At 42.7% G+C, this 63158-nt stretch overlaps 5 protein-coding genes across 9 annotated transcripts; 2 read left to right on the plus strand and 3 right to left on the minus strand.

The window, feature by feature from the left end:
• Positions 1 to 20493: 20493 nt before the first annotated feature.
• On the minus strand, positions 20494 to 26539 carry otomp (otolith matrix protein). Its single transcript, XM_034577568.1, has 9 exons — positions 26335 to 26539; positions 26041 to 26177; positions 25527 to 25629; positions 25163 to 25348; positions 23969 to 24143; positions 23258 to 23325; positions 21627 to 21811; positions 21114 to 21285; positions 20494 to 20928 (listed from the first exon to the last, which is right to left on the minus strand). Exons 1-9 carry the CDS (start codon positions 26423 to 26425, stop codon positions 20918 to 20920), a joined length of 1128 nt encoding a protein of 375 aa, XP_034433459.1. The 5' UTR covers positions 26426 to 26539; the 3' UTR covers positions 20494 to 20917.
• Positions 26540 to 29437: 2898 nt separating this feature from the next.
• Positions 29438 to 37598, plus strand: acvr1l (activin A receptor, type 1 like). Of its 4 annotated transcripts, none has more exons than XM_034577560.1 (10): positions 29438 to 29594; positions 30842 to 30925; positions 31599 to 31853; positions 32383 to 32597; positions 33132 to 33231; positions 34107 to 34253; positions 34669 to 34944; positions 35552 to 35749; positions 35842 to 35972; positions 37038 to 37598. In XM_034577560.1, exons 2-10 carry the CDS (start codon positions 30853 to 30855, stop codon positions 37167 to 37169), a joined length of 1527 nt encoding a protein of 508 aa, XP_034433451.1. In that variant the 5' UTR covers positions 29438 to 29594; positions 30842 to 30852; the 3' UTR covers positions 37170 to 37598. The 4 variants fall into 4 exon arrangements, with proteins under 4 accessions (XP_034433451.1, XP_034433452.1, XP_034433453.1 ...); XM_034577561.1 differs by having other exon boundaries at positions 29439 to 29838; XM_034577562.1 differs by having other exon boundaries at positions 29439 to 29594; positions 31605 to 31853.
• An 807-nt stretch (positions 37599 to 38405) lies between these two features.
• Positions 38406 to 43651, minus strand: d2hgdh (D-2-hydroxyglutarate dehydrogenase). The gene is made up of 10 exons (XM_034577559.1): positions 43505 to 43651; positions 41955 to 42332; positions 41813 to 41870; positions 41598 to 41737; positions 40701 to 40894; positions 40424 to 40592; positions 40143 to 40286; positions 39672 to 39814; positions 39231 to 39396; positions 38406 to 39094 (listed from the first exon to the last, which is right to left on the minus strand). The coding sequence occupies exons 2-10, from the start codon at positions 42295 to 42297 to the stop codon at positions 38814 to 38816; spliced, it is 1638 nt and encodes a 545-aa protein (XP_034433450.1). The 5' UTR covers positions 42298 to 42332; positions 43505 to 43651; the 3' UTR covers positions 38406 to 38813.
• A 463-nt stretch (positions 43652 to 44114) lies between these two features.
• Positions 44115 to 52832, minus strand: LOC117756780 (RNA polymerase II elongation factor ELL-like). 2 transcript variants are annotated; one of them, XM_034577557.1, is made up of 11 exons: positions 52461 to 52832; positions 50603 to 50647; positions 50129 to 50250; positions 49234 to 49394; positions 48050 to 48351; positions 47626 to 47750; positions 46547 to 47142; positions 46386 to 46452; positions 45641 to 45812; positions 45338 to 45382; positions 44115 to 45223 (listed from the first exon to the last, which is right to left on the minus strand). In XM_034577557.1, exons 1-11 carry the CDS (start codon positions 52593 to 52595, stop codon positions 45095 to 45097), a joined length of 1899 nt encoding a protein of 632 aa, XP_034433448.1. In that variant the 5' UTR covers positions 52596 to 52832; the 3' UTR covers positions 44115 to 45094. The 2 variants fall into 2 exon arrangements, with proteins under 2 accessions (XP_034433448.1, XP_034433449.1); XM_034577558.1 differs by having other exon boundaries at positions 46386 to 46449; positions 52461 to 52737.
• A 2259-nt stretch (positions 52833 to 55091) lies between these two features.
• On the plus strand, positions 55092 to 59227 carry LOC117756786 (ankyrin repeat domain-containing protein 34B). Its single transcript, XM_034577569.1, has 4 exons — positions 55092 to 55653; positions 56216 to 56398; positions 56915 to 57122; positions 58997 to 59227. The coding sequence occupies exons 1-4, from the start codon at positions 55441 to 55443 to the stop codon at positions 59203 to 59205; spliced, it is 813 nt and encodes a 270-aa protein (XP_034433460.1). The 5' UTR covers positions 55092 to 55440; the 3' UTR covers positions 59206 to 59227.
• Positions 59228 to 63158: the final 3931 nt, after the last annotated feature.

Consider the following 63158-nt stretch of genomic DNA (forward strand, 5'->3'; position numbering starts at 1 on the left):
ACTGCCAGGGCGGATCTATATAATTGCACCAGACAAAACAGTCTTCTGATACTCACTAATGCAGCATAATTTTGAATAATAAGACAAGCTCGTTTGGTGGGGTTGAGATCAAAACACCGAGCTGGCTGCGATGCAAACACATGAGGTAAAGCGAACTTTCATCTTAATCTACAGCATTATCCATAAATTTTTAATAAGACTAGCACAGTGGCCGTGACCTGCAGTGATTGAGCTGCAGGACAGTTCGCAGAACCCTGAAGCTGCTGCACAAAGAGCTGTTCGTCTCGAACCCCGAACTGGAGAATCAGAATCCGTTTTCATTATCGTTAATGCGGCCGTTGTCGTAAAAAAGCGCTGTTGTCATTTTCGACAAGATCCCATCCGCTGGTCGCCTGCTTACTCAAAATCTTGAACGTATCGCACATCCAAATCTCATCAAATTTGACACTGGACTTTCAATACACATTCCAAGTGTGAATGCGATAAGATGAATGGTTCTGGAAAAATGCGAGCAAAAGTCAGGCCGACAGATTCCCGGAGTTGGTAGATAGATACTGTACATCCTGATAAATGCGAAGAAAACCAAGATAGAAAATAAAAACAAAATAAATGTATGAACCATTTACACGAAGCAAAAGGGGGAAAAAAGACAAACGACACATTAGATTCTATATTTTACCCTTCGGCTGCTTCTCCTTTTCATCCATTCGTCAGTTTGACTTTCAGCGTCTAATCACTCAAAAGTGCCCGTGTTTACGTTGCACCAGTGGCCCCCACAGCTGCCATTACAAAACATATATGCAGCCATTGTTTTGCATGCTTCCGCCATCTGTATCAGTTATATGACAGTTTGTGACAAGTGTGTGTTTGTGTCATTTACCTTCCACTTCCGCTGGAGAGACGCTCTGCGGAATAGTGAATGAGAAATAACCACATTATTATTGTTAAGCGTTTCATAAGTAGTTTTGCAGGCAAGCACATCCATCAGAGCTCCAGGGGAGGGTGGGTGGAGGCGGGTGGGGATCCAGGGAACCTGGTATGCAGGGGCTGCACAGTGGTTCGCTGGTTGTTCCTGCTTTTATCTGACAGTTGATGTGCTGGAGATAGAGGTGCAGGGTGCGGAAGCTCAATAGTGCCATCAGCAGGTGCAGGGGGGCAGTGCTGCTCACCGACCGGCTCTGGGCACTTCACCGGGGCGATGTTCACGGACCTCTTTTGGGGCGTAATGGTGGAGATTTAGAAAAATGAAATATGATCATATCATAAAGTAAAATATGCCATCATCTTTACAGCGTCTGGTGCAGGATATATGCTCGGGGGGCTCAGGGATTAAGGTGAAGAAGAGGCTGGCTGATGTCCAACCTATTCTCTGCCAAGGTTAGAATATCCTCTGGCCTGTATAAACCCTGTCAGCTATCGTCCTGAACACACACACACACACACACACACACACACACACACACACACACACACACACTTTTCATCCTGCCTGGAAGGGAGGTCAAGGTTAAAGCACCCTCCTTCTTTTTCACTTCACACACTCTCGTTTTACTTGTTTCTCAGTCTCTCTCTCCCTCACACACACACACACACATACACACACACACACACACACACACACGCTCATGCATACTGGACAAACCCAAACACACCACACAGAAAGCTGTTTTTCCTCCATAAATAAGCGTGGTCCATCCATCACGGGGCCTCAGTGGGCCCCTGCGTGCCCTCTGGCTAGTTCAAACCAGCCGCCCCAGCAGCAGCGGCACACTGGGGGACGGACAACGAAGGTCATCCCAAAACGCCACAAGGAGAGCGGTAATAATAATCATCACCCCTTTGAGTATATCTGTGTGTGTATGTGTGTATAGATTCCTTGGGAGCAAAGCAAATGGCCTGCAGTGCGTTTAAAGGGGTTCTCTCTCTCTTCTTGGTGTGGACTTCCCATCTGTTTAAAGGCTTCCCTGTTAGTTGCATGTTACAGAGCGATCAATGCAGGCGAGGAGACAGCTGCAGGGAACAGACACAGATTCTGGTATTTGTCATCGGGGGAGAAAGAGGAAACATAAGAGAGTGGAAACTTAAGAGTTTATGTGTGTGTGTGTGTGTGTGTTTCCCTTCTGTCTGAGTGCATAAAGGTTCATTTTATTAACAGAATTAAGATGATAATTACAACTCATTAATGTGTGATGTGCTGTTTTAAGACTGTGTGTAGGTTGAGCTACAGCCCAGAGGAAAGTGTTTTTAATGCACCAACACGTAACCTTTCAATGTAATACCATTAAGTGCCATATCATCAGACATTATCTGATTCATTAAGATATAAATAGATTCAAGGAAGCTTCTTCATGGGCTGGATCTTATTTTTATAGTTTTGCTGATTCTATCCTTATAATATAATGTAATATATTCCTCACTAATTAATTCAGATTTGCTGGGATGTGGGCAGAGTCCAACTAAAGCAGATGATCACACAGGTGAAACACAAAGTGAGCAGACCTGAAATGTTGGTTTTAATTGTTTTAATTATGGTTGATTCAATTTGATTAATAAAGATGCTGTAAATGCAATATTTTTTTTAATTCACAAAGGATCACATGACTATTGAGGAGTCGCTCATCCCTGTTTTGACTATATGTGTGTGTGTGTGTGTGTGTGTGTGTGTGTGTGTGTGTGTGTGTGTGTGTGTGTAGCGGGAACTACCACAGCGGCGGGTGTTACTTTGGCAGGTGTTTTATATACAGCAGGTGATTTGTTATTTAGACGACCCAATGGGAGAACTCTCTGCTCCCACGCAGCAACCAACACACACATACAGTAAATGCACTGTGCACTTCTCAGTGGAATCAGGCAGACCACACTCACATATTCAACTTATCAACTCTGCCCCCACACTCTCTCTGCTTTGGAGGTTTTAGAAACATAGACGTCCATAAACTGAGCTCTCTGAGGGGCAATGCCAAAGGACCAAATTCCCCTGGTCTACAAATGTGCATTTTAAGGGTGAAAACTAGAAAAAAAATAGCTTTAAAATATGTGAGTGTGCAGCAGCATAAATTATCTGTCAAGCAGTAATGCATGAGAATCGGGTTAAACCCTGCAATTAAATTGACCCTATATTCTCGTTAATTGCAAGAGAGCATATATTAACATATATCTATTTATGGAATTAAGCCTTTCATTGTTTGAATGTGATCATATTTTGTTCTATTGTGAAGGGACAGTATGTTCATCCCGCCCTTTGCACTGTAAAAACAACAACATTACTTAAAACTAGAATTAGCACCTTCCAGTTGTGTGTCTCTGCAGGGCCAACAGATGGGCAGACACACAACCTGATAGTGTCACCTGCCAAAATTCTTGCATAACAATTAGATTTAAGATATTTTACATATTTCATCCATCTCAAAGTTTTTCTTTTTGCAGTGTAGCTGCTCTTTTGTCTTCTCATCTTGTCCCACATCTCCTCGTCCCTTTTCCAAAATGATTGATGCAGTCTTTTCATTTTCATCTGTGCCGGTGAACAAAGCAAACACAGGGTCAAACGGTATTTATATGCAAATCTTACCAGCCCCAGTTCCGATAATCTTGTGATAAAAACAGAGACATACAGGAGAACCTCATTTTTAACATCTCATTTCAACACTCTTCACAAACTGATTTGAAAAAAGTATTTCCATTTTTTCAGTCATTGACATTGGATGGAGAAAGTTTACCGGGGATAACATTTTCTAGTTACCTGTACCGTGCTTCTGTGGATTTAGCTGCCTAATCCGGTTTGTTGACATAATCAAAGAACCACCGTGTTGAGTAAAGATTCTTTAGTGAAGACGAGATCAATTATTTCATGACTTTTATGACGTTTAAACAGTTGGCAGATTGAAACTGACTTTTCTTCCATTACAATGAGTAGAAGCGAAAGCACCACCACTCCCTCACCTCCCACACCCGCGGATTTAACCCCAGGACATGAATGCGCCGAAAGCTCTTTGATTTGTTTTCCCTACAAAAACAAACAAAGACTCACGCCCTCAGAAACATTTAAAAGACGCTGTAATCACATTAAAAACGTATGAAGCAAAACTGTGTAACTATTACCTGTTTTGCTTTGTTTGCACACATTCGCGCCAAATCAAACGGTTCCCTCCGTGACACAAGTAGGTTACACCTCGGAGCGCCGCCACGACACCGCTGAGTTGGAGCTGACAGAAATGGTTCACCCTCATCGTGCCTCTTTTGCCTCCGCGGTCTAATTAGGGAGTAATCGCTGTCAATTAAGTCGGGGAATTTATGCAACATGACACATTCTTACAGCGCTCAAGGGTCTCGTGTATCTTCATCTTGATCAGAAACTTAATGCGGTTTTCTGCTTATTTATAGGAGGCTCTTAACCTTTAAAACTAGCGGGGAATGAGTCCAGGAACGGCCGCAGACCTCAGGGATTTATGTCCCCCAGTAAAATAAGATTAGTCTGTGAACCTCTCCGAAGCACTCTCCCCTTCAATTCAATACGATGCTGTAATTTATTCTGCTGATGGAGAAGATTAAAGAGAAGCGAATGTCCAATGCCACAATTTAAAGGGAAATTTATATTGATTATCCTCGATGGGAAGAAAAAAACAAACAAGTTTTTCATTTTAATACGGTCTTGTGTGAATGACTTTATTAAAACTCAGGCAGGTGGATGCATTCTACCTGTTTTACTGTTGTTCAAGGACACAATAGGCATCTGCTCTCACAGGGCAACATTTCTATTAAATGCGTCCTTTTAAAATGTAAATCACACTTTGAGCTAGAACTCTCAAGGTTCCACTTTTTTTTTCATTATTTAAATAGAGGTTTTCTTTTTCTCGCTAGGTTAAACCGACATTCCCCAAAAAAAACAGCCGGCACCTCTCCCTCCTGTGAACACCTGCTTTTAAAACAACAGCGACTCCAGCCACTGGGAGCCTCTTATTAGTAAGTAACATTTAACAGATGTTTGGGGAAAAGCTGTGTGTGGCTCTCGCTGTTCCTTCATGATGACTGAAAGCTGAAATGTGATGTGTTTCTAAACAGGACCAACAAGAAAAACTTTCTACATATATCATAACTTATAACCGCTAATGGTGGGTGTTAATAATTATATTCCACGTTACATGGCATGAAACTAAATAATGAATGCTGTAAAGTGTCTTGTGGCATGTGTGACATCCGAATACTTATAAGGTATTTCACTACAATCAAAATGATAATCTAATGGAAGTATACAGCTATTGTTTCTAGCCCTTGTGTCGGTAACATAACAATTTACACTGAGACTGATGGAAATTCAAGACCACATTTCTCAGTTAAGGATCACTCAGAAGTGAAATGTTGGAGGTTTTAGCAGAACCATTACAATTCATTCTAATGGTTCAATGAAGGTTTGTACAAAAATCATTGTTGAGCTTTGTCAGTCAAGTGATCCAGAGCCACACTGGACATGTTATACACCGACTCTGGTATTTTTTTATAATGATTACATTTATGTTTGAATTGTTGGAAGCCGTCAAAGAAAGGAAATGTTCATTGGAGCCGGAATAAATATTCACTTATTGTTTCTTAGCATCGCAAAATGAGGCCTTTTGTGAACAGGAGCATTCATCCCATCATGATTGTGTATCAACATGACTATTTCAATAACAACCTTGATCCATATGGAATTTTCTTTTCTCATTTTACCTTAAAGGATTGTGCAGCCTTGGTGAAGGCTCTTTGTTATTATTACTGCTCAGTGCTTAATTGATTCTTGTACGTCCAAGGTCAACACGTTAATTGCCATCTCATTTCCTCACAGATGCACATGTTGCATTTGCGTGTGCGTACAACACATCATGAACACGTGCTGTAATGAAAACCACACAGTACATGAAACCAGACTCTTTCTCGCTTGGAAAATGACACATCCTTAAATCTTTGCGTTTGTTTGCACTTTATTAGACGATATATAATCTGACCGATACACTATAAAATATTTTTTAATGTACAGTGTGTGACTTTCTTGTATATTCCCTCCACAATTCTTTCACAATGAAAATGACACATCCTTTTGTTGGGTCACACATTCTAGTAAACAGATTCATGGGGTGTGTAACATAAAATAGATTTAACGCTGGTGTAAGATTGTGGAGTTATACTGAGAGAAACAAACTATAATCTTGTAATAAGATGTGATTTTGTTAACACTGGAAAGGCGAATGAAGAATAACAATCAGTGAAAAGTCTATTGAATGTGGGGAACATTATCCTGAAAGTTAATTTTTGTCTTTTGAAAATGAAAAAGTAATGGAAGAATCGCACTGCTGGTGTTTATACAATTAAGCCAATATATTGTTGTGAGAATCTATTTAACTGTGAATACGATTTTCTTTTTCATGCTATTAAAGAGCCAAAACTCCTTTTATATCCACATTTTCATTCAGCGAGCTGGCGCTGGATATAGGAAGCACTAAAAAGGCACTTTATAATGGTTCAAGGATACTCAGCCTTGAAGAACCTAATATATGCCTCGCTGCCAGTCCACAGGACGGCAGGTCGAAGCACTCGAGGGGAGCAGAGCACAGTGTGAACATACAGAGTGTATTTACAGTGGAATAGATGGCAGATGAGATGAGGTCTGGTTTTAATAGAGCACAGACCTGCTCGGGCGGCCAGCTGCCTTCAGAGGCCTCAGAGGAGAGGTGCCAAGGAGAGGTGAGGAGCAAAGAGGGAGAGAGGGAGAGTAAAGTCACCTCTGAGGACTCCAGACCTCATTAGCAAAAAGCTGATTTTAAGGGTAAAAGGTGTGGTTGGGGTTATAGCCAGACCTGTGTGTATGTGTGTGTGTCTTGTGCATGAGAGTGTGTGTTTCCCTGAGTGAAAGATTACATCAACTGTTTCTGAAAATTCCCAAATCACAAAAATGTGAAAGTGACAAATCTTTCTAACAGCTGTAAGAGCTGTTCGTTTTCCCTTCTGCTGCAAACAGTAAAGTTGTTTTTTTTGGTGCCTAAACCAAACCAGACCTTAACCACAGTAGTTTGAGGTGAGGCAACTCTTTTATTTTTGAAACCTTTGTTTTGGAAGACACGCACAAACAATTCTGTCTTGGCTATAGTGGTGTCGGATCAGAAAATGCTTCGAGGACAATAACATTTGGAAGACTTGTTATCCAATCCTGTCTTCTACAAAGGATGTTTAAACAGCAAATACATTTTGACGCTGGGAACACTGGTATGTGTGAAATGTTGTTACTTTACATATTTACCAAGTTTTCAAATATTAAGTATATCTATTATATGTTCACAAAATATCCACTAGTGGCAGGTAAAGTATATAATGGGCACAACCCTGAGGTTAAAGAATTAAACTTGTAACCCTAACCCTAACCCCTAACCCTTTACTAATTTTAAACTTTTTCCTTACCTTAAAGGAAAAGTTCCACATTGAACAGGGTAGCTATTTCCCTCTTTTGTCTGACATAATGCTAAGCTAATGTCAATACATAAAGCGTTTTGGCCATACTTTGCAAAAATGAATCCAAAGTGCTGCCATATTGTGCCGATGACGTCATTTGGATCTGGAGTCAGTGTGGTTGTCATCGTGTGGAGGAGTCACCCACGCATGCACTTGATCAATCGAGAGTCAGTTCTGTCAATCATGATGTTATACTCTTTTTGTGTAGCATCAAATAATTGAGTAAACCCGTACCTACTGGAAAATGAACACTTGAACAAACACCAGTGTAAGGGCTTACTAAAATGACAAAATGCTGTTGGACTTTTGGTACAAGTCCCATCTGCTAACATGGAGAAGGCAGGGATTATTACCATAACTGCAGTCAGCCCCCAGGGGGGTGATCAAGGGGCTTTCCTGTCGTCCATCTTTATACAGGCCGACAGTTTCTGGTCCATCCTTCATACATACAGACATACAGGCAATAGTGGCATCAATCTTTACATCTCGCTCTCGGCAAGAAAGAAAATAACCACATTTAACAAAGTGACGAAGAAGTCCTTTAGGTTGTTCATTTTGTCCAACCATTAACCAAAGAAAATGAAAGATGGGATTTTTAGTAAATACACAGACCTTCTTGGAGACAGGCTTGATGTATAACTGCATCCTGCACCTGCTCAACATATAACACAGCTGACGTGCTTTTTGCACACATCTGCAAACATTGTCTATATGGGACACAGCAATGACTTAATAATCACACATATGTTTTGAATGAAGAGGATATGAGATATTCATGCTAGGACACTTCCTGTCTCTGTTTCACACACACACTTTTGTACATCTATCTTAGTGAGGACATTCATTGGCATAATGCATTCCCTAGCCCCTTAGCCTAACCTAAATCTAATTATAGCCCCTAACCCTAAAATCAAGTCTTAAACCTGAAACAGACCATTAAAAGTGGGTCAGACAGTGAGGACGAGCCATAATATTTGTGCTTTCCCATAATGTCTTCACTCCGTAGGTTGTAGGCTCAAAATGGTCCTCACAAATATATCATTACTAGAGGACACACACCAGAAGACTCAGAAGTCCTCTCTGGTCACACTGGCCCTTCACAGCTGTCTGTCCGATGATGACAAGATACACAGAAACTAAACCCTTCCCCCTCCAGTATATCACACGTACACACACACACACACACACACACACACACACACACAGACTCATTCACAGTTACACCCTTTACCCCATCACCCTCGCGTTCACTCTCCAACACCGGTCTGACAGCTGTGGAGCAGTTAGCCAGGGATGTCACGCAGATAGAAAGCTTTTAACACAGAGAGGTGTATAATATTCATAAGGACTGCTCCACTTTCTGTGTAAAAGTCGTCTGCGAGAGTGAGTGTGAGCAACACTGATCCCGGTCCTTTGGTGATGTGGTCTGATATAATATTAATGCCGGTTGTGTGAGACCGCTTCTACCCAGTTGTTCGTTCTGCCCCATTTCTCACATGCAACATACTCCCGCGTCACAGCGGCGGTGTTCGATAGGAGGTAGTTCGGCGTCGTATCCCACAGCAGGGGGGCCGCAGCGCTATAGGGGAGAGTGAACGTATCTGGGTGTGTTTCTCTTGGGTTCTGCTCCTGCTCAGCTTCATTCTTGTTTCTGCACGCACCACTTTCCACTGGGTAGATGTGGAGCAGTGATAGATTAGCTTGGCAGCAAAACAAAGTATACAATCGTTTTTTGCCAACCAATTTGGCACAGGCTCGCGAAAAAGGTTTGTTTTTCTTTGTTTTAAACCAGATTTTAAAAGTTCTCTTTGTTGCACTTGTGTAATTGGTCCCTTTATGTTAATGTTGACCAATTAAAAATGAACCAGGGCTTGTAAACAGAGGTCACAAATAGTTCACGTTAACTGAGCAGTTTTGTTAATCTGCCTTTCTGCGAGTTTGGAGATTTGGGTCATTCTGGTGTAACTGTCTCTATGATGGTTTCAATGGGATGCTTATTTTATCATTTGTCATGAATTCATGGTTATTTGAGTTCATACAGCCTTAAAAAGCAAGAAGAAATGTGATGAATAAAATAATTAAAAATAGGATAGATAAGATGTTACTAGGGTAAAATAAAGAAAATATACATCACTTACAATGTTAATGCTTCATTTGGGATTTTATTTTAATATAGAATGTAATTGGGTCCCATTGGACTGCTGGACTGAGGCGTTATGTGTCAGCATCATAGACTGACTATAAAGATGCATCTCCACCTCCTTCCATCATCCAGGAAATATCATGGATATGAGCATCATTTGAAATCAGCGTCTTCCCAGTGGCAATCGGTGGGATAGAGCTGTGGTAGTCGGTCTCAGCTGTCAATCATGACGTTTCACGCAGTTTTGTATTGGATCAAATAAATAAATAAAAACTTAGACAAACATCATTGTGATGAGAACTACCAAAAATAAAAGAAACCATCTTGGAAGAAAATTAACTTGACATGTAATTTGACTTTTTAGTTTGGCCCGTCAACTAACAGACGAGGCAGGGTTTATGACCTATACTGCAGCCCGCCAGCAGGGGGTGTTTTTGACAATGGCTTCACTTTTGGGATGGAGTCATGTCATTTAAAAATTCTATTTGATTGGATCTGTATTCTTTTCTGTTGTGCTGATGTGTTTATGGGTGGACACTAGCTGGAGAGACTTTGAGAAGATTGGCCGATGAATACTTTAAAACTTGTATGTCTTTACTTTCTTGTTGTTTTCGTGATGTCTCCCGGGAAAAAAGAGCAAGACAAAAATAAATCCTCAAAGACATCTGCACAAAGTGCCGCCATTACTTCATCAGACCTGTGTAGTTACAGCTGAGGAGACGAAACAGCTTCTTGTTTTTGTAATTCAAACAAAGCATGAAGGACTTTTTTTTGCTGTAATTTACCTCATCTGATTCTGATATCAATGAAGAACCCGTGAATAAATGGCTGATTATACACGAGTATGTCCTTGTTATACTCGACCTTCCAAGCACGAGTAGTTGCTGACTCTCAGGTGTGAAGATGGGTAAGAAATGAAAGGGAAAAACTTGAATAAATGAGCACAGGAACATTACAAACACTGGTGCTTCCACTATGGATCGCTTTGGCTTATGCCTTGAACACGGTTCTCTCAACAAGGAAAGGAAGACCTTAACGCTACCTGACGTACATGAGTGGCACATGAGGTCCTGACAAAAAATATAAACTCTGTGGTGGAGGTATAAAAATAAAACTGAGTTTCCAAAGTCACAGGAAATTGCTGGAGAACTCATACGCAGTGGCTCCATGAGTCCACCTCGTGATTTTAGTGAGGAAACAAGAGGGAAAAAGAAAAAGATTGAAAGGAAATAAAGCAAACTGGTTCCTGGTAGGTCCAGAGATCTGTCTCAGCTGTCGATTCAGTCTTTCAGAATTGTATGAATAACTTGAGACAAAAATTTGTGTTTCTTTCTTGAACCCATGGGACCTTTTGGTGATGTGTCTCACCCAAAACCAGCTGCACCTTGTTCTTTATCCTGAACGAGAACCAGCACCTGCACTTTCGGGCGTCTCGTCGTATTTTCTTGTTGTTTTGATTTCCAGTCTCATTATTACCACCTCCTTGAATTTTTATTAATGCAGCGAAACAGTCCAGAAATTGAATCCTAACTGCTTTGCTAAGGCAGCTTTAATTGTTTTTGTCACCATCTTCCTTTCATGCCTCTTCCTCTTCCCTCCTTCCTTCCTTTTGTCACTCCCTCTTCCTCTTCCTCTTCCTCCTTCTCTCTGTAACTAATGGTCCTTAAACGCAGCACCAGCTGTCGTGGTGCTGGGACCGAATCACAACAATCATGACTTATTGTCGGCGGCGTGCTGACTGAGTGTGCTAATGTCCGCGCTGATCGCATTAATGCCAGGCCTGATTAGAACACATCCATCACAATATTCCCGGCAATGAAGAGGTAATAACCAGCATTATCCTGATAATGAAAAAGACTGTTGGGCTGAAGATTAAAACTAAACACTGATAACAAGGGACTTCATATTAGGGAATTACTGAGAGCAGAAGGAGAAATTGGCGTTGTTCCCCTCCCTCCCTCCTTCCCTCCCCACTGTCTCTGTCTGATGATGTCCTTGTCTCCTCTCCTTTACCTCCCGGTTCATCCCATTTGCTAATCGCCAACTAATTACCTAATTTTGCCTCCTATATATCTTTTCTTTGTCTTCTTCTGTAACCTCATTACCCTTTTATTCACCATCGTGTCTGCCTCCTCCGCTTTTTCATCTTCTCCTGCTTTCTCGTCTCTCTTTCCTCTTCTATACTTTCCCATTACTGTGCACCCTGGCCTCCCTCTACTCCCTGATTTTGTCCTTGTTTTTCTTTTTTTTTCTTCCTAATTCCTCGTCTCCATTCCTGCTATTTCCGTTCCCTTTCTTATTAAACATCCCGACTGTTTATCCTCCCTTTTTCGTGACTGTTAGTCCTTTCCCCTGTGCTGCTCATGCTTCATCCTATTTGTAGAAATCTTCCCAACTCCTTCCTCCTTTTTGTCTGCTTATTCTCTAACAATCCACCTGTTTTTTTTTTTCTTTTGCTCGTCTGCTCTTGTTTGACAGCCCACCTGCTTTACCTCCTTATCCTCGCGGGCTGTTTTTGTTTGTGTGTGTGTGTGTGTGTATTCTTTTCTTTTTCCCCCCCGCTCAATCTATATCCCCACCTCCGTAGACATGAGGAGTTCTGTCCATTTATGAGAGAGAGTGAGCTAGGGGGGGAGAGAGAGGGAGACGTGTGGGAGGGAGTTTGAAGGGTTTTAATGAGCCAATGTTCACACTTATGACAGGATGGGCAAGTGATGGAAAATTAATCTGTTTGAGAGAAAGTGGAGGAGAGTGTGTGTGTCTGTCTGTCTGTGTGTGTGTGTGTGTGTGTGTGTGCATATGGGAGTTTTGGGGTAATTTGTGTCTGTTTGTGCATAGTTATCCTATGAGAATTCAACAGCTCAAGTAGAGACATTTTTAACTTGTGCAATCAATATAAGTGGATGCATGTGTATGTACTGTGTGTGTGTGTGTGTGTGTGTGTGTGTGTGTGTGTGTGTGTGTGTGTGTGTGTGTGTGTGTGTGTGTGTGTGTGTTATACTGATGAATGGCCTAGCTCTTAATGTTCTCAACCACTCTGTGGACTAACTAGACTATTTAATCACCCTCTCTCATCCTCCTCCTCCTCCACCTCCTCTCTGTTTCTGCCAAAGCTGAGTGTACTGCTGAGGTTAGACAACACTTATTGTGCAATGCATTACCACTGCTTGTTTGTGTGCGTGTGTGTGTGTGTGTGTGTGTGTGTGTGTGTGTGTGTGTGCGTGCGTGCGTGCGTGTGTGTGTGTGTAGTCCAGGTATTGCTGCTTTTGTGAGGACCTAGAACTGTTTGTACAGCAGCATTATGGGGACTTGTCTTCAATATGAGGACAAAGAGCAAGTCCCTATATAGCACGAGTCATTATATTTAAATGTGAAGATGTGTTCAAGGTTGGGCGTTAGTTATATAAGTGTTATATAAGGTTAAGTTAAAGCTTAGCATTAAGCAAGTAGTAGTTAGGGTTATAATTAGCTTTAGGTTTAGGTGTGTTATAGGTGAGGTTGGGTTAAGGCTCAGGTTTATGGTTTATGGTAAAGTTAGGTTAAAATACCTGACTGTAAAACTAATGAACTCTTACTAAATGAAGCAATATATGCATGAGATCATTGTAATTTTGTATATATTTTTTAACATCATATAACATATATATACATTATATCACATATATACATTACATACAATTTTAAATCCCTCCTCTCAGACATGATTTCATGCAGGAGGAGCACAGGTGAACAAATGTCAGGTGTGAATCGGTTGTGAGGTGCAGCGTCCTTTTGCTTCTTCCTCCTCCTCAGTCCCAGACGCTGTTTCTTCTTCTTTTTAGGCGTCTCCTCAGACTCCTCAGTCTCCACAGGATCTGAGGGAGAGCATCAGGGGGGGACTCCTGCTGGTTGTTTAGTACAGTTTTATCTGCAGGTTTGTCCACAGGCTTCTCCTCCTCCTGCTTCTCTTCCTCCTCCTCCTGCTGCTCCTGCTGCTCCTCCCCCTCTTTCTCCACCTCCTTTTCCTCCTGCCCCTCCTGATGCTTGACATCCTTTCTCTCCCTCTTCACTGAGAGCTGAACATTTTGTTGAGTCAGCTCCTCCACTTCTCACTGAGACTTGACTGCTTTCTCAAGTTCAGCCTTCAGGTGGGTGGCCTGCTGCCTGGATCTGAGGTTGTCAGCTTCATACCTTTGACTGATCTCATTGTATGAAGCTCATAGTTTCTCCTGTTCATCCTGGAGAGGCTCATTCGTGCTCTTCTCAGCCTGCAGCTCCAAAGCAAACCTCTGCTGCTTGATTATATGAGCCTCCTGCAGCTCCTTGTAATATCTGTGGAGGTATTCCTCCTGGTTCTGCCCGGTGGTCTCAGTGGGGATCTCTGTGGTGCTGAGGGTTTCGCTTTCCTCCTCCCAATTCTCAGGCTGCCATGTTTCTTCATCCCCGTCGCTGTAGCTTTCCTCTGGGGGTTGCAGTTTGTGCCTCATCCAGCGCTTGGCAAAGCTGGAGTCTCCACTCTCGTTGCTGGCGACCACGGGCCCTCTCCTTGCCCAACAGATGTTCCAGATATTTGGCATCTCTTTGAAAATGCCCGGCAATCCCTGCAGCTCTCCTGAGCTTTGACCTGTTTAGTGGTTCTTCTGTTGTAGGCCATGGTGATCAGTTTGAATCAGGAATCTTATTGTTCAGCTGTTTGTTGTCTTTTCCTCCTCACAATGGTAAGCCACAAGGTGATCAGTAGGAAATGTTTTGAGTAAGAAGCTGCAGTCTTATATACATGTGTTCAAGATCATGTGTTTCATGTCATTACTGATAAAAGACATGAAATACTGGATACTGTACAGTATAGTTAGAATGTTTCCAGTTTGTTTGTGTGTTTGATGTGTGTGTGTCCAGCTATAGATGATGTAGTGGGGACCTAAATCTGTCTTCTTTAAGGTTAAGTCAAGGTTAAGTTTAAATTTAGGTTTAGTTTTAGGTTAAGTGTCAGTGTAAGTTTAGGCTAGGTTTAGGTTAAGTTAAGGTTAAGGTTAAGGTTAAGGTTAAGGTTAAGGTTTAGGTTAAGTTAAGGCTAGAGTAAGTCTCCAGGATATCAATTTAAGTCAATGTAATGACCTCTAAAGTCATGGAGACATAACATGTGCGTGTGTGCGTGTGTTTGTGTGTGTTTGTGTGTGTGTGTGTGTGTGTGTGTGTGTGTGCCTGAGCATTAACACTGCATCAGTCAGTGTCCAGCCTGCTGGCTCCTACACCTGTCGGCTCGTTAAGGAGCACAGGAACAGATCGTGGCGGCACACAGCGTATAAATCTAACACACACACTGCACACAGACACACCCACACACATCCTTGTTATACGTGTTTGACTTACAATCACTCTCTTACTTCCTTTTACTTACCCTGTCAGCACTAATTGCCCGGCTGCAGCCATTACCTTAACTTTCACATTTAACTGTGACACTCAAAACACTCCTTCTCCTAATGAGTTTCAGAAGGGGCTGCTCGCAAATTAAGCTTTTATCAAGACCTTATAAGATAGTGGACATACTGTAGAGAGCACACACACACACACACACACACACACACACACACACACACACACACACACACACACACACACACACACAGTGAGAATGGGCAATCTACCCATACCTGCAGGTGGGTGTCAGCCTACAGGCCAATTTCTGCGGGTGTATTGATCTTGAGTTTCTGTGAGAATAGGTGTAAGTATGTGCATGTGTGTGTGTGTCCGTGTGCGTCTGCATGTGTGCCTACAGCCGTAATGAGCACTGGGCCATGGGATGCCCAAAGGCAAGGTTCCCTAACAGGGTCAGACTCAAGGACGACTGGCATGGATCCACGCGCCCACCTCCAGCGCACACACACACACACACACACACACAAAATATAGTGGTCCAGCAGACTGCAAGCTGATCCACCACCATTAAACAATGTGAGAAAACAACATGATATTTGTACATTGCACCCACCCATTGTTTTCTGTCTGTCTTCTCTCTCTTTGGTGCGCACTCCCACACACACACTCCCACACACACACACACACACACACACACACACACACACACACACACACACACACACACACACACACACACACACACACACACACACAGTGAAACACCCTCTATTCGTCCCATTCACGCTCCACTAGCAGAGACTCAGAGTTTAGGTTATTAATGAGAGCATGTCCTAGCAGCATTGCATAGCTACTGCCCCACAGAGGAGAGGACAAATAAGGAGAGGGACAAAAATGGGGAAGGAGAAGAAAAAAATAGGAGATTAAAGGAGAGAACAGAGGAAATGAGAGGTGAAAAAAACAAGTGGAGATAGTGGAAGTAAGGAGGGGAGAGGTAAAGGGAAGGAGAAAGAGAAAGGAGGTAAAGAAGAGGAACTGTATAGGGAAATGGGAAAGGATGAGAGAAAAGAAGAGACTAAATAGGAGGAGAGGAGAGGAGAGGAGAGGAGAGGAGAGGAGAGGAAGAGGAGAGGAGGAGGAGAGGAGGAGGAGGAGAGGATGCAGAAACAGAGTTGTGCTGAGCAGAGTCTCAGTGAAGAGCTGTTCGGATCCCCTGAGGCGTCATAATGGTTACATTGAAAAAAAAACGATGATCGATGCCCTGCGCACTGCTGAGGAGACAGCGCCATCTAGTGTTTGTTGTCGCACACTCTTCCATGCGGTGACGATTCACACACAGTCACACTCACGCTCACCTACACACACATCACACACAAGACTGTCAAACACAAACAGCTGCGTCACACTCACACAATCTGCTGCTCGCGGTCATTTTTCAACCCAACTCGTGCGTAAATACTCACGCAACATGCGCCGTCACACAAGCCGAGCGCAAAAACATATTTTTGAACTGATAGCCAGTCCCGTGGGCCCCTGCGTGTGCGTGTGTGTGTCTGTGTCTGTGTGTGTGTGTGTCTGTGAGAGCTGCTCGGCTTTTATTGTGCAAGTGATCTGGGGAGCGTTATGGGAGCAGAGCGATAAGCCTGGTGTCACTGGCGTCTAATCATACTCCATGTACCTTATCTGCTCTGGGCTCAGGGGACTGAGTGAACTGAGAAGAGGGAGAAGAGGAGGAGGAGGGAGAGTGGAGGGGAAGTGTGAGAGGAATAGGGTTAGAAAGAGAGAGAGAGAGAGATGAAGGGGAGAAAAAGTGCAGGGTGGGAGAGGTAAGAGGGGGGGGGGGGGGGGGGGGGGGGGGGGGTAGAGGACACAGGAGAGGAAGGAGTGGAGATTTAAAGGTCTGCTGCACTAAAAGCATATAAGGAACCGGTGCCAGGCCCCGTGTCCCGACTCAGCTCACCACCCACACTGCACAAACCCACCTTGTCTAAGAGGATCCGTGACTTCAGTCCAACTTCCCACTTTGTGTGTGTGTGTGTGTGTGTGTGTGTGTGTGTGTGTGTGTGTGTGTGTGTGTGTGTGTGTGTGTGTGTGTGTGTAGGGGTGAGGCAGGCAGTGCTAAGGATGGGTGGTAATTGAATAATGACAGTAACGCCTCTGATGGATTACCTGTCACTCCTCCCGCTCCTCTCCCTCCATCACTGTCATCCCCTCACTTCTCCGCCGCTCTCGCCTCGCAACCCGCGGTCAAATTGTCTCCAGTCCGCGCCGTCACCCGTGCCAGCGGAGATAAAGACGCCCGAGAAGAGAAAAAAAACGCGTAAAAAATGACGCGCCAGCACGGATTCACTCCACTAACCCGAGTCCTCGCACACTTTGTAAAGGCATCCTGGCACCTGAACGAGGGAAGGAAGGAGTATTCACATCCTTTACTTCAGTTAAAAGTGTAAACAGCACCATGAACAAACGTGATCTGTGTACAAACAGGTTTCATAGTTTTCAATAAACTGAATAATCAGACTTTTACTGATGCGTTATGTAGTCACAACACTGGAATAATCCGTTACAAGTATGTATTGTAAATATCTACCATATCCATTGAAAGTATCAAAAGTATTTATTATACATTACACTATTTGCTTTCATTGGTGAGTATAGCATTTTAATTCATCATAAGAATTTCAAATTGTACATTGATACACCTCTGTTCTTACGAATGTTGTGTATTTTTGTGTGTTTTGAATGTTGATAGAAGCTTAAACAGTCTGTAACAATGCATCACACTTCACTAGCTGATATGTGATGTTTGTGTGGCCTTATAAAGTGTGAGACAATAATAATAATAAAGTTGAATAGAAATACTCAGAATAAAAAAGTAAACCTGAGGTTTCATTTTATTCAACTTTATACGTCCACTGCTCTATATTTCAGAGGTAAATCCAGTAAAATACCCTTTACTCCTGTATTTCAAAGTTATGGTTGCAAGTTACGTTGCAAATAAAGATTTTACACAAAAAACACTTCATAAAAATGATGCATTTGTATAAATAAAACTACCCAACAGTATATGAAGCAGGTAAATGAGCCCCACCTCAGCCTGTTGCAACAATAGAGACCTGTTAACACATTGATGCATTAGCTGCATTGATACTTCCACCATTTTTTACAACTTATACTTTAAAAGAACCTAATTCTTCTGTATTTTGTTAATTTTGGCTCATATTTCGAATGCATGTCCTAAACTTGTAAGTTGTTGTTTTGCTTTTTTTAAACAAATATCTCATTTAAAATATATGAATAATTCTGTACTGAATTTAAAAGTTTTTATTGATTTATTTTTTCGTCATTTTGGGGGAAAGTGTAGTTTCTCCATCTTTCCTCGCTCACATGTTCTGTTTATGCTGCTTGTATTAAGAGCACGGAAGAAATGACTTTCCTCCGCTGGTATTGACACACTCTTCCTCTGTATCACACCCACACCTCGGGGTCGAGAGGATTGTGCTGGAACCAAATTAATTGTTTTTATTTGTGCAGTGCAGCAGAAATGGCCGGCGAGCGAGCCGAGGATGGAGAGCGATTGCAGCGCTCTGCTGCAATGCAGTTCAATCCACAGTATCTGCTCCCTGCTAAATGGAGCCTCTCCATCACCAGCGCAGACTCTCTGTGAAGGATTGATGTTGTGAATCAGGTGAAGCGTTGCCAGCAGGAGCATTTGGTCCATGCTGAGGAGAGGTCCGTCTCCACCTGATGACCCCCGATGATAACAGTGTGACCCTGATTCACCACCGGGGAGGGGGCTTCCCTCCGCCGTTGTGAGCACCTGAGCCTCTGCATGTGGGTTTTTGTGTTTGGGAAACCTCTTTTCTCCTCTTCTCTTCTTCCTAATTCCCTCTCTTGTTCCTTCCTTCCGCTTGTGAGCGACAGAAAGAGACTTAACAGCCTCTATCTTACTGTGAGAGTGAGGGACGCGAGTGTGGAGAGGTGATATCAAGCTCAATTCATTTCCACACAGATATCACATAGCTGTTCCAGGATAACTAGAAGTCAACTAAAGGAAGAGAGGATTCTTTTTCTTCATCATTCGTTTAATTGGTTGGAAAGAAGAGGGATTGCAGCTCTACACGTTTCAGGCAGCGAGGAGTATTTACATCAAGACAGATGTGGAAACAAACAGCACCAATGGTAGAAACCAGAGGGGAAGTAGTACAATACCCTTCACTGATACAGCTTCTGTCATGAAGAGGGACTGAGAGGTAACAGGTGTGGTCGGGAAATTAAATGTGACAACATTTTAATAAAAGAAAAAAGAAGACAGCAGATTTAGTTTTAAAAAATACTGTTTTTGAAATCAATTCTGTTGTCTAACTGGTTTGATGTTGATGTGATCAAGCCAAAGCCACAGTTTAACACTTTCAAAACCGACCAACCGGTTTATTTTCTTCGTGGTACAGAATGCGAAGTATAGTTATGCAGTTTTACAGTACAGGATTCTTCAAGTACATCTTTTTAAACAGGTTGGTGATCCTTTATTGATGATAGCAACCGGAAGATACATGATTTTGTACATTTTCTTGACAATCACCATTCCTCCATCACACATGATCTCAGTGATACTCTTCTTCGTGACAACTATTTGATAAGACGCACAGCTCAGACCTCAAACTTCCTCCCGTTAGTAACTATCGCCACCTATCATATCAGCATCTTGCTATGCAGAGTATAAACCACATAGGGTGTATGACGTATATTCCTGTATGTGTTGCTATGTAGATAAAAAACAGAAGCAGGAGAGTCCGAGGGTTTTGGGGAGATCATGTTTTGGGATGATTAAGGCTTCTTTTTGTTAAAATAGTCTCACTCCGGGGTCACTGGAGGCAACTAGAGCCCTAATCCCCCTCTCTCCTCGCTGTATAGTGTAACAGGACACTGTGAGCTGGCACGGCACGGCACGGTCCGGTCCACCTTACCAGACCGGTGAGAAAGCAGTGATCCAAAGTCGAAAGCTATACAAGCCCATGGGAAAGCAGCAATCGTATCAATACACACACACACACACACACATAAACACACACATAAACACACTTTCTATCACACAAACAGTATAATATGCCAGTGGCTATGGGACAGTGAATATTCTCTCTCTCTGTCTCTCACACACACACACACACACACACATACAGTTACTGAGTGTTCTAAGCTCGTAGTTAATAGCACCCTGTTGTTCAGTGTCAGAGATGGACCCTGTGGGAGGAGGGCGGAGGGCGGAGGGGGGGGGGGAGGCTGCTATACCGATGCATCAAGCTGAGAAGAACACAATCTCCCAACAAACGTTTGGGGTAGGAACCATTAACTTGATGTTTGGGTGTGTGTGTGTGTGTGTGTGTGTGTGTGTGTGTGTGTGTGTGTGTGTGTGTGTGTGTGTGTGTGTGTGTGTGTGTGTGTGTGTGTGTGTGTGTCTGTGTGTGTGTGATTGTGGGGCACTTTTCTTCCTCTTGGTGTAATCCCACCTCTTGTTAAAAACGTTCTACACAGAGAAACAGCCTGTCAATAGGCCTATTATAACAACTACAACAACGCATTAACCTGTTATTTTCTTATCTATTGTTTTCTAACTTTATCCTGTTCTTTTCTTTTTCCTGCCCTTTCTTCCCAGTGTCCTTTTAATCATGCTCAGTGGACGTTTGTTTCTTAGCCGATTAGCCCCTCTAAGAGATGTCCTACCCTGCCGGCCTGCATATAAGAAGACGTAGCAGGTCGGAGGAGAACGAGGATGCAGAAGTAGAGAACGGGTGGTAGAACGCAGGGAGAAAACAAAAACACGATAAAGCCGAGCAAAGAAGAGGAGAGATGGCGAGACGGAGAGACGCAGATGGCGGGGAGGGAAGGCAGAACGGGAGGATGGAGACGGAGGGATGAGGCACTGGATGTCTTCCTCCTGTTCCATCAGCAGAAGCCTGTTGGAGGGAAGGTACAATAATGAGAACAGCTGCAGTGGACACACACACATGCACACACACTCACACACACACACACACACAAGGAGAAATCCTCCAGCTACTTAGCTACCGTCTGTCTGTCACCAGATCCACATAAAAACACATAACCACACTTTTACCCCACACAGGCAAACAGCTCTTACCCTCACACTCGAAGGCTTGCAGCATGGTGGTGTAAGTGGGGCCCAGCCAGGAGGAGTAGCTACCCAGAACCCTCTGCAGGTGGTGGGTGGCATCACTGAAGAGCAGATCAGATTCGCCATAGCCCGCTGAGCTGAACAGGCGGAAGCCCTCCTTGGCGTGGCCAAACGCGTTCTGCAGGCGAGAGAAAGTGTGTGACAGCACTTAATGCACGAGGGCACGCAGTGATGTGCGTTGGCGTGCAGTGTGTACACGTGTGTGGTTCCTTTGGAAATGTGAGGATGTCTGTGTGTGTAGCCAGGGGATCAGCTCAGGACGTATCAGTCATCCTGGCGTGTGGGAGACACACTCAGAAAGAGGGATGACAGTTTAGCAGATACCTGCGTTCTGAGACGTGCAGATCAATACCACAGACTCCAAAGAGATAGAGTAAAAGATAGACATGAACACACATAACTGGGGATGATATCACACACACACACAGAAACACACATGCGATTTCAACGCACACCCACCTGTAAGCGTTCCAGGAACTTCCAGACGCGGCACTTGTCCTCCACCCGCACCACCACAGCGTTAGTGGGGACGGCTGCCAGGTGGCAGTGTTCATGCTCATCCAGGCCTGCCTCGGTCCCATCTGGGCACAGCAGCTTCAGGTCCTCCAGCTCCAGGTCCAGAGCCCAGGACTCCTGGTTCTTACCTGGGCAGCAGAGGAGGGAAGGTCTGTCAGATTTTAATTTAATTAAAGGAGTTGAACATTATGGGAAATGACTGCCAAGTGTAAACAGCTAGTCTGGCTCCATCCAAAGGTAACAAAATCCATCTAGCAGCAGCTTTAAAGCACTATATCTTGTTTAATTTTAACTGCACAAGAAATGAAGTGGAAAAATGACAACTTGTGCGTTTTATGGGGATTTATCAGCAGCACCAGCCGCAGAGAAATCCTGGAATATTTGCTCCGGGCTCCAGAAAGTCACTGCACCAAATCAAAAACTGGTTACTGTCACGAGAGTGGTATCAGTTTTCTTGTGTCGTCATTTGAGCCGAAACTCAGAGTCAAGGACACAAAGTCTTTGAAGTTGATTCAAACTAAATATATGGACGTTTATTCCCTGTATTTATTCTCTGTATGTTAATTATATTATGTGGTTTTTATACATTTTTATACAGAAGTGAAGCAGATTATTATTTAACTGCTGTAGTTTTCTTCTTTGCTTTTGATGACAAATTAATCAATTTGTTTGGTTTATATAACAAATTTCACATTTTGAATTATGGAGATTTAGTTTACCACCTACAACTTAAAGGGGGATTCTGGTATTTTTCAACCTGAAGACTTGTCATTGAGCGAGACATGTGTAATGTTGCCAGACTCTTAGCAAAGATCCAGAGTAACAAATGGAGCATTTTATTTTAGTGGACATTTTGTGGACAGTCACAGTTGCCCCATAAGATTACATTGGATCTACTGGATGGATTCCAAAGGTTTTTGTAAGAACCATTCATCTACGCACCCACATTTATAAACGTATAGGCCCCAGGTTGAAAAATAGCGGAATTCCCTTAAAGTAGCAAACAAACCCCTAAATATAATCCACCTCGAGGCTACTTCCTTCCCCTCAGACACCAGCACAGACCGTCTGTGTTTTCTTGACCTCAGTTAATTGGTCTGACTCCAGACATTTCTGAACCATATGAGAAAGCGTGCTTCGTTAAACAGCGGCGCTGTTTGCTGAGCCGGCGTCAAACTGCTCCTTCTCGGCTGCACCAGCGGAGTCTGTCTAGCGTGACCGTGATAATGATCACCATTCATTTTGGATGTTGCCTAAAGCGGAAGAGCAGATGCAGCCAAACAGGGAATTAGGGCTTTTCATTTCTGGACAAAAATGTCCGTCGGTCTGTCCCTTCCTGTCCCTGCCTGCCTTTCTCAATTATGTTTTATCCCCTCTTTTTTTTTCTTTATTGGCTGCTGTGATACTCATATGAGAAATATTGTGGAACACTGACATCCTGTGTCTTGTCAGGGACTAGCACTCTGCTGGCCTTAAGTAACCCTCATCATTAATAATTAAATTCTAAAATGATATCCCTGTACTGTGTAATTACTGGTGTAGTCTCTGAAATGCATCATAATTCAAACACCGACCGTCCAAATTGTCAAAGACTGTTGTGTGCTTGACAAAGGCCACATCCCCCAGATTTTCAGCCACGCATCTGAAATAAAAACACACAAATAATCAGACACTGTTAATCTTTAAATGGATCAAAACATGACTTAAAGGGGGACTGCGCTCGGGAATGACTTATTTAAACAGCACGACTCTGTTTACAGAAGTAAATTCTCTGCTGACTGTTGAGGCACTTTAGGAAATTGTTAAATCGGCTCCCGTGGCCATTTTATTCCCATCGCAGACACACTCACTGATTTGCTAAAGGCCATTTTACTGAGAACTCCTGCACAGTAATATATAAGTGAACAAATTCATACCATTGTCTTTAATTATAACATGAAGGCAATGATTGAAATGGACATTAAATGTAGATACAGCACATAGGGTGACCATTCCAGTTGTTTATTTCCTCTTATGATGATCGTCTTTAATGAATGGAGTCTATTTCCACCATGTAATATTATATACCTTCTACAGACACCATGGGGAACGCCAGACTTATTGATCACCATCATCAATTAGTTTATTTCAGACAGCTCTAATTACTCATTATGTTTCCTTCATGGAGACAGAACATGCTGAAGAGAATAAAGTGAAGCAGACACTCAGGCAGAGGTCGTAGCAGCTACACCTCCTCTGGGTGCCATTAGTGTATCATTTCCAGGTTATTATTGTCAGTGTTGTACCTCAATGCCCCCGACTCTCCGTAGTGTCTCTCTCTGTGGCTGCTGGCGCAGATGTGTCTGTCGTACTCGTCTCCTATGCAGGCCTCGCACAGGTTCCTCGGGTTGTTGCCTCTGGGGTCATGATGGGGGTCTTTGGCACCCGGCACGCAGCTGTAACCAAAGAAGTTTCCGACCACTGGTGAAAAAAAAGGAGATTGAGTGAGAGGACGAGTGGAGGGAAGTAAAGGACTTAAGGAGAGAATGTCTTCCAGTGGGTCAAACGACCAACTTCTCTTGCACCTCCTTAAATTACTCGAACCAGTTTACCAGAGACCCAGATTTTGTCCATAAGCTGGAAAAGAATGTACCATAATGCTGTGAATCAGATGCAGTGTTATGCCGATTTAAAAATGTGTTGGAAGAACAATTACGACTCAGGAGAATTTGAGCTTTCAAGCAATGTGTAATTAATCAAATTTGTGATAAGACTGAGGCAGATACAAACAAAAACAGACCTAAAGTTGACTGAGGCCAAATCGTCTCATGGGAGACGATAGCGTCAATGGGAAGATTCTTTTAGCAAATCATAATGGACTTTTTTCTAAAGGTTATCTAAACAAATAATCAATATTGAACAAAAGGAAGATAATCGTCTGATGCAGCCATAATAATATTTATAATAATCTAATCACCCAAGGAAACCTTACAATACATCATATGTAAACACAAGAATAATTATAGATAAAACCAAAGGTTAACATAAAAAAACTAAATCAATCAATTTGTTAATGTAATTGTTTATATGGTTTTGTCAGTTATTTCATTTTCCTCCATTTGTACTGTTGTAGTATTTACATGGATACAAAGACAATATTTGTCCATTTTAATTATTACACACACACACACACAGAGAGAGAGAGAGAGAGAGAGAGAGAGAGAGAGAGAGAGAGAGAGAGAGAGAGACTCTTCTCCTCTTACTTTCACTCTCCTCCATCCCTTCACCTCTTTATTCCACATCACTGCTTCTCCCCCTCCTCCATCTGAACCTCTCATATACCATCCACACAAAGGTTTACACACACACACACACACACACACACACACACACACACACACACACACACACACACACACACACACACACACACACACACACACACACTCACACAACATTTTCACTGAATCTCTCTTCCCCTGTGTCCAACTCCATCTCACCTCTGGGGAAGTTGCACTGCTCCCCTACGCTGATCTGGGAGGTGTTGACCAGGTAGCCAATAGGGACGGTCCATCCCACTGTGGTTCGCATGCCGGGGTGACAGGAGCTGCGTTCGTGCATCTCCAGCAGGGACAGGTCTGATGAGGAGCGACGAGCCATCGCCACCACGTAGTAACTAATACCGTCTGGAGGGAAAAAACAGATGAGGAGAAAACCAGTGGGAATCATTTCTCATATCAGGAGTAAGACTTAAAATAAAATACAATGCACACAGTAGATACATGGGATCCGCATGTTCATTTTGACATGTTTGGGCATCACTTGAGTTTAGTCCTTATTTGGACTGATTCCCTGTTTACTTACTAACTCCGTTGTGGGACTCTCCTGCAGCCAGATCCAGTCCGTGACAGAGGCCAGCAGCATAAATGTCATCTGCAAACATGGAGGCTGCGTCCGCTGTCCCATTCTGTGGAAAACACATTCATCATGTCGGTTTCAAATGGAATAACGGATGTTTGGTTGTTCCAAACTGTGACGTGAGATATAAAGCAATGACTCATGTTTCTTTGGGACCTCTTCCACAGAGCTGAAACGATTTCAAATGACATTTATCTAACAGGATCTGCTATAAGAATAAACCACAGATAAATTAGGGCAAGGGGTTTGGGGGTTAGAACAAAATGCCACCAGCTAATGAAGATGTGGCCACAAGGAAAGGGTCAAAAGTAAAATAGTCTTTAAGAAGTGTGAATGATGAACTTATACCCCACAATAAAATGCCATATTCTTTGGAACTGAGTATGTAAGTAAGTATGATGATCACATTTTGAAAATCAGACTGGACAATCCCCTTTCCCATCACTGGTTCTTTAGGTACCTTGATTCTGTCGATACAATCTCTGGTGTTCAGGCCACGGACGCATTGCAACGTTCCTCTAATATTCCGAGCTGTGGCGTTCCCGGCCAAATCCAGACACTTCTGCTCCTCAGCATCAGACAATACACACCAGGAAACTGGAGAAAACAATAGAAAAGAGTTGCAAATGAAGTGAAAGGTAAAAGCAAGAGCACATACCTGCAATCTTTGAATAGTTGCACCTCGACTCCTGCCTTTTGAAACATTGAAAACATTTCTTTTGAACATGCATAGATCATCACAGACATAATCTACCTGTAGTTTTTGGATTGGAGACAGCGCTGACACACAGTAGAGGCAGAATAAGGAGGAAAGCTACAGGCAGACGTCTCTGTAGACCCTCCATATTGGCTCTGGTAGGAAATCTGCTTCGGACGATCTCTCTAACACAAACCAGGTGAAGAGCCGGCGAATTTCATTGAAAAAAGTCACACACCTGCCCACTTCCTCTCTTATAACCTGGTCCTGAGACAGAGAGGGACAGGAAGAGGGCGTGATGGGGGGAATGGGGGGATGGAGAAAGAAGAAAACATCACATTATTCCTCCGTCCCCACCTCTTAAGTCAAAGCCCTCGGTAGATAATCCTTCCTCCATCTCATGATAGCAGTATAGTGTTTCCCCCCCTCCAATTATCGGTGAGACTTATCCCCAGTGGAGACGACAGCGGTGGGCGCATGTAGGCTCGGAGCAGCTCAGGTCACCTGGCACTGAGTGTCAACCTGGGGTCTTTAATTAAAAAGGCCGCGGACAATGTGTCTCTGTGCTGGAGCTGTGTTGGTGCAGAACAGATACTGGCGGGGGCTCGCTCCGACTCACCGGAGACCGAAGCCCCAGGTAAGCAAGAACAAACAGCGCCGGTTATTGTTCCAGGCCACAGGACCCAGTGGAGGGAAAACATTTCGGCTACTTGATACAATTCTCCATTTTCTCTCTCAAAGGCCCACACACGAAATAACACACACTCTCTCTATCACACACACACACACACACACACACAAACACACACTTAGTGAACCAAGGATGAAATAAATCTCAACAGGTGAGAAGTGAAATGGATTAATCTTCATATCCATCTTTTAGTTGCAGTGTTATATGCAATATCAGATCTGCATGGTTGCTCCGGGTCATTGCTGAAGGGTTGTATTGGTTTGCAGAGCGGCAGAGGGAGGTGGGGGGGTGTATTTGATTCTCTGCATGCAGGGGTGAAGGGAGATGGAAGCACTGAGGGACTTTTTAAATAAAGCACTCAAAATACATACTCTCCCAAGAGTAATGGTGAGTGCATATAGGGTTTTCTCCTGGGAAACTGTAGGCAGGGAGCCTCCCAGAGCTCGATGCAGCTTGTGTTGCAATCTGTCGAATAGATGAAGCTTTAACCAACATTAGCACTTGGTCAGGGGGCGACAACTGATCCGATAATCAATAATAGATCTACAGAAAATACATTTCGATCGTTAAATAATTGTTTTAGTCATCCTCTAAGCAAAAACACAAAACATCCGCTGTGAAAATTTATCATTTTGGCTTATGGACTAACAGATATTTCTCACTATTTTCTAAAATGTTATAGACAAAATGAATTATCAGTTAACCGAGGAAAAATCTGAGCATTAATCAAAATTGTTCGGGCACAATAAATGCACAGAATAAATATGTATTTTGCTGTGTGAAAAGCACTTCTGCTATTTTCCTACTATTTGAAACGACCAATGTCAATAGAAATGTGCCATGTGGTGTCAGCCAAAAAGCTGCTTTTCAACTGTTGTCCCTTGGCTAGATTTTAAATTAGCCATTAAAACAGCATTACAACAATTAACATGAGAAATCACAACAGGAGAAAGTGGGTAAAAACATGACCAGAGCTCAAAGAGTGAGTGCAGCAAACAATATGCTCGTTAGAAAATATACAAAACAAGCAATTAATACAAAACATGTAAACAGGAAACGGTAAATGGGCTGCACTTGTTTTCTGAACAAAACAGATTCAAATTCACTTCTCATTCATCCACAGCTGCTCTGTCAATGCAAACATCACAAACCTGACAGCATATAATCACATTAAACCAGAAGGGACATGATCCGTCAAACATTGACAATGTGTTGATTCACTATTGGTGATGATGTTAGTGGAGGCTACATTTAATTTCACTCATTCACTAGTAGAAAAAGTGTCACAGCGTCACATGTCGACCGTCACTCAGATCACATAAACAGTGGATCAGGAGACAAACACTGATTCACAGAAAATCCAACATTCATCTAATTTCATTCAAACTGTAACAAGTCAAGTCACATCGCAGATTTTGCTTTATTTGTTAAAGTAAATAACTTGAAATTCAAGCCATGTTTTATAACATTATAATTGCAAAAGCAAGTCCCACATTAAGTTCAATTGGGCTGTGTGAAAAGACTGAAAGCAAGAATACTGACAAACACTGACCAATATTATAAGTTTTATTACACAATCAATCATTACTGGATGTTATTGGACTATTGACTAACATCAAGAGACAATTGATTGATACTTTTCACCTGAAGTTGTCCATGAATGCTTTAATAATTACTGTCTGTCTTGATTTAAAATCTCTGTGGAGCTGTAAACGTGAAATTCGATTACATAGTGAATACTCACCTACGCACTGAGAACAGTATAATTGTCAGAGTAAAAATGAAAAGACACTCCATGATTTCCCGCCTGAGTCTGAGTATATGATTTGCTAAAAGATTAAGCTGCTGTACAGTTTATAAAGAAGGTAAAATGAAAATGCTGCTTGCTTATTAATGCATCATAATGGTAACAATTATCATGAGCACGTGAGCAAGTGGAGTGAAAAGCACAATATTTCCCACTGAAATGTAGTGTATAGATTACTGAGTAGTAGTAGGTGTATAAATGAAATAAATGAACTGTTTATGAGCAGCAGTGTAAATAAATACAAATATTCCAAGAAAGTACAAATTGAAATATACTCAGGCAAAGTATTTATTTTTATTTGATCTTTATTTAATCAGGCAGTCACATTGAGAACAAGACATTCACAATCAGCCACAAACAATTAAAGGTCCAGTGTGTAGCTGAGGGGTATTCAGCTGCAACATGCAACTTCACCACTAGATGTCCCTAGATTCTACACACTGAACCTTGAAACACGAGCAACAACAAAACAACACAGTGAAAATAAATTAATAAAAACAGTCACATAGAAAAGATTTAAAAGATTTAATCAAGAGTGTAGCAATTGAGTAACAATACTTACGAATACAGACCATGAGCATCACTACACCGGTGTTGTGGTAATTGTTGTGACAGCCCGCTGGACGGCTGCTCCGCCCCACAATGCAGCTCGGCGGTAGTGTTGTGGTGACGTCACGGGCGGCTGAGGGTGGGCAGGGCACTGGTCCCGCTGTCGGCTCCTTTGACGCCGCTAATCAAGCTAATACCGTCATTTACACGCAGCCCACGGACACACGCACCCCGCGGGATGAGTTAGAAGCGGCTCCCCGCGTGCGACAGGTACGTGGCTCTCGTTTCTGTCGCTGACTTGTTGCCCAGAAGTCGCCAAGACTGCCCGGGCTGCGCTTTGTTGCTGCACAGCTAGCTTAGCTTAGCTTGCAGGTCTAATGGGCGGCGGTCTGTCTGCCTGGCGCCGCCGAGGCGCCGGTGGACGGTCAATAAAAGCGCCTGTTGGTGGCCTGTTAGCCGCAGACACACCGACCTGCGGTGTGGCAGGTCCACCGAGGAGGAGCCGCGGACTAAGGTGTGTTTTAATAGAGTTTAGGTCAAAACCAGAGGCTCACACACTGTCATGTATGGTGTAATCGTGCTAACGGAATTTGTGTTGTTATTTAGCAGTGCTACATTCACTGTTAGCCTCACTGAAGCAAAACACATGAAACTTTTAAAGCTGCTACTAAAGATTAGCTTGTTTTTATGAAACTAACTAATGATAACAGCTCAAATATGTTATCGCTATTTGATTTTCTATTTTCTATATCTCTAGTCTTTAAGTTTTACTCTTGCACTGTTTTTCACTTTGTTTTTATTAAGCTGACATCTGCTGTACCATCATGTTACAGGCTATGTTGGTCTAATGCACATCTTTGTATCGCTTCACCTATTAATCTTTAAATCAGTATTTATCTTTTGCTTCAATACTCTCCCTCTGTTACTTGTGTCTCTCAATCACCCTATACTTCAAATATTCTATTGTCAATATCTCCATTAGCACACACTTCTGTACAGTGACAGCTGTGTAGTAGTTCTGGTGGCTTTCATCTCACTGCAGTGAACTTATTCTTGACTCATTTTGACCTTTTATTATTCTTATACTCTTGTGTTTGACTGTCTTGTGAGCTCCTGGGTGCCTACATTTCCCTCAGGGTCAATATAGCATATATCTCATCTATCTCATCTCTCCATTTATCTACTTATATTATGTCAAAGTGAGGACCCAACTTTTTAAACCGGCACTGTATTTTTCCTTATAGTCTTTTGCAATATCTTCTATACTAAACCTTTGACACAGGCAATCAAAGCACCATTTGGCTTCATTGGACTCAACCATTAGCAGTTGTAGCTTCCTTTTTGTCTTCAGTCTTGTCAGGGATAATCAGAAAACATAGAGGAGCTAAATGTAATTATCCTCTTTACAAGAGTGAACTCATGTGAACTCTCACTGTCTCCTCTTCTTCTTCTTCTTCTTCTTCTTCTTCTTCTTCTTCTTTTTCTTTTCTTCTTCCTTCCCTCCTTCCCTCCGTCAGTGCACTGAAACATGGGTCGTTGCAGTGTCCATGTCCTGCTGCTGCTGTTGCTGAAGGCCCTGCACACATCAGCTGAGGGCTCAGGTACCGTGTTCAAATATCTTCTCGATTTCTAAACACATTTCTTATTGTTTGCAGATTATGAGGCATTTTTTCAGCTGTCTGTTGTTTTTGTGTACTCACACCAACTATGAGCAATTGTTTGTGAGACTTGACATAAAAGATATAGGCATTGATTTTCTCAGTGGCAGCAGGGACTAATTCAATGGCAGTGTTTTGAAGTTGATATTAGGTTTGTGATGTCAGTATAGGTCACTGAGCAGTGAGTTGTCCCTCCCAGATTGAGTCATTTGAAAAGTGTTAATTCCAAATATATATACATGATGACACATCATTTCCAGTAACAGTGTGTCATTAGTATTTGAAAAAATGGGCAATAAAAATGAAGTAGACAGTGTAGATCTAGAACAACTTACAGACAGCACTCCATTTCCTTTTTAAATTGCATTTAAATGTTATAGTGTTTGTTATATTTTATGACCACTACAGACTTAATTTATTGGTATAATAACTGCCAATCAAGTGTCTTTTAGTGGAAGTGCAGTTGCATTTTGCCAGATGGCCAGCTTGATGTGAGTGAGAAAGTTGGTGAGACAGAAGTCTCTCCATTGGCTTACTGCCTTGAATCTATTCAGTGTTAATGTGCTTCTATGTCCTGTGAATGTATGATGAACTCGGATCGTCTTCTTCTCCACAGATGGACAGTTGGTATGTTTGTGTGATAGCCCAACATGCCCTCAGGTCACCCGCTGCCAGGGAACCCGGTGCTTCTCCTCTGTCATAGTGGGCGGCAGCAGGGTGGAGTTTGAGCACGGCTGCCTGAATGGGCCGGAAAAAATCCTGTTACATTGCTTCACAGCGCCGTCCTTCCACCAGGCCATTACCTGCTGCTCTGAGACCATGTGCAACGGCAACAACACCAGGAGCACTCTCATGGCTCTGCTTCCATCAGGTACGTGAATGGCAGCTTAATACATGTTTAACTAGAATCAGTAGAGCGCAAACCTCCACCAAGGCCCAGCAGCACCAACAGCGCCCTAAATTCAATCAAGCTGCACCAAATTGCACACACTCCTAGATATCGTTCTCTAAATATGCTTTTCCCCCCCCCCATTAAGATCCCTGAACTATTCCAATAGGAAATAAAAAAAATATCTCCCAACTTTAATGAATTTGATACAAATTTGTGAATCCCCCTGAAAATTGTATTTGTTCTTTCTTGGCCTGTGTCCCATCCTCCCACCAAGTCTTATTGCAATCTGTGACGCAGTTTTCGCATAATCCTGCTGACAAACAAATATACCAACAATCAAACAAATGGACAGGGGTGAAAGCATAACGTCCTTGTCGGGGTAATGATTACAGCAAGGAAATTATCGTTTATTGTGTCCATAAGATTTTCTGAAAAAAGACAAGTCATGTAACTATGTATTTCTTCCCTTTTTTCCCTCTCTGCCTAATTTATCTCTACCCTTGAGAAGATGAGCCAGAGGGTGAGCCAGTTCGATATCGTGTTGAGACCTTGGCTCTGTTTGTACTCGGCCCAGTGGTGGTTCTGGCTCTGCTCTCTGTGGTATCGGTACTGGCCTGCAGGAGGCTCCACCACGGCCGTCTGCACAGGCTGCAGGAATTTGACACCGAGCAGGGAGCCATCGACGGCCTCATCTCCTCCAATGTGGGAGACAGCACTTTAGCGGTAAGAAAGACGACAGCATGAAGATAGATTCACAACAAAGCAGAGAGGGATTCCATCTCACATGCAAATGTTCCTGTTGTTGAACTAATGATGAATTATCTGATGTTGTGTTCATTCCTTACTTAAAAAATGTGTACATTTGTATTTAATGAGTATTCTTTGCTCTGAGAAATTAGTTTGTCATCCTTTTGCTTTCAATTAAGGTTTGTTAGGGTGTCTACAAATTGTTGATTGAGAAACTACATGATTTGAATTCTTTGAAATAATAATACTGAGAAGGTATTTATAGCTTTTTATGTTTAAAATAATTTTTACAAGTCTTATTATACAACATTTGCATGTTTTTTCCAGTCATTGTAGAATTGGAAACTTCCACGAATGGGATTTGGTTTGTTATTACAGTCGCACCCTTTTTCATGATAGTTGATGCAGAATATGCAGAATGGCTTTGCACTTACATGTGATGGGTTTAATACTATGCTCCTTCAGAAGATTATGACATATAAAGCTAAACTGATGTCTGTCTGTCTGCAGGACCTGTTGGATCACTCGTGTACGTCAGGTTCGGGTTCGGGTCTTCCCTTCCTTGTCCAGAGAACTGTGGCCAGGCAGATCAGTCTGATGGAGTGTGTAGGTAAGTGAAGCAGGACTGGATTCAACTCTTTTTGATTGGTTTATTCATCAGCTGATTTAGTCAGAGGAATATTTACAACTAATCAGAAATCATAAAAAACATAAATTAGAAAGTGGACAATAGCTCAGAAATGTCTTTGATGGTTTCCGAATAATCAGGAAAAAGAAAACCTCATCTGAACATTAGCTTCACAGCAGTGAGCTCAGTGTCAGTGTCTTTCGCAGGCTGTCGTCCTTCATGCCCTTTGGTTTTGCTGCTCATCAGTTTTTTCCAAGGACTGAAGACACTGATCTCTGTGAAGATAATCAATCATTCAGATCCTTTTCATAGTCGCCTCAATTCAACTCTTCTTGGATGATTATCAAACACATGTATTTTTAGATGGTAAATTGTATTAAGATACAAATGTGATAAACAGATGAAAACAGTGTGAAAGAAAGTCCCATCATTTTTCTCTGAATTAAATCAACACAAGTCGCTTGTTACTCACAACACTTGTCTTACAGTGGCGATGTAAGTTTTGAGAAATTAAATAAAAGTATGTGGGTCAGATGCCACAGGATCCTGTCTTGTGCTTCAGTACGATACGCTACAGTTTGTGCCAGTTTGGAATTGGAAAAATGTGGTTTTGTGCTGTGATGGGTCGTTGATGTGGAAACTGTGTCGGAGAAATCAGACACCAGAGAGAGCTTTAACAACCAGAACATGAATGTAGCCATAAAATACCATGAAAAACCAAAACATTGAAATAACATCAAATGGAAAATGTAGAGAATTCACAGAATGTTAAATACAAAAAGGACGGACATCTGTATATCTCTGCCCTGACTTCCTGTGTGTCCCATCTTTTATTTGTCTTCCCTCTTTTGTTCCAGGTAAGGGCAGATATGGAGAAGTGTGGCGGGGTCAGTGGCAGGGCGAGAACGTGGCTGTTAAAATCTTCTCCTCAAGAGACGAGAAGTCCTGGTTCAGAGAGACCGAGATCTACAACACAGTGCTGCTACGACACGAAAACATACTGGGTGAGTCTGCTGCACACAAATGTGATGGGAGTTCTTACTGACTGGAAGGTTGAGTTTATTTCTCCCCTGGTTTAATGTCTGTAACAGTTTTTTTTTTTTCATCATTACCAAGGATATACAGTAGTTGAGCTTCAGAGGAAAACAGCTTCAGTGATTTGATTATCTCTGCTCCATTAGACAAATGTTCTGCTTGAATTACTTTCTTTGGAAGCTAAATGTTGCTGTGATCCATGTTTAATTTAATGTTCTTGTGTTCTTGCCACCTTCCAATGTTTGAAAGCACTGATACATAGAGAGAGAATGCAATTAGTAACATGTGCAACATATTATAATACAATCTAATGATAATTATATAGTGTCTGATTCAGTTATATTTCATTCCTGTCTTTTCTGGCTCCTCCGTCTTTCCTTTCAGGCTTCATGGCGTCTGACATGACTTCTCGAAACTCCAGCACACAGCTGTGGCTCATCACCCATTACCATGAGAACGGCTCGCTTTATGACTACTTGCAGCGGGTTGCCGTGGAAACGTCGGAGGGCCTGGCAATGGCGGCGTCAATAGCGTGCGGCCTCGTGCACCTGCACACCGAGATCTTCGGCACAGAGGGGAAACCGGCCATCGCGCACCGGGACCTGAAGAGCAAAAACATCCTGGTCACAAAGGAGCTGCGCTGCTGCATCGCAGACCTGGGTCAGTTCTATTTCTACTCCTTTATCTTCTGTAACCTTTTATCAGAGAGTCTAATATTTTCTCTTTTCGCCATTTATGGGACAAGAGATGCCTGCTCAAAACACTAACACCATTCAAAATATGTTAGTTTATGTTCAGTAAGATACATTATGTATGAAGATGGACGACGTGTCTCCACTTCCTCCCACTAGCCAAAATATTCTGGATGCGAACACTGCCATCTTGCACAGATGATGTAATTTCGGGCTCAGGTCTGTGTAGTAGTGATCAGAGGATGACTAGGACGAAAAGGTCTTACCGATACACATGTTTGGAAAATTTACCTTAATAGTTGACACTTGAATATACATAAGTGTGATAAGAGCTACATAAAATAACTAAACCATCTTTTGTATTTTGACACTTTGATCTATATGTCTCGTTCATTATAATTTTTTAGGGCGGGACCGGTCATGTCGTCTATCTTTATAAACAGTCTACGATATCGATGTAGAACAAAGTATTGCAGAGTCTGCCAAACCTCTTTTACCAGGGGTGTATTTGTGTGGGTATGTGCCACACGACAGATCTGTTGGAAGTTACAATATCATGTTGATGCACGTTCCAGGACTGGCTGTGACCCACTTCCAGGCAGACAACGTGCTGGATGTGGGCAACAATCCAAAGGTTGGCACCAAGCGCTACATGGCACCTGAAGTGCTGGACGAGACCATTCAGACCGACTGCTTTGATGCTTACAAGAGAGTGGACATCTGGGCCTTTGGACTGGTGCTGTGGGAAATAGCACGACGCACATACAGCAACGGTGAGTCCGTTTCATACGCTGGTGTTTTGGAATCAACTTCAGGCCTCTGGGGTTAGAGTGTGTTTGCTTTAATACCAATGTTGTATTTCCAGGTATCGTTGAGGAGTACAAGCCTCCGTTTTATGATCAGGTTCCAAACGATCCCAGCTTTGAGGACATGAGGAAGGTGGTGTGTGTGGAGCAGCAGAGGCCTTTCATTCCCAATCGCTGGTTCTCTGATCCTGTGAGTGTTTTATCTTCACTTTTATTTACCCACTTTAAAGAAATGATCTTTGCTGTTCCTCTGATGTCAAAAACGGAAAGACACAACTTGTGGTTAAAAAATATCGTCAGATATAAGCGATCACTTGAATTTGAGTTCCTGCTGCGTAACCAAAGTTAAGTTTGGGCTCATAGGCGTATTTATCCTGTTAGTCGTTACTCACAAGACATAATTTCCTTTTTTAAGAGGGCACAAGCCACAATAGTTTGAAACCACTGCTTTAAAAGATTCAACTGATTTGATTATCACAGCAATTAGTTGTTCTAAATATCAGCGATGATCAGGCTGATATCTTGATGATAATAATCAATTTTTAGAACGAAGATGTCAAACGTTAGATTCCAAGTGTGAGAATTTACTGCTTCTCCTGGTCTCACAGTTAAGTAAATGTTTTGTGGTTTGGAAAAAAATAAGACATTTGATTTTATCACCCTCGGCTCCAGGACATTATACTTTGAGACGCTTAATAATATGCAGATTAATTCATGAATTCCTTCTCATGCTCTTATGTTGCTTTGGAGACCAGTTAAAAGTTCACAGTACAGCCTTTTTCATTCAAGTACATGGATGTTGTGGATGCAACTTCTAGGATCAAGGATGTATTTATTGTCAACATGGTGCAATTTCCAGTACAGATGGAAGTTTTCACCCAAACCTCAGCTGAACACAAAAGATGGACAATAAATACAATATAAAAGACATTAAATCACATAATCTGCTGGGTCATGATGCATTAAAGTTTCAATAAAACAAGTCAGGACAAGTTAGTCACCACACTTCTTCTCTTCCACACCACACACAAGCTGCTGCTGCTGTGGCGCCATCACCTGTTAGTCTTGTGGAGATTTACAGCTGTAACTGCTAAATGATAAATAGATAAGTGATTTGTACCAATGCTCGTGATATATTTGTACGCTAATACCCAGAAAACCTGCAGTCACATTATCATGGAGTACGGGTGTATTACTGCATGAATCCCTTCTTCTTCTTCTTCACTGTCTGTTTCTTTGTGTCTTCCTCCGTCAGACTCTCTCTGCCCTGGTCAAACTCATGAAGGAGTGTTGGTACCAGAACCCCTCGGCCAGGCTCACGGCGCTGCGCATCAAGAAGACCCTGGACAAGATCCACAGCTCTCTGGAGAAGGGTAAGGAGTCGTGAGAGGGAGGAGCTTCAGAGGCAGCTGCCTGGTGTCAGAGGGGGGGGGGGGGGGGGGGTCGGCTTAGAGACGAGCCACGCGTTTCTTCAACGAGATAAGGTGGAAGAACAGAGGAGTTCAAGTGTCATCTAGCTTCATCCCTCTCTTCTCACATTCTCTTCCTTTCTCTGAGGTTGCCTTCTCCCCCTCAACATCCCTCTCTCTGACTCGAAGCCAATACAGATGTTGGGACTTGTCCTGTCTGAAAAGAAAACAGCCTTCACCACGGGACACAAACCTGTTGCCAACGTGTTCGCACTGACTTGAACTGAGGACTGTTACTGAGTGTGAATAACACAGATGGCCTATTGTAGTGAAGCTTTAATGTCCATTTAGGACTGCCCTGGGTTTGGCCTTCTCTCTCTCACACACACACACACACACACACACTCACACACTCACACACACACACACACACACACACACACAAACAAACAAACAAACAAACAAACAAACAAAACACTACATGCTGAGTCGCCTACAATTCAGTTTCTAACCCTCAGCCACTGGTTCTGGCGTGTGGTCGCAGCATTCTGCTCAGAGACAATCGGAAATGTTTTCACTCATTTAGCTTTATCACAACATGCCAACAAACACACACCAAGTACACACTCCAAAAACACACTAACTAAAGGAAAAGAGCCAATAGAAGCAATTGTTTTTGAAACTTTATAAACGTAGTTTGATATTTATGTACTGGAGCTCCACTGATACCACACTACTGAGGATATGTAAGACTGATGGTGCGTGAAATGGACTGAATTTATGTATAGGCATCGACACTAATGAACGTTCTGTACCCATGTTTTCATTAATGAAGCTAGTAGGAAACAGTTTGGTGAGAAATAGAGGAAAAGGAATCGAGCCGAAGCGACGAAACACCACAAATGTTACATGTTTATTCAGGTGCTTCCTGGAACAAACAGTAAGCACCTGCCAATAGGAATTATTCTGTATCTTATAATAAGAATGTGTTCCTCTCTGCCTGACTCTTCATAAACTGTAATTACAACTAAAGGTCTTCTGTGTCAGCAGAGAGGAATCAAGGAAGACCTGTTTGTGCTGAGCTGGTGTATTTTTATTTTTTTTAAGACTATGGGGGTGAAGACTTTCTGTAGCGAGCTGGGCCTCAATTCACTCCTCGTCTCCCATCATGCAACACTACAAGTTACCTGAATGATGGGAAAAAAAACACTCCATTTTCATTTGGAAATCGCTTTATTTAAAAAAGACAGTTACTGACGTGTGCGGTTACAAACAAACTTGTTCAAAAAATACTGGGTTTGTTTTGAAAAAACAAATGTTGCTTTGTCTTTTTTATATGTAATAAAACATTTACTGCATTCTTGCTCGACTGTTTGCTGTTTTTTGATTTTTAGAAAACGTATTTCTACGGGTCATTTTCAAGGACAGGTTCTTAAAACAGTGGCAGGGGACAGATTGGACAGACACAGGATATTCTTTCTTTCTTAATTCAAATGCTTGAACATAAAGCTTCACCTTTAATTTATTCCCATACATAATTATCAGGTTGTTAATGTTTAGAGGTAACTTAATTTGGAGTATGTTCAGTCCACATTACTATTTACTCCAAAGCAGCAGGAGGGTTATGAGGTCGTATGAGGTCGAATGAGGTCGTCTGGTAAAGTCTTGTACGGGTTGAGGATGCCTTTGGGGTCGAGCAGGGTTTTGATGTCGCCCATGAGAGCCACAGCCTGGCTGGGTTTACTGTAGTAGATGTAGTTCCTCTTCTTCAGGCCCAGTCCGTGCTCAGCGCTGATGCTGCCCTGGTACCTGGCCGTCCACTCGTAGACGAACGGCTCGATGGCAGCGAGGAGAGACGGGTCTTTGGCAGGAGATGTGACGTTTAGGTGGAGGTTACCATCACCTGCAGGGGGAGATTGAAGTAAACATAATTTCAAAATGCAGATATATTGTTGTAGGTTTTGTAACCAAAGAGACGCCAAGAAATCATATCTCTTTCTTTCAGGCCAGTATTTAAAAAAATAATCTTCTGCTCTTACCCACGTGTCCGTATCCCACCACACTCTTAGCTCGGCTGCCCACGTGCTTCCTCATGTCTGTCACCAGCTGGTAGATCTGCTCCACTGGAAGAGAGATGTCATACTTGTACGTGTAGCCCTCGTGAGTCAGCGCCTCGGTGACGCGTTCCCGCATCGACCACAGAGCCTGAACAGTTACAAGTGGAAAAAAAGATCATTTTTTATATCTGGGCCCTTCCCAAAAACTATATGGGGAAAAAAAATCCACAAGACTTGGTGGAAGGTTGAGACATGGACATTACAAGATAGGATATTTATGAGTGAGTGCAGTTTGATTGAATTTAAAAGGGACTGTTGGCCTTGGCAGAGTTATGCTTTCTACTCGGTGCCATTCTATTTTTTATTATCGTCAATAAAATCAAGTACAAAGACTAGAAAACCAACAATGTGTTCATCAGTTACCTTTATTTTGGAATCCTCCGTCGCCACAGTTCCATCAGAGATAATTGAAGAGCTCATCGCCTCTTCGAGAAAGTTGTGGAGTTTTTCTCCATCGTGTGTCGCGTCAGATCCAGATGTTTCTATGACGATGTAGAATGGGCAGGCTGCGGGGGGGGGGGGGGGGGGGGGGGGGGAGGAGGAGGTTGACATGTGTGTTAGTATTTATAAGTGACACATACAAACACTGATAAACGTTTTGTAACACACTAAAATGAGATTGTAAGTATACTTTAAGTCACATCTTCCCATATCCATAACTGATGGGTTATAATGGGTAATAAATATAGTTAAACATACATGAAAATGCCACATGAAGCGTGTAAGTATGTTATCATTTATCAGCAGTTATAAACATTTGCTGATAAAGGCAGAAAGGTCTCATAAAGATATAGTATGCCGACTTCGTGAAAACCTTTTGTTGTGCGTGCCTACCTGAAATGGGATTAGGTAATTTGAGGTGCGTGTTCAGCAGCCTCATACATTCACTGTCCAGGAACTCAAAAGCGGACAGGATTTCTCCCAGCATGCCTCTGCAGAGCTGAAACGTCTGCAGTAGCTTCTCGAAGGTCTCACATCCTACACAAACAAACACACAAACACACACACACACACAGGGGACTGGATTTAGCTTTGGGATGTACAAGAAATTCATCGCATTGTTAAATTCACAGTTTTTGTCTCCAGATCTGAGTGACAGAGAAAAAACAACCTACCCAGGAAAACCACGTTGACAGATTTGGGTTTCCGAGGACAAAGAATGGACACGGCTGTAATGACCCCCAGTGTCCCCTCTGACCCGATGAACAGCTGTTTGAGGTCATATCCGGTGTTATCTTTCCGCAGTGTGGTCAGACAGTCCAGCACCCGCCCGTCTGCCAACACCTGTATGTGTCACACACATCCACAAACATTCAATCAGATTCATGTGCGCTCACACTTCTCCTCACAAGACTTGGTGGTGAAGATGTTGAAGTGGTTCACTCCACTCACCACTTCCACACCCAGCACAGTCCCGTGTAAGGAGCCGTATCGCAGCAGCCGCAGTCCGCCTGCGTTTGTTGCCACGTTGCCTCCAATTTGGCAGCTGCCTTTTGAGCCCAGATCCAGTGGCATGATGTAGTCTCTTTCCTCCAGGTAGAGAGACAAGTTCTCCAGGACACAACCTGCCTGGCAGGTTAGAATACCTGAAACACCGTGAAGGAGAAATCTTACTGTCAGTGTGTGAATATGTACGTATGTGTACTGATGTATGTAATACGCCTTTATAACCGCTGATCTACTTCAAACTTTGCAGGTGTGTTGCTGGGGGGGTCCTGGGAAGTGCAGTGGTGAATTTGGTGCAAATTGGAAACATGAAATGTTAGAAATGAAAAAAACCTTTAATAAAACAAGCTGCAGCAGTGTGGGGGGGTGGGACTCATGATGATTCTTCCAGAGAACAATCTTAGCTAATCTGAAGTGGGGGAGTAATCTCAGTCAAATTAGTTTATATGTTGGAAATGTCACATAAATTGTACGAATTGTTGTTTTCTTCACCCTAGAATGGGTCATTTATATTGAAATACTTTATGTTTACATCGGGAGCGGGTCTTCTCCGCCGCCATGTTTTTTTTTACAGTAGCCCGGACTGGACAAACTTTTGTCCAGTCAACTCAACACCTTTTGAGTTTTTAATACAACTCAAGGCTACCACAGGTTCTCTTGTTTGGAAGGGGACGGTGAGATAAGGGGTATTCAGCTGCAACATGCAACTTCACCACTAGATGTCACTAAATTCTACACACTGAACCTTTAAATTGTGCATGAAGTTGTTCGTTCTGATAATGATCAGTTTTTCAAAATACATACAGCTCATTTTGGTTTAAACTTCAGAATTTGTGAACTTACCAGAGATGCTATCAAATTTAAGGATGTTTTTCATAAGCGCAGTGGAGAGGATGATCTCATCGTAGACTGGCACGCTGCCTGCAACCAGTCCTGTGTTGCCTCCCTGAGTGTTGACTGCCAGGTTACGACTGTTACAATAACTGCAGGAGGGGAAATAAGACACTTTAAAAAACTTGTTTTTGTACAAAGCCTTTTTCTCATTGTTTGTTATTTACCTGAGAATTTGAGAAACTTCTTCTGTTGTCTGAGGTCTCAACAACACTTCACTGGAACCTGCATGAGAAATACGTTCTATGTAACTTCAGTTGTATAATAAAATGAATCCTGATGCTGATTTCAACTCTTCATCATCATCACCTCTCACTGTTTTGAGCCAGTCTTCATTACTTGACTCCAGCAGGTCTGGGTCAGTGATGGTCCCGCCTGGTAGGACCTTTCTGAAGAAGGACAAATCTTCCGGAGTCACTCTGGAGAAAGGCCGTCTCTCTGGGGCTGCGGCCGGAGACGGCCTTTGTCCTTCTGCCTCGGTGTGTAGCTTCCGAGCGGAGGCTACAAACTGCCCAGAGCCGCAGAGGAGAGACGGCCCGCAGAGGTCGGCAGGTGAGACTCTGGTTATGGCTGCAGATGAGAGGGAGCCACAGGAGCTCAGGTGTCTCAGAGCTGTCCTCAGCTTTGATGCTCTCATGAAAATTCCTGCCATAACTGAAGAGTTTGTATGACGGGCGGAGAAACCGGCTGCGTGGGAGTGGGATGAAACACAAACCTGTTACCACAACATAGAAATAGTACAACATATACTATATTCATGTTTCTACTCGTGTGTCAGCTTATTAGCTTCTAATTGTTAACAAGCAATCCACTGCTGTAATGAAGCAGCCACGCCTACTGTCTCACGTTAATTATTCAACGGTATGAATAATTATCTATTAGCTGTTTTGGGTAGTTTTTAATTGAGGGTTAAGGGCAGATAATGCCGCACATTATAGAGGCAGATTGTGGTTTGTGTACATGGGCGTTACAAATAAAGTTTTTCAAGATTGATTGACTTGGGGAATGACAGAGATACTTAATCCCAAGCGGTTGAGGCAGATGGCCGCTCACACGAGCTGCGCTTCTTCTCCTGGTTTCTTCCTGTTAACAGGGAGTTGCTTTCTCTCCACGGTCGCTAAGCGTTGGCTCTTTGTGGGAACAGTTCGGGTTTCTCTATAATATTGTAAGACCTTGACCCGTACTATGTAAAAAGCACCTTGAGATAACGTGTGTAGAGATAAACAAATCAAGTGGAAGGTGAATTTGTGTTAATATACAAGTAATAATGAGGTTGTCACACATTCCTATCGAAAGTTGACTTGAATAAATAATCTATTTCATTTTCAGTGTCTGAATTTCCCCATATTCATCATATTTGATTTATAAAGATGTATTCAAATATCTGAAACTAACGACTTATTTCTAGTCTCTTGCATTTTAAGTTTTACTCTTGCACTGTTTTCACTTCTTTTTTGTAAATACACTTACATCAGCTGAACCATGATTTCACAGGCTGTTAGTCTTCTGCACAACTTCAGTTACTTATCTAAAAATCTGTATTTACATTTGGCTTCAAAACTCTGCCTCAGTCACTTGTGTCTTTAAATGACCTTATACTTCAAATATTGTATTGTCACTATCTCCATTAGCACAGACTTCTGTCCAGTATCCTGAAACACTCCTGTATTTACAGATGTGTGTAGTTTGAAACAGTTTCCACATGGACACTCTCTGTATCTGTGTCTGACACGAGTGAGAGAAGAACGTGTTGACTCCTCACGTCACTGATCATCTGCAAACTCCTGTTAAAACCCTGCAGCTCCAGTTAGCTTAGCTTCCATTAGCTCAGTTAGCGACAAAGACCCTCCGTCACTCACCGTGAAGCTTCAGCTGAGAGTCCGCATCCCGCTGCGGGTTCTCTCGTGTCCTCCGGTGAAATGTGTCACACAGTTCAAGAAGGTTTTCTTCACTTGGCTGAACTGGAGTCAGTGTTTACAACCTGCAACACAGGAAGTCACCGGCCGGAGGTCGCGAAGAAGAGAGCGGACCAATCAGAGGACGCGTCTCTTTCAGATTGAACCAATAGGCGTGGCCCTAACGGTAATCACCGAATAACCAATGATAAGCGTTATATATGCATATTATGACATATCCTAAATTGGGAAAGCATTTAAAGTAAAAAGGCTTTCAAAATGCATTAGAGCCAAAAATAATTGTACATAAAGAAGTTCAGGTAGACCTATTTTACAATAAAGATATGCATATGTTCTACTATTAAGTTATGGTACACAATATTATTTCTAGTTTGGATCCGGTGCCTCCCCAGAAATAAACCAACATTAAGATTGAATCCACCAAATGATAACATCTTAATTGTTTCTTTACTTATATTTTACTAAAACTAAAACTTTAGTGTCTTTGTAATTTAAACACTGTGTAATGTTTTTGCTGGTTTTATAAACAGCGTTATGAATCAGGGTCAGTTTATACAAAATCATTAACAAATTACTTTATTTAAAAGTTGGACAAAACCTCAGATTTATTCCTCGTGCATTCTGCAGGAAGTACATAGCATGCAAAAATAGCCCAGAGTAGCCCACAGTAACAATAACGCTGCAACTTTGAATACTCCACATCAAGACAGGTCTTTAAATCATCGTACTTTTACCGCCGCTCACACTGTAAATTCCCTGAATACAGTTCACACAATGATCATCATAACAGTCTCGTGTGTTCCAGAAAAATAATGACATGAAGGAAAAGAGCAGTGGAATACTATGAAGCCCAGACAGAACCACTTTCAGGAGTCATGAACTGAGGAGAGCCGACAGCAACACTGATCAAGTCTCAGTTCACCAGACCTCTTCTCAGGTTGTGCACGTCTGCATCCCTGCCGCCATCTTTTCTCCGCCCACTGGGGTAACGAGCTGTCTGGGTCTGTACAGCGAGCGGTTGTCTCATGCTTCCAGCGTTAAATGTGAACATTGATTGAGGGCTGACAGAACACAGAAGCAAATACCCATTTTAGATGTTTACATTTCACTCACTAAACAACTCAAATGTGTGACGGGGATCTACAGGTGTGTTGGAAGATTAGCACCTTCTCTCCACATGTAACCATTTTATAGAATAAGAGCTAAGTTTCAGCTTTCAGAGCTTCAGCAGTTGTTGCTCAGGGCCTCGACAGTATCATGTCACAGAAGCAGCAGCTCACAGCTTTTCAAAGATCACGTCTCATCTTCTCAGTAAAGATCTCGTGTTAGAGAGCTGCTTCCACCCAACGCTCCGCTGCCGCTCCGCTGCCGCTCTTCCCACACGACTCCGCCGGCATCTGCAGCAGGTCTCAAGAGAAGAGAGTAGACTCAGCCGCCGCCATCCAATCCAGCTCGATGGCGTTCAGCTCAGCGGCGTGAACCTCCGTCGCCTTGCGGTGTGTTTGCTGTACTCGTCTCAGAGTCGGGGGGGCTTCATTTGGGACAGGAGTGGTCCACGCTGAGCTGGTGTTTGTCGTACTCCGATATGAGCTTCTTGATGTGGGCCAGTTTGTTGTGTAGATATTCACAGCGGAGCTTGTCCTGGTTGTAGTTTGGGTTGGACTGAAGGGAAATGAAGAAAAGGAAGCTTGATTATGTGACAGAACAAGAGGGGAAGTATTCGTCATCTGCAGCAGTGGTGAGATCAATATCGGCAAGTATCTGGAAAGTTCTTACCTTCTTGATTTTGCGATACTCTTGAACAATTTGATTATGAACCGTCTGCAAGAGATAAACAATGTAGTTATACTGATAGACCACAAAAAACACAATTTGACTGTAAGGTTTATGACCTGTGAGCGACAATTCAAAATCCAAATTTTTCAAATTAAATGCATCATTTGCATTATATTCAGTATATTCAAAGCAGTCATTATTTTAAAAAGTATGGCTAAATGTGCTACTAGCTTCAGATGGGTAGGACAATAGTATGACAAAAGTATCAGCCATGTATTAGTAATAATAATACAAAATTATTACCTTGTATTTGTGTGATTCCTGGTGAAGCTGTTTACGCTGTGTGTCCAACTCCATGAACTGCCGGGTGACGCCGTCGATGCGAGCGTGTAAATCTCTGTACTCATTGTACTCCTTGTTGAAGTCCTCTTTGTGGCTCTGCCTCTGGTCGTGGTTGCCAATCACTGCGTACGTCCTGTGAAGGGAGAGTAGAGAGAGACACCACTGTCAGATCAATCGTCTACAATGTGCAAAGTATTAACAACCTGGAAGAGGTTTGTATCTTAAAAAGCTTGAAGGACAGTAAAGCGAATCCCAAGTTTTTTTGAGTATTTTAACAAACATTTAATACAAGAGTTGAGCAGAAAAGCTTTTCTAGCTAAATTTCCAGAAACTTAACTTTCCCAAGAACTTTCCTCTGTTGGAGCTTAACTTTCTTCAAGAGGATTGTAATTTATTTTCCAGTTCCCACATCAGGGCCAAAGCCACAGGAGGATGAAACTAATTACTCAAGGTTTGACTTTGACTTTGTGCATGCATGTAATGTTGTGATTTCCTTATTGGTCAAAAGATCTTTCAGATTATTGTTAGCCACAAACTAAAAGCAAACCAAAGTAAGATAACTGGTTTGGAAAATGCCAGCTTACTTGGCCAGTCAGTGACTTTAATGTTCGACCCCATTTTCACAAACTGAGCTCCTGCAAAGTTTCCTGATCTCTGGAGAAAAGTTCCAGAGGTGGAAACATGCTACCAATAAAAACATACTTACGATAAATAATCTGCTGAGTCACCGTCCACTTGAAGCTCAGGAGAGTCGAACATAATTTCACTTGGTTCTGAAAGAAAGAAGACAGAAAGATTGCCAAACTATTTTTAAAATACTGACACACTGACGCTTGAGGTCATATCGTAACATCTCGCAGCACTGACCTGAGCAATCCAGCAGGACTTTGCTTGGGTCGTCTGAACTGTGATCTTTTCTCCTTTCTTTCGCTCCCCTACACCTCTTCTTCTCCTTGACCAGGCCTGTTGCGCTCGTCTTGTCTCTGTGTTTGTGTTTGCTCTTCTTCCTTTTTGTTGTGTGTCTGCTCAGATCAGGCACTACCAGAGGGGACGGCGGGCGGTCAGAGTCGGGAAGGGGGAGGTCTCCTGGGCTCTCCGCCTCCTCCTGAGCACAGGGAGACGGCTCGAGCCTTTTAGCCACCTCGTCTTCCTGCTGACAGGCGACTGACAGGGAGTCAAACAGCTTCCGAGGGTCAAGCGAGTTCTTTTTCCCGTCAGCCGCCTTCGCCCCTGCACCGTCTTTATGAGACACTTGTTCAGAAGTCCTCAATCTGGACTTGTCACTGGGTGTTTTGCTGGACAGGTGGGAGATCCTGGGCTTCTTGTTGGCCAGAGGGTCGGTGTATTCCTCTGGCAGGGAAGGTTTTGGACGGTGTGCTGGGGAGGAGTTGGGGGTGTCTCGCAGGGGGCTGACCTGGGCCTCAGGGGCAGTGAGGAGGTTCTGCTGTGGCTGAAAGAGCCTCCTGCACAGACAGTGATATTGTGCATAAAACCTCATATACAGTTATATACATGTAAACACACTTTCTGTCTGAATAGCTCTTTGTGAAAATCAAATAGTCTGATGAAGGTAAATTTGTCGGTTAGAGAGTGAATATCACATATAAATAAATTCTAATTAAAAGATGAAATATAAAGGTCTGTTGCCTTTTAAGAAATTAGCCTCTTTTTTACATCTCTTGAACAACTGCAGAAACACAAATTTCAATTCCTAAATTGAAGTAAGAAAAGCAGGAAGGTGCCCTCTCTATCGTTTTAATAATAAATGCAGGCAGAGGAAGAGCTCCATTTGACTCTCCAGGCTTTCTGTTGTGTTTTCATGCTACAGAGTGCTGAGTTGGCACAGTCTGCATATACAGTTACCGTCAAGAAAACTTTTTTATCACTGTTTCTTGTGCAATTTCCTCATATGAATATGGGGGCACATCATTCCTCGTGTGTGTTACCTGACAAGGATCCTTTTAAGAAGCTGCTGGTCTCCTGGGCTGTAGCCTGGCCAGTCCTTCCGCAGGTCCTTGTACAGACTCTCCCTCAGCACAAACGTGTTGTCTCTACTGCTGAGTTGTCCGACCTGCGAACACAGTTACATACAAATACACACAGAAGTGAGAAAGGATTTTGTTTCAGTGTTAAGAGTTTCATCTGTTCATTAACACAGTTAAACATTTTTGGGTCTGTTTTATCTATTATCCCCATATGTGTCTAAAAATCCACTTTACACATTGATGATATTTAGTGTCACAGCTGAAAAAAACAAAGGCCAGCAGCCAAGTGTTGTTTTTACAGCCCCTGTATTTCTCTGCACAATTTTTCTTTTTGTGTACTTTTACTGAAGCCTGTATTTATCTGGGTCAAACAGGAAATAATCACCTCCATCACTACGGAGTCCAGCATGTCTTTGTCCTCTGCGGAGAATCCGTCTTTCTGCAGCCTCAGGATTAACTCCGGCCTCTTGTACGGCCTCAGAGCCAGCAAGTGTGTCAGCCTCTCCCTGAGCGGCCTCTCCTGCACATCGCCCATGCTCCTCCGGTTCGACACACAGGCACCCTTCTTCAGCTTGGACACGCCTCCGCCCCCTCTCTTGATGTTGCTGAGGTAGGTCTGGGATGACGGCCTGGGCTTGGTCAGGCTGGCCAGCGCAGGCGCCGGGGCTCGCACCGTTACCTTCTTGCCTGTGCCGAGGAAGCAGGAAATCACACATCAAAAGACGCCCATTCCCAAATAAAGCGAAAAATATCTTCAAAAAGAAATTTCAAAGGGACGTGACAGAGGTTTCTAAAATCAAAAGGTGACCTTGTGCTGTTTTTGTAAAGGTTTTTTCCCCCAAATGTTGCATTTTCTTGTAAATGTGTATGATCAAAGACAGGGAGGAAGAATTGGCGGATCATCATATTTGTCCTGTGGCAGAAGTGTGGATAAAAGAGAAAAAACCCCATTACACCTTACAGGAAACTCACATTGAGGGTACTAAGAAGCTGCTCTCTAATTTAGGAAACAACAACACGGTTGCACAAGCCTGTAGTTCTGTTTTTTACACGCTTCCTCTGAACTGACTAAATCATCAGAACTAGTGTGTATGTGCTGTATGTGCTTAGTGAAACATGATGATGGCGAAGGTATCTGTTAAGAAGGAAGTGGTTTGGTGGTCACAAGTAAGATGACAGTGGTGACACAAAAAAAAAACGAAATCACTGGTTTGATCATGTGTATGTATATTTGCAGGGCGTGTGACACAGAACACAGTCCAGTGTTCATAGAGACCCATGTAAAACCACTACACTACAATATACTGCACAGTCATAATACTGTATGTGAATGTGCACGTGTGTGCGCTGTATAGAAGGTTTACTCAGTAGAAAACAGACAAAAGGACAAAATGCTGCAGGAGAAAACACTGAAGACTGCTGTCACTGGTTACCACACATGTTGCTATGGTGACCAATGCAATATGGCTGACTGCGTTTTTCTTTCTTTGGGATTTAACCATCATAGTCAGTGTTATTCCTTAACCATTGTATAACCCAGCACGCAGGAGTGTTTGCTGTGTCTCCTACCCTGGAAGCGCCCCCCCTGTTTGATGACGATGGCCCCTCGGCTGCGTGTCTCCTCCTCAGCCTGGGCCATGCTCTGACGAGCCTTATCGTACGAGTCATCTGTGGCGTTGACTGTCATCTTCTTCTGAATCACCCCGAGACAAGACAGCTCTTTGGCAGCACTGGGAGGAGGAGGAGGACGAAGACAGTGAGTACAGACGGAGCTATCAGGACTCCTTCTACATTATATATTTCCCATTAAACACTCAAAACATTTCAGTGCATAACTGCTTCTCAGGTGAAAAACACACACTAATCTGTAGCTCACCATATTTAACATGTCATTCAGGAAACAGCTACAAACACTGTTGTTATATTCTTGTCAAGACTCAACAGTTAATTTGATGCATAACTGTGAGACTTGTGACGAATTCGCATCTCTACGTTTCCAGCTTGCGAGGCCTTTTCACGGTGAGTCAGGAGCCCCGTGTTTCGTCTGGCATTTAAAAGATACGTTGCCAGCGGGGTGACTCTCTCACAGCAGTAGGGGAGTGGAGACATTTTAAAATATTGAAACTCATTCACATTCCCAGTTAATCCTATTCATAGACTACAAAGTAAACATATAATCATGTAATCGCTTCAGACAAAACACGCTCACAGCCCTCATGAGTGGGTTTTGAATTCCTTGTTTAGAGTAAAACGTGCAATCTACCCTATATTTATCACATGATTGCTTCGCTTGTTGCCTCCAAACTGAATTTTGCAACTTTTCTTCCTGCAAACTCTGCTGAGTACCAAGGATCTACACGTTGTATTTCCCCCTAAAATGTAGCTCTCACATCTTAAATCTTTATTCTGACAAAAGTTACTTGTGTTTAATCGGTGCAGGTAAATTTATTCGTCTGTGCATTACCCTGTGCTGAGCTGTTGGACGCAGTCAAAGCTTCCATTAGGATTGTCACGGGCGACGTTCGTCACGCCGAAGGTGAACGTCCTGACGTCATCTCTACTCTCCGAGCACGGGATAGAGATCCTCTGCAAGACGAATAAAAAACAGAGATACAAAGGATCAGATACAACATCTTTAAAATGTATGAAATCTAATTATTATTATAAGTGTTAAAATCTGCCGATATGAGCCTTTCGTAGACATATTAGATTCAGTGTTTCTGTGATGATATGTGCCAATAACATAACTTCTATTCTACAAAATAAACAATGTGTATTGATGTTTATTTTCTTAATTCAAGTTCTATGAGTCAAGCCTCACATTTCTGTTGTTATAAGGGTTTGATAACAATACTCTGACTCTGGTATCTAAATTTGTTTTACTAATATAAGCATCGGCTCCCAAAATACATCTTGGCAGAGCAGTCCTTCTTCTTACCCCTTGGTTTCCATTAAAACAGATAGTGGGATGTGAAGGCCAGCCCTGAAAATGAAAGAAAAAAAGTGTTACAATTTAAGTGACTATTTAAAAGACAAAACATGTGACAAACTCCTGACAAATATTAACATTAGCCCCCCCCCCCCCCCCGTGACCAGTAGCGGCAACATGCTGCTCTGTATTCACCATCTTATCACGACCAGATGCAGTGTCACTTCTCTCTGGGGTGAATTCGCCTGGAGGAAACTGCAGAGGCCACGCCGACACGTTTGTGGTCCGGACGGAAAATGTGCGATGACTGGAATCTAATTGACCTTTTCATTGGGGGGGAGAGAGGATTTGTGAGTCCACCTGTTGATGGGTGCACAGAATGATGTGGCTTCCAGCACAGAGCATGGAGGTGTGTGTGTGTGTGTGTGTGTTTTGTCTGTATGATCAGGCCAAGTGGTTTATGAATAGCCACACTTAAAGGCTAAATAAAGAAACTAGGTATGTGCACTGCAAGAGTATTGTGCGTGTGTCGGTTTTCAGTCATGCATCAGGTGTTTTCCACCCCTCCTTCCTGTGCATCTCTCTGTATTACAAACGAAAGAAGGGATATGACAGCAGCACGGGTGGTTTTATCAGAAAAGAGGTGATGATACATTGGTCCTCTGAGGAGTTTCCTGTCCCTGTTACAAGGAATTACTGAATAGGGGAAGTGCACATGTGCTGTTCTCTGGTCAGGACTTCCTGCAGCGTCTGCGTCGTTTATGATTAACTGGATCAAAATGTTTGATTTCGACTCTGTCCATCTGTCCGCGTAGATAAAAAACTGGCTGCAGCTCAGGATACCTTTGGCAAACAATGATAAGTGCTCCATCTCTCAAATGCAATCCAAAAATCCCATCTTCCCTTCGTCCTTTCCTTCTCTTCACTCCTTTCCTCGCACTGTATGAATATGTGTGTGAATGGGTGGAAGGAAAAAGGCTCGGCAACTCACCGAAACCGACATTTATAAACTCTCACCAACTTAATCAAGCTGATAATTCGTTAATAATTTCCCTAACGCGTGCATTCGTTAAATGTCGGGTTTCCGCTACGTTAATTATGCAGCAGCTTCCTTGTACCGTGCTGCTGCATGTCCTCCCTCCTCCCTCCCCCGCTGACCTGCCCTCACCTTACACGTTAACTATAAACACTAATCCGAAGTTATGAGGAAACGTACACGACACACAGTTTACTTTGCATTTGTTTGATTCGCTCTAGAGTTTATGAGACAAGTATTTACAACACGAGACGTAACGTGACGCGCACAGCCAGGACTTCAGGGTTAGGTAAGTGATGGGGGGGGGGGGGGGGGGGGCATAAAACGATTGTTCATTAATCGTAAGTTTGAAACGATCGATATATTGATTAGAAGTCAAGTCGCCACAGACTATTTACCATCAACCATTACCGAATCAGGAATTGTGCATGGACGATGGACGTTGGACATACACACATCTCCCCCCCCAACCCCCTTCTGTGTGAACTGTGGGCCCCTGGTTAAGAAAAACCCTCGAGCCGCCCCTGCCTCCTACAGTCGCTAACACTTCCAGCTCGTAATGTCGCGGCCTTTTTTAGCAGCATCGTCTCACAGGAGAGTTTCCGCATTATTCTTACGCAACACGGCGCGTCTCCGTGTCGGGGACGGAACCAGGTTCATTACAGACAACAACCACAACAACTTGGGCTCGGGCACAAAGCCCCAACCCGCCTCTGCCCTCGCCCTCTCCGGCCGCCTCGCTCTGAAGTGAGCCTGCTCTCGCGGAAGTGGCGGATTCAAACATGATCCCGTGTGATGGCTGCTTACCGGAGGTTATAAACATGGACCTACCTTTCCGGTCTGGAAGGAGCCGATGGCTTTGGCCGCGCTGTCAGTGAGTTTGACGTGAAAAACGGAGACGTTCCCCCCGCGGCTCAGTTCCCCGCTGGACAGACCGTAGCTGTGGTTCTCCCGCAGCGCCGACATGCTGCCGCCTCCTCCACCCGGGCGTCAGGCTCTCTCAGCCCGCACCGAACACTGAGACATTACCGCCCGAGCACCGGCGCCAGAATCCCGGAGAAAAGACGAGCTCAGCGCCGCCGCCGCCGCCGCGCGCTATTCTGGAGTAGATCGCATTACGTCATGACGGCGGGGCCCAGGAGGGATCCGATTGGCCCGCGGACATAAATAAACCGTGACGTCGAGTTTACGTCCGCGCTGCTACTCCTCCTGACCCCTCCTCTCACACGCAGGGATTTTCTCTGGTGGGACTGATCACGTCATTTCCTTCAGGTTTTTATGTTTTTTAGATTCGTGATAAGAACTACAAACATTTAATCACAGCAGGATTTCACCAGAATGTGTTTTTCTTTTCTAATTCAAAGATTGGACAACATAAACAAAAGCAATGCATGGTTGTGTCTCTTCCAATTCTGTAAAACAACAACAACAAAAGGTTGAGAAATCAATTTGAGAATTGTACATACATTTTGCCCATATGACAATAATCAACACATTTCTTGTAATTGACGTCAAATGTAATTTCTCTTGTTTCTTTGGTGTTTTTTTGTTTGTTTTCAAAATAAAAAAATTCACCCAAGAGCCAGGTTCTTTGGAATTCACAAACTGGAGTGATGCATGTTTGTGCCCCTCCCACTTCTGTGTTTCTGACGAGGTTAGAGAAATTCCTTTTGTATGACATAATATTTACCCATGTTACACAATAATTGCCAAATTCATTGACGTTAGATGCATCTTTTGTGGAACTGAGCCGGGGGACAGTCATGCATTGTTTTGTCACTGTCCCTAAACCCTTCTGTCCTTTGGGTGACACAAGACTGGTCATTCTGTAAAAACTATGCCCTAAGACAACATCACTAGATTCAAATGTAACAACAAGCCTTGTAATTGGTAGATTTCATATTACTGAGTAATATGAAATATTCAAATACTGAGCACACACTGTTTGACATCACATTACATTCTGTAACCTTGGATGAAAAGTTATTGTTCTGTTATATTATCACATTTGAAAATTGTATTTATTTATTTTTGGATAATCAATATAATGTGACTGATATTCACTTTAATGAGTTTGATAGATTAAAGTCAGAAAATTATGTCATGCATTCTTAATTCAAGGTATTGCTGCTTCCTATGGACGAGACCGGAAGTTTATATAAATCAAAAAATAATTAATGATAATATGGTAGGAATGACATCATCATGATGTTACTATGAAGTCAGAAAAAGGCATCATATAGAGAAGTAATGCATCAACCTTTGCAGCCAATAAGTTTAGAGACACAACCTTTTCTCTTGTTCAGCTCCAACTTTCTGTTTGACCTACGTTTAGTGGTTGTGTGTTTTTCCTGATCTCATCACAGACACAGGCTCAGAGCTTGAATCTCTTTCTCTCTTCATGAATCCATTCAAGTCAAATTTATTTATTTCACTGAACAGTCGCTGAACAGACAACAAAAGGCAGAGACAAATACTGAATGAAAAAAGAGAATAAATGAATTACATAGTTTATATATTCAAAAAAGCTGCTGAGAGTTTATGTGTGTGTGTCCGCATTGGAGTGTGTGTGTGTGTGTGTGTGTGTGTGTGTGTGTGTGTGTGTGTGTGTGTGTGTGTGTGTGTGTGTGTGTGTGTGTGTGTGTGTGTGTGTGTGTGTGAACGCAGACGGTGGCCACCAGGCAGATGAGGCCTGTTTCAAAGCCGACACAAATCAAAGGGATTGTGGGTCTTTGTAGTGCAGTTGACATTTTGGACTGGAAACTGTTCTGAACGCTCTCTGCGGGACGAGCGTCCGCTCTCCGCCCAGCGGGTACAGCGAGGACAGATCAGAACAGAGGAGTCACAGACTGAGGCAGCGGATGAAAGGTAGTGTCCTCGCAGGTCAGCGGAATGAGGACCAGAACTTTTCAATGGGTCGAGGAAATTATGGAATAAACATAATAACTTCTCTCTGCAACTACTCTGAATAAATCAAGGTAAGTTTAACATTTGCTTTGGGTATCTGTCCATATATCACCCTGCAGATTCCATATGTCACATCCATGTTGATTTTTAAAGCATCTATAATAACAATAACTTTCATTTTCATTGAATCTACATTGACTCACTATGAATGATGCCTGTTTCCAGCTTTTTATTGTAATTAACAGTTAGTTTGAGAATTGTACATAAATTTTGCCCATATGACACAATAATCAACACATTTCTTGTAATTGACGTTAAGTGTCATTTCTCTAGTTTCTTTAGGGGGTTTTTTATTTTATTTTTTCAGGCTAAACTATAATAAAAAATTCACCCAAGAGCCGGGTTCTTTGGAATTCACAAACTGGACAAGATAAACTGGAGGGAAGCACTTCTGTGTTTCTGACGAGGTTAGAGAAATTCCTTTTGTTAGACATAATATTTACCCATGTTGCACAATAATTGCCAAATTCATTGACACAGTTAGTGACAGTTTGAATGAGACATCTGTCAGACAACCGCGACTAAATCTTACTTAAAATTTACATTTCTACTTAGTTTTTATATTTTTTTTATGCATTTCATACTTTCATTTAACTTATTTTTGTTGGGAAATTGTATTTGTTTGTGAGTAAAAAAGGCAATTTAGTGAAGAAAAAACACCAAAATACAATGGGTCATTAAAAAATATAATCATATACATTGAAAAAATAATACTATTGGGATAACATTAGCATCGCTGTGCTATATAGACCAGATTTTACGAGACATAGTTGGTAAAAGTTGTGGTCAAGTGAAATTGGAGTAATCAAATAATCAGTGTTTTCCTCCGGCCTCTCTCCAGGCGATGGGGGACCCCCTGTTTGACTGCAGCCCCCTCATCAGTGCAGCAGCCTCAGGTAAGCTCCGGCTGGTGCGCCTGCTGGTGGACGGGGGGGCTCAGGTCAACGGGCGCTGCCCCAAAGGAGAGACGGCGCTGCTGGCTGCGTGTAAGGCCCTGAGAGGAGAGCCGGCCGGGCCCGAGACAGTGAAGCTCCTCACATACCTGCTCCACAACAAGGTCAGCCCGCACCAACTAATATTTCCAATTTCAACCCAGAAAGCACACACTTAAATCCAATTTTCTGCATACAAGTCTGAATGTAAGCTCAACCAGATATTGATTAAGGTGCATTTCTAATGCATAATAAACCTGTACCTGCGGTAAGAGCAGTATATTTTTAATGCATAGTAAACAGGTTCCTAATGTATCAGCTTGTGTCCTCGTCCACTGACCAAACTGTTCCTTAACATTTTGGCTCTGTGGAGCAGAACACAGTGTTCTCTGAGGCAAGATACTTGATTATACAGAGGACGGAGCATTAGAGAGCAAGTGTCTCATAAAGTGTCTCTCACTCGAGAGGCAGAAACCAAGAATGAGAAGATCAGAAGATCATTAGCAACTAACAATCATTCTAATGTCGTTTACGTTTTGATTTCTGAACATGGAAGAGCCAACAAGTCTGACTGACTCCTAATTTACACTGGGCCTTTACTGAGGCTTTATATGATGCTGTATATGTGATGTAAGAGTTATGTTCATGTTAATAAGAACCATTCAATGTTTTCTTTTCTTTTTCCAGGCAAATCCTAACGTACAGGACCGTGCCGGCCGCACCGCTCTGATGTACGCCTGCATGGAGCGAGCAGGAGCTGAGGTGGCATCCACCCTGCTGTCTGCAGGAGCCGACCCCAGCATGGAGGACCACTCCGGAGCCTCAGCTCTGGTGTACGCCATCAACGCTCAGCACCAACCCACGCTGGAGGTCAGTCAGGAGAGGGAAGGAGTGATCAGGGGAAAGGAAAAATCAAGAGGAGGGAGGGTAGATGGGAAGAGAGAGCTTGAGTTTTAATGATTTATAATGACGTATAAAGATGGTGGAAGAAATACCTACATGTTTATTACATGTTTATTATATAATAATATACATAATATTGATAATTATCATTAATGTATTAGGAGTGTTTTAATGTTGTGAGACAGTGAGATGCAGTTATTTACAATAAACAACAACTATGCATTCATCTAAATCTAGAACAATGCATCATAGTTTATACATCTATTATGTGTTTTGGATGTTAATTCTTGGTTCTTAAAGGAAGTAAATTTTTTAGCTGTCAGATAAATGTGGACTACTTAAATAAACAGTATTCCCCTGTAAAATGTAATGGAGTAAAAGTATAAAGTAAAATACAGTATTAGGCCCAGGATTTTTATTTCAGTTTTTTTCCTCTTTCAATTAATGGTCAAAGATCCTCTCACCAGTGCTCGTGTTCCACAGGTGCTGATGGACGCCTGTCGGGCCAGGGGTCGTGACATCATCATCATCACCACAGAGGTTGGTGTGAGCGGAGGCCCAGTGACCAGACGTTACCTGAACGTCCCCCCCTCCCCCAACAACTCGCCGGTGTCCTGCATGTCCCCGTCTGACATCGTCCTGAAGACGAGCTCGCCCAGCTCACCTGAGGGAGAAAACATCTTCAACTTCAGTGAGTGAAACTGTTCAGTTGGAGGAATAATAATCACTGTCACTGTTCCACGATGATGCTGTTGAGCGTGCACGTTACTGCACATAACACCAGGTCATTTTAATAAGAAGAACAAAAGCAAACGTTATGTTCACTGCAGAGGAAGCATGTAAGCTTTGAAAATATTCAGGCATTCTCACGACAAAGGAAGTTGTGTTTTCACCCCTGTCCGTTTGTTTGTTTGTTCGTTGTTTTTGTTTGTCAGCATAATTACACAAAAACTCCTGCAGGTATATCAACAAAACCTGGTGGAGAGATGGGACGGGGATCAAGACAAAAACATGACCTTCTGGGTGGATCCGGGGAGTTTTTAAAATAATTTTCTTTTTAAATTTTCAACAATTTCCAAGGAAATAATTCATAATCTTGAGGGTTGATTAAAATAATCTCACCACAAGGCCCATTTTATGAATCACCTACCAGGTGAAGATTGAAACCTCAATCTCGGCTTTTAAACATTACCTGCAAAATCTCTCTGCTGAGGAAATGTGTGTGATCTGATCAAAAATGGACCTTCTTGGAAAATTGTTTTGTCAAATAGTGTTTTCATTCTTAAAGGAAGGATTCTCTAGAAGCACGAGAACAAAGGTTCATCTGTGAGGAATCTAAATTCAATAGAAAAAACGTTACTGTGCTTTGTATAGTGTAAAGTGAGGGCTTCTCCATCTTGAGGTTGAGATCAGTACTATCTGTAAGTGTCAGACTCTCCTGGTTGCTGGTTGTGGCGGAGCAGAGTTTAATAAAGGCATCGTCTAGACAGAAAATGAAAACGTGTTGCCAGGGTGAAGTGAAGTCAACTCTAAACCGTGCATTACAATAAAAGAAGCTGCACTTCTTCTACAGGAACTGACACGTAATCCGTGAGAGAGCCTGAGAGGGGGGGTGCCCCTACATGAGGCTGGTTAGGATGGTGGCAGATTAGGCACAGTTTCAGAATAAAACTCACCTTATTTTAAAGACATCTTTGCAACTTTAATGCATGTTTGCCGACACTAGAGACAGGTTAGTGGTTGGGCCACAGTCGAGACTTGAATATCTTAAGAACAGCTGAATGGGTTGTCATCAGATCTGATGATCTAAATCCACCGATCCACTGACTTTACCTCTATCTCTGTAATCTGGAGGACATTTTTAACACTCCCAGCATCTTCATGTTATGTTCAGTGTTGTCATTTTGATACTTTTTAAAATTTTGTTCTCTGATGTGTTTCTGTGATATTTGCAGATCAAAAGAAAATGTTTGAAAACACACAAAAACATATTCACACACATTTCAAACATCCATAGACATCAATATATAAAGATGGACGATATGACAGCTCCCCAAAAGTGAAGCCAAATCATCTTGATCGTCCCCTGGTGGCTGACTGCAGTATAAGATTCAAGATTCAAGATTCAACCCAGCCTCCTCCATGTTAGTAGATGGAACATGGACCAAACTAAAAAGTCAAACTACACGTTAAATAAATTATTTTCAAAGATGGTTTCTGTCATTTTCACACCGATGTTTGATCCAATATTAATTTTTCAGTTACGTTATGTTTTAATTAGTTATTTTATGCAACAAAATGATTGACAGCTGAGGCTTACACGCGATTGGTCGGTTAGGAAAGTAGGAGAAAATGGAGACGTGTCATCCATCGTTATGTATTCTTATACAAAAAAGACAACACGACAACATAGCATTCTGAAATGCTAATTTGAGAATTTAAGATAATTTTTGTCACTTTTTCAGTCGATATATATATAAAATGATGTAGAATGAAATATAGTATGGAATGACCAGCACTACTTTACATGTGATTTACGCTCACACACTGTGTCTCCTCCATCAGCTAAAAGAGGAAGCAGCAGCAGCAGCAGCAGCAGCAGCAGACGTCCCTCCTGCGAGCTGAGTCCACTGAGCCGCTGTGACACTCCCAGACACAGGGTGTTATCTGAACCGTGGCTGGCCATTCACAACCTGGCCTGTCTGAACAGAGCTTATGAGGAGGGCACGAGGGAGAGGAGCCGGCAGGAGGAGGAGGGAGGCAGCGAGGATTAAGACGAGGGGGAGGAGGGTGCGAAGATGAGAGAAGAGAGGATGAGGATGAGGAGTCACATTTCCATCAGTTCAGGGTGGAAGAAAGGAGCCTGGTTCACCGAGGGGATAACAGACATGGAGGAGAGAATTACAACAGGGGCTGTGAGGATTTCCCTCCGAGGGTCTTTCAGTCCGGGCCCCCCCTCACAGAGGCGAGCTCCTCTCAGGCAACCATGAGCCGACTGATCTCCAAGAGGAGTCTGACGCCTGCGGGGTCAGCGCTGGACCAACCGACCCAGAGGAGCTCTGTCACTAAGCTTCCTGTCTGCCCATCACCTCACTCCCACCTCCGCAGGAACACCCTCCCCTCCGTCACGGTGGTCCCGCCTCCGCTTCACCTCCCGCCCTTGGTCCACCAATCAGACTCTCACCTGAAGGTACCAAGCCAGAGCTCCCTCCCTAAAAGCAGGAGCATGGTGTTTCTGCCTCATCCGCCCTCCACACCCTCCTCTTCGTCAGGAGCATCTGGGAGACCGACACTACTCCCTCCGCTCCCCCTCTCCCTCTCTCTCACCTCCCTGGTGGCTCCTGTGGCCTCCTGCTGTGGTGAGAGGAGCAGGAGGTCACTGCGTCGTCACTCGGTGCAGCTCGACCAGATCAGAGGAGACAGGACGAACCACATGGGCCTTCAAGACTGAGACTTCTGCTGGAGGCATCTTCATCCCTCTGTAAGAAGATGCTTCCACATGAGAAATGAATCAGTTTCCATAGTTCAAGGATAGATTTGTTTCTTTATCTGAGATCACATCTCGTTGAATCCTCATTGTCAACTATACATTTTCTTATAAGCACAAAATGCTTTAGAACAATTTACTTTAAACATCGTAACTTACAATGAATCTGACTTTTTGATGTGGAGCTCCAAAGAGGGCGTTGGCTTCAGGAGGCACCAGGATAATACCTCAACATATGTAGAGTTTGTATTAAAGAATCAGGAATATGTCAATAACTTAGTGAGTATTTGCCGGTTTAGCTTTTTCTATCACGCTTAAATGAAAATGTTCAGGGTTTTATCTGATTCTTGTAAATGATGGCCATCAGCAATTCGAAGATATTTATCAAGACAATAAACAGTAATTTCATTTTTTGGGAAGTAATTATTTGCAGCCCTAGGTAGAGCTATAATCTGAAGGATTTGGGATATATATGCTTCTCTCAGGCCGTACACAAGAGCTTGTTATTGGGTTCACTTGCTTTGATACATTTAATTGTTATAGAATTAGTACAATAAAATAAATACAAATGTAATTTCACATTGAACCGTTTCCTCGTAGTGTGACTGATGCCACAGTTTAACAGCATAAAAACCGAGAAATTAAGGGTAAAATGTAAAAGGTATTTTTAAACTGGGGCATCCAACCTTTGTTTTTTCTTTCTAAAATATAATTACTCGTAACTCCTCTTCCCAGGTCTATGAGCTGAGAACCATTCAAAGGGATTTATTTTTAGATTTATTCATTTCAAAATCATTTGAAATGGAACAAACACACATTTCATAAATACTTCCCTTCCTTGTTATCTTTTGGCCCCGAAAAACATGTTTTGACGCCCATGAGTTGGAAAATCGTGCATTAATCAATTTTCTTGGAATACAGATACTTTGCAGGAATCAGTTTTCTGCACTTTCCGCACTAGGATGCTAATTTCAACAGAACAAAACAAAAACAGCGGTAAGATTTTGTGGAAATAAATCTATGAAAACATATGAAAAAATGCTTCCGTTCATGGCAAAAGGAGTGAAGTCATTTTATTTGTTTTTAATATGTATCTACAACAAGGGGGACACAGGCAAAAACGACTGACAACTTGATGAAACTTAAAACAAAACCAAAAAAAAAAAAAATAATAACACATTTATTATCAATGCAGTTTTCCCACCTTTTTTCCAATAAGCAACATTTTTTTAATCTAAAGAAACTTTACAATATAAAGAAACATACGAAGAAGGAACCTCTTATTTTACTACACGAGACATTTAGGATCTGAAACTACCCTAACATGAGATACAAAGCAACTCCCCAAGGACAGGCTGCCTCATATTCAATACTGCTTTGTCATCAAGAGGAAAAAAAAAAATAATTGGAGGAATTGAACGGAAAAATCTTTTACTCCCGCACCCCAAAAACATCCTCTGGTAACCCCCTCCCCCCCCCTCCCCCTGAATGTTACAGTATTATACATCAGCACAATAGAAATACAGAAATGATCAACGTTGTGACAGCTTTACTTACAGGACAGAAAGATAGAGAGAAGTTTGACTGCATTTTTATACAACAGTATTTCAAAGTACAGGGGAGGAAACATCTGTTCCCGCTCCCTCTACCTCTTCTTCGCAAACAAATCTGTCCATAATTTTTTTTTTCTCTTTCTCCTCGTTACTTTCTCGAACATTTCTCCCGCCCCATTTTTAAATAGTTAAAAAAAAAAAAAAAAATCCTTCATATTAAAGTCTGTACTCTGGTCCCTGGTGTGTTGGATTGAGAGCCAGTGTGTGTGTGTGTGTGTGTGTGTGTGTGTGTGTGTGTGTGTGTGTATGTATGTATGTGTGTGACCTGGTTGTGTTCAAAGGGTAAAAGCTGAGATGCAGTGCGTCGGAGGTAAAGAAGGGACAAGTTTCATTTTCGAAAGATTTACCTCTTTTAGTCTGTTCTGTCAAATGGTGAAAAAAAAATGCCTGTTGTGGTTTTTCTTTGCAGCCACAAACGAAACCGGATTCCAAAACACAGAGGCAGGGGAGTTTACGTGTGTGTATGTGTGCATGTGTGAGACAGCGAGTTAGCGAAGAGTTCACACACGCTCGACTACAAAAATCGTCCTCCCTCGACCTCTTACACCCCCCGACGCTACAGATTGGATGCACAGTAAAGCCCCAGGTTTCTGTTTGTGATGAGGTGAAATAGCATAATAGTCTATAGCAGCTCCAGTTTCTGTTTCTCATCATTCATATTATTTCTGAGTAAAAGACACAACCATCTCTGAACAAATACACACAAGTTGCCCCGAATCAGCGAGTTTTTCTGATCCACTGTTAAGTTGTGATCTGAAATATCAAAACATGTCAATGATATCAAAATGCATTTTACAGTATTTACAAGAAGAAACTAAAATCGAAAAGATGAAGAGTTGTACAAATGAAATTAGAGAGGGGTGAAGTGTGGGTGGTTGTGTTGATGCTGGCCCGCTGGAAAGGTGAGATAGAGGGGGGGACGGAGGGGACGAGATGAGCGAAGGGAGGGAGGCCACTCGTTACAGCCTGCTTTTCTCCGACATTAAAAAAAACTAAACACCCAAGGATCCGACCAGCAAAGAGCCAGAAGTCCTTTTACCAGGAGCGACCGCGAAGGGGGAGCACCGCATGTACGAGAACAAAACGTCTGCAAGCTACACGACTGTATGTGTGTGTGAAAGCAAATTTCCCCCCCAAAAAGCACAGACATACATCACAGTGTGTTCAGGACTCATCAGCAAACGAAAAACAATCCGAGTGTTCACTACAAGTCAGCAGAGAGACGATCAAATGCAGCGTACGTTCACACCGGAGTGAGCGGTGACCGAAGTGGGCAGCGTTAGTGGAAGCAGCATGAGTGGGGTTTAAAAAAACCAAAACAACAGAAGGTCGACACTTGTGATTCAGCACCTTTAGGGCTCGGAGAGACGGGTCTGATGACGTCAGCTGGAGATAAAGAGAGGATCTGCATATTTACACGGTTGCTACTAGTTCTGCAGTTAACAAAAGACCAGGGATAACACTTCGAAAGAAAAAGTAACAATGATTTTATACGACAAATTAAGTACATAAATAAATAGAGCTGTGCATTTCACTGCATGGAAGCTACTAAAAAAAAAAAGAGGAGCCACTTCTTCTGATGTGAGTTAATGAACAAGTTCACAATTTAGCGATTTTAAAGAAACCT

The sequence above is a fragment of the Hippoglossus hippoglossus genome, chromosome 22, assembly GCF_009819705.1.
Source record: "Hippoglossus hippoglossus isolate fHipHip1 chromosome 22, fHipHip1.pri, whole genome shotgun sequence".
Lineage (NCBI taxonomy): Eukaryota > Metazoa > Chordata > Actinopteri > Pleuronectiformes > Pleuronectidae > Hippoglossus > Hippoglossus hippoglossus.

Excerpts from the sequence above, each read along its gene's own strand:
- otomp (XM_034577568.1), bottom strand. The coding sequence starts at position 26,425 with ATGGAGGGTCTACAGAGACGTCTGCCTGTAGCTTTCCTCCTTATTCTG. Across the intron at positions 24,144-25,162 it reads GCAGTGCAACTTCCCCAGAG|TGGTCGGAAACTTCTTTGGT; the intron begins GTGAGATGGAGT and ends TTTTTTCACCAG. Across the intron at positions 21,812-23,257 it reads AGTCTTTGACAATTTGGACG|GTAAGAACCAGGAGTCCTGG; the intron begins GTCGGTGTTTGA and ends TCTGCTGCCCAG.
- acvr1l (XM_034577560.1), top strand. The coding sequence starts at position 30,853 with ATGGGTCGTTGCAGTGTCCATGTCCTGCTGCTGCTGTTGCTGAAGGCC. Across the intron at positions 34,945-35,551 it reads CTGCTGCATCGCAGACCTGG|GACTGGCTGTGACCCACTTC; the intron begins GTCAGTTCTATT and ends TGCACGTTCCAG. Across the intron at positions 35,973-37,037 it reads ATCGCTGGTTCTCTGATCCT|ACTCTCTCTGCCCTGGTCAA; the intron begins GTGAGTGTTTTA and ends TTCCTCCGTCAG.
- d2hgdh (XM_034577559.1), bottom strand. The coding sequence starts at position 42,297 with ATGGCAGGAATTTTCATGAGAGCATCAAAGCTGAGGACAGCTCTGAGA. Across the intron at positions 40,593-40,700 it reads CTGTGCTGGGTGTGGAAGTG|GTGTTGGCAGACGGGCGGGT; the intron begins GTGAGTGGAGTG and ends TGACACATACAG. Across the intron at positions 39,397-39,671 it reads CGGAGGATTCCAAAATAAAG|GCTCTGTGGTCGATGCGGGA; the intron begins GTAACTGATGAA and ends GTAACTGTTCAG.
- LOC117756780 (XM_034577557.1), bottom strand. The coding sequence starts at position 52,595 with ATGTCGGCGCTGCGGGAGAACCACAGCTACGGTCTGTCCAGCGGGGAA. Across the intron at positions 48,352-49,233 it reads ACAGGGGGGGCGCTTCCAGG|GCAAGAAGGTAACGGTGCGA; the intron begins GTAGGAGACACA and ends TCCTCGGCACAG. Across the intron at positions 45,224-45,337 it reads AGTATCGCAAAATCAAGAAG|TCCAACCCAAACTACAACCA; the intron begins GTAAGAACTTTC and ends ATTTCCCTTCAG.
- LOC117756786 (XM_034577569.1), top strand. The coding sequence starts at position 55,441 with ATGGGGGACCCCCTGTTTGACTGCAGCCCCCTCATCAGTGCAGCAGCC. Across the intron at positions 55,654-56,215 it reads CATACCTGCTCCACAACAAG|GCAAATCCTAACGTACAGGA; the intron begins GTCAGCCCGCAC and ends TTCTTTTTCCAG. Across the intron at positions 57,123-58,996 it reads AGAAAACATCTTCAACTTCA|CTAAAAGAGGAAGCAGCAGC; the intron begins GTGAGTGAAACT and ends CTCCTCCATCAG.